We start from the raw sequence: 72,089 nt of genomic DNA, 5'->3' as shown, positions 1-72,089 counted from the left end.
ACCCCGAAGCTGTGCCTGGCAGATCCTTTACAGTACCCCCCCTTTTATGAGGGGCCACCGGACCCTTTCTAAGTGGACCTGGCTTACTGGGGAAACGCAGGTGGAACCTCCTGACCAATACCCCAGCGTGAACATCCCCGGCGGGTACCCAAGTCCTCTCCTCGGGCCCGTAACCTCTCCAATGGACCAGGTACTGGAGGGAGCCTTGGACCATCTTGCTGTCCACAATCCTGGCCACCTCGAATTCCACCCCCTCAGGGGTGAGGACGGGAACAGGAGGTCTCCTCGAGGGAGCCAAGGACGGGGAGCAGCGTTTAAGGAGGGAGGCATGAAACACGTCGTGTATACGAAAAGACGGGGGTAACTCCAGCCGGAAGGAGACAGGATTGAGGACCTCAATGACCTTATACGGCCCAATAAACCGGGGAGCAAACTTCTTGGACGGAACCTTGAGACGCAAGTTCCTAGACGACAACCACACCAGATCCCCGACCATAAACAGGGGGTTAGCAGAACGTTTTCTATCAGCCTGAGTTTTTTGTACGCTCTGGGACGCCTCTAGGTTCTTCTGAACCTGGGCCCAGACTGTGCACAGTTCCCGATGAACGACCTCTACCTCGGGATTGTTGGAACTACCAGGTGAAACGGAGGAGAACCGTGGATTAAACCCAAAATTACAGAAAAAGGGAGAGACCCCTGACGAGTTACTGACCCGGTTATTAAGGGAAAATTTGGCGAGGGGAATGAATGAGACCCAATCATATTGACAGTCAGAGACAAAACACCTTAAGTATTGTTCTAGAGATTGATTAGTCCTCTTCGTTTGACCATTGGTTTCAGGATGGAAGGCAGAGGAGAAGGACAGATCAATCCCCAACTTCATACAGAAGGCTCTCCAAAACAATGAAACAAATTGTACCCCTCTGTCCGAAACAATATTGACAGGGACCCCATGGAGACGCAGGATGTGTTTGACAAACAAGGTAGCCAACGTCTTGGCGTTGGGTAGTTTCTTAAGGGGCACAAAGTGGCACATCTTACTGAAGCGGTCTACCACCACCCACACCACCGACTTGCCTTGGGATGGAGGCAAATCGGTGATAAAATCCATGGAGATATGTGTCCAAGGTCTCTGGGGAATGGGCAACGAACGCAGTAAGCCCGCTGGTCGGGACCTGGGAGTCTTGGACCTAGCACAAACCTCACAAGCGGCGACGTAGGCCTTAACGTCTTTAGGCAACCCAGGCCACCAATAATTTCTGGTAATGAGGTGTTTGGTACCCAGGATGCCTGGATGACCAGATAGTGCGGAGTCATGATTTTCCCTAAGTACCCTTAGCCGGAATTGCAGGGGAACAAACAGCTTGTTCTCAGGAAGGTTCCCAGGAGCTGAACCTTGATCAGCAGCAATTTCAGAGACTAAATCAGAATCGATCGAGGAAATGATTATACCTGGAGGCAAAATACAAGCAGGATCTTCCTCCGAAGGAGGGCTGGCCATGAAGCTACGCGACAGTGCATCAGCCTTAATATTTTTAGACCCAGCCCTATAGGTAACCAAAAAGTTTAATCTGGTAAAAAATAACGCCCATCGAGCTTGTCTCGGGTTTAGCCTCCAGGCAGATTCTAGGAAAACCAGATTCTTGTGGTCGGTAAGGACCGTTACCTGGTGTCTAGCCCCCTCCAGGAAGTGGCGCCACTCTTCAAATGCCCATTTAATGGCTAAGAGTTCGCGGTTGCCAATATCATAGTTACTCTCAGTTGGCGAAAACTTCCTGGAGAAGTAGGCACAGGGGCGGAGATGGGTGAGGGACCTGGTACCCTGGGACAAGACAGCCCCCACTCCCACCTCAGATGCGTCAACTTCCACGATAAATGGCTCCATTTGGTTGGGCTGAACCAGCACCGGGGCCGAGATAAAGCACTTCTTAAGGACCTCAAAACCCTGGACAGCCTCAGGAGGCCAGTGGAGGAGATCAGCACCTTTGCGAGTGAGGTCCGTAAGAGGCTTAGCGATGACCGAGAAGTTAGCAATAAATCTCCTGTAATAATTAGCGATCCCCAAAAAACACTGTAACGCCTTCAGGGAGGCAGGTTGGACCCATTCCGCCACAGCCTGAACCTTGGCGGGGTCCATGCGGAATTCATGAGGAGTGAGGATTTGACCCAAAAATGGTATCTCCTGTACCCCAAACACACATTTTTCAGTTTTGGCAAACAGTTTGTTTTCCCGAAGGACCTGGAGCACCTTCCTGACATGCTCAATGTGGGAGGACCAGTCCTTGGAAAACACCAGTATGTCATCAAGGTACACTACAAGAAATATCCCCAGGTAATTTCTCAAAATCTCATTTATGAAATTCTGGAAGACCGCAGGGGCATTACACAACCCAAAGGGCATGACGAGGTATTCGAAATGGCCTTCGGGCGTGTTAAACGCAGTCTTCCACTCATCCCCCTCTTTGATGCGAATAAGGTTATACGCCCCCCGTAGATCCAATTTAGAGAACCATTGGGCCCCCTGAACCTGATTAAAGAGATCAGGAATCAAAGGAAGGGGATACTGGTTCCTTACCGTGACCTTATTCAGGCTACGGTAGTCAATGCATGGCCTAAGACCACCATCCTTCTTCCCCACGAAGAAGAAGCCAGCACCTACCGGAGAAGAAGAGGGACGAATGTAACCCTTGGCCAGGGATTCCTGGATATACTCTCTCATGGCTTCACGTTCGGGACAAGAAAGATTAAATATCCTACCCTTAGGAAGCTTAGCTCCTGGTACCAATTCGATAGCGCAATCGTATTCTCTATGAGGAGGTAACACTTCGGAGGCCTCCCTAGAGAAAACATCAGCGAAGTCCTGAACAAACTCGGGTAGCGTATTCGCCTCCTCAGGGGGAGAAATAGAATTAACAGAAAAACATGACGTACAACATTCATTACCCCATTTGGTTAGCTCCCCAGTATTCCAGTCAAACGTGGGATTATGCAACTGCAACCAGGGAAGGCCTAGAACCAAATCGTATGATAATCCCTGCATCAACAGTACAGAGCATTGCTCCAAATGCATGGAGCCAACAAGGAGTTCAAAAACAGGGGTATGCTGTGTAAAATAACCATTAGCAAGAGGAGTGGAGTCGATACCCACTACCGGGACAAGTTTAGGCAAATCAATCAGAGGCATAGAAAGAGACATAGCAAATTCCACAGACATAATATTAGTAGAGGACCCTGAATCCACGAAGGCACTGCCGGTAGCAGACCTACCACCAAAAGAGACCTGAAAGGGAAGCAAGATCTTAGTACGTTTCCTATTTACTGGAAATACCTGTGCGCCCAAGTGACCTCCCCGATGATCACTTAGGCGCGGAAGTTCTCTGGCTGCATTCTTACGCTTAGGACAGTTGTTCACTTGATGCTTGTCATCCCCACAGTAGAAGCAGAGACCATGCTTCCTGCGGAATTCTCTACATTGTTGGGGGGACACGGAGGCCCCGAGTTGCATAGGTATCTCTGAGTCTTTCGGGGAGGAACGAAGCAACGGAACTTCGGGAGGCATCATGGGGGAGTCGGAGGAGAAAACACATAAACGTTCATGTTGTCGTTCCCTGAGACGTCGGTCAAGTCGTACCGCTAAAGCCATAGCCTGGTCTAGGGAGTCAGAAGAGGGATAGCTAACTAGCAGGTCTTTCAGGGCATTCGACAGACCCAACCTAAACTGGCACCTTAAGGCAGGGTCATTCCACCGAGAAGCTACGCACCACTTCCTAAAGTCAGAGCAATACTCCTCAACAGGTCTCTTACCCTGACGTAAGGTCACCAGCTGACTCTCGGCAAAGGCAGTCCTGTCAGTCTCGTCATAAATAAGTCCGAGAGCAGAAAAGAAACAATCAACGGAGGAAAGTTCAGGGGCGTCAGGAGCCAAGGAGAAGGCCCACTCTTGGGGCCCTTCCTGGAGCCGGGACATAATTATACCCACCCGCTGGCTCTCAGAACCTGAGGAATGAGGCTTTAAACGAAAGTAAAGCCTACAACTCTCCCGAAAGGAGAGAAAAGCCCTCCGGTCCCCTGAGAACCGGTCGGGCAACTTGAGGTGGGGTTCAAGAGGTGCGGTGAGGGTAACTACCAAGGTAGCATCAGGCTGGTTGACCCTCTGAGCCAGGGCCTGGACCTGTAGGGAGAGACCCTGCATTTGCTGAGCCAGGGTCTCACGGGGGTCCATAGTGGTGTCAGAGACCAGGGTAGACTAGGTATGGGCTTGTTATTATGTAAGGACCGGGGGGTAGGGAAACGGACAAGTGAGCCCTAATCTACCCGCCACTCTGTCCCTGCCTACTTGCAACGACCCGCCCTAGGCGACGGGGTACAACTGGGCGGCGGTCCCTGCACTCAGTAAGTGCACGACAAACACGACAAACATACAAGGGAATACAAGCAAGGGAAAGGGGCAGTTGCCCACGGCAACACCGTGAGCAACCAGAGTGGTGAACGAGCCGAGTCAAGCCAGGAGTGTGCGAGGTACCAAACGAAGAGCAGAAGAGTAGTCAGTAAGCCAGGGTCTGTATGGAGCAGGAACAAAATGGAAGGAGCTGTAGCTGGGCCAGGAAACCACACGAAAAAGAATAACAAGCAAGGAGGAACAGGAAATGCAGGTATAAATAGACAGAGGGCGGGAACTAGCTGAGTCTGGCCAGGCTGCGATAGGCTCTCCCACTCCTAAGCCTGCCAGCCTGAGTGGTGGAAGCTGGAGTCAGTCTCAGGGATGTAGATTCAGGTGCTGACTGATTAATTAAGGGAGTTAACCCCGAAGCTGTGCCTGGCAGATCCTTTACAATTGCACTGACTTTGTGGATTCATGAGGTCGTTTTGATCTGCTGAGTATTTATTTTAGTATATGTATCCTTTAAGGCCTCATGCTCACAGCCGTGCCCATAATAACGGGCCTCGATTGCGGGCACAGCTGGCCACCGACAGTCGGGGAGAGCCGCCCGCATTCTCGGCCCCTGCTCCCATGTCCTATATTTTGTACATGTCCTATATTTTGCGGTACACTTCTACCGCCCGGACACCTTCCCGTAAACGGGAAGGTGTCCGTGGACAATGGATGTGAATGGGTCCGTAATTACGGTCATGCGTATGGGGCCTAAAATAGTTTTTTAGGACAACCCTGAACTTAGCCTGCTACAACCTTTTTTAAAATATGTGCAACACAACAAGATATATATATATAATTATTTAGTTACATTTACTGTATATTTGTATTTAAATTTTAACAGTCAATAACTGTCTCTCAGATAAGGGTACCTGGGTAGGACATCAGGCATACACTAGGAGTAGCAGACACGTGGTGAAGCAGGCACAGATGATGCTTGGCATAGCAGATGACACTGGACGTGGCAGCTGAAATCACACGTGGAAGATGACATCCGATGTGGCAGATGAGGCACACATGACTCCAACAATAGGCTTAGGCTCAGGAAAAAACACAGCAGCAGGATACGGGAACACTGGGAGCAGGAAACAACTAAGGAACCATTGGCATAGCCGAACACAGGAATACAAACAACACTCAGGCAAGGAGAGGAAGGGCAGATCCCTTTTTAAAGTCCAGGGTGTCACTGGGTTGATTTGGAAACTTTAAACAGGTGTGCGCGCTGACCCTTTAAGGCTGGGAGTGAGCATGCGCACCCTACTGGACACAGGAGAGCGCTGCAGCTAAGTATGTCGGTGTCTCTGTGGGGGGAGACGCCAACATTAAGATACAGTCTTGCGGTCGCGGCTGCCGGTAAGTGGGACGTGGCGGCGGTCAGCGTCCACGGGCATAACAGCATACAGTATATGGCGTATCCGTCCCTGGTCACAACAGAAGGTACCACACAGGGCAATTTCCAATGTAAGGCCTGATCGTGAATCCAGCTCTGAACTATTATACAGCCTGTAAATCAGGATCTGTACGTCGTAAGTAATGCAAAGTAGATACAAAGTCACACATTTTTTGGATTATATCTACTGTAAAGAGGTGTTAGAACACTTTAGGAAACGGCAACCTTTACTCTGCATAATGGGTGATGCAAATTGTAGATCTTAGGAATTACTTCTCATGTAGAGTGTTCTGATACATGTTAGAGTAAGAATGTCCTAAAAAATATTTGTTTCCCTCCAAATTATATATTAGCATTTTACTTCTATCTTATTTAATCCAACACCAAATTAGCATTTTTAACTGTAACTGGGCTATTTTGTGTATGTTTGGAGCATGTTTCACATTCAATATACTGTAGAGATTTTCTTATTAAACACAATAAGTAAAAACTGGACTGACATCCCATGGTGTTCCTATAATACATGCCTAATAATATTAAATTTCTATAATTCCCCTTGTAAGTAAGGCATTCTTCTTAAATGATCGTGTCTTAGACTGATGTGAAGTATTATTTCTCCATGATCATGTCATGATGTCCCCTCTGGGATGAAAACAATTGTGATGAAAGAAGGGACAAAAGTTTATATATCAATTTTTCCGTACGGAATTAAATATTACAGCTGCCAAGACAATCAGAATGAGAATTCTATAAAAATGCTTCTGACATTTGCTTTTTTTACCAAGACAGATTTTTGTGTTCGGCGTTATGTTGAATTGCTCCTTTTAATATAACTGGGGAATGAAATCCAAGGTATGCATTTCCTATGAGATTTTAATGCCAACCAATATTGATTTAGGGCAAAACCAACTGGTTATAATGATTTCATGAAAAATGAATGCATATAATCAGGGAGCTATTAAATGTTCGTTGAGGCAGATAACATTACAGATAACATTGGGCATATTGGTTTCCTGCCATTTTGATAAAAAGAGCTCAAGTATACATAATTTACAGCACTGAGAAAGCTATGTTCTTTCAACTATTGATAGAGCGTTCACGAAAACATTTCCTGGATAGAACTTGATTATTTTAGGATATTAGAACCTTCATCGTTTTGAAATAGGCATCCTAGTTTTCTTAAACTCTTAAAGGCGTTTTCCACGACCGGACACCTGATGACCTATCCACAGGAAAACCCCTTTGAAGAGGCTCTGTCACCACATTATAAGTTCCCTATCTCCTACATAATGTGATTGGTGCTGTATTGTGGATTACAGCAGTGTTTTTTATTTAGAAAAACAATAAATTTTGACGGAGTTATGACCTATTTTAGATTTATGCTAATTCATGTACTCAGCACATTGTGATCTTGCTAGATCATGATGTGCTGTCACTTACTCACACATTAACGTAATGAAGTGTCTTGAGAGTTAATAGACATCGCTTCCAGCCAGAACGCGATGTCTATTCACAATCCCAACACTTCGGTAACGTTTGTGTGGGACTTAAAGACAGCAAACGTGATGTTACTTCAGTAACGTTAATGAGTGAGTAAGTGACAGCACATCCAGATCTAGCAAGATCACTAATGTGCTGAGTACATGAATGGAGAAAAGTTTGATGCTGATTGGTCACTGATTGGTCAGTGTCATACACTTCTCTTTACAACGCCCACTTGCTAAAAGCTAAAAAACGCCCAGTTGGGCATAAGAAAGTCATTAGCATAAATCTAAAATAGGTCATAACTCCGTTAAAATTGATATTTTTTTCTAAATAAAAAACACTGCTGTAATCTTCATTACAGTGCCGATCACTTTATGGAGGAGATAGGGCACTTATAAGGTGGTGACATAGTCTCTTTAAGGACCGGCCAAATATTGGCCTTGATGACCAGAACAATTTTTTGCTTTTTACTCTTTGCATCTCTGCGGTTATATGTTTTTTAAACTTTTTTGCTCGACATAGTTATGAGGCTTTGCTTTTTGCAGGACAAGTTATATATATATATATGTATATATTTTTTTTTTTTTTTTTTTTTTGCTGCGTACACCAATTATCACAAACGATGCTATAAATTTATTGTTACAGTTCTGATATCAAATATGTGTATATTATTTTATATTTTGGGACTTATATTTAATAAAATTTATTTACTGTAAAAAATTAGCATTTTTGTGTATTTTTTTAAAAAAAACATTTTTTATTTAACTTATTATTTTTTTGTATTACTTTTTTTTTATCCCATATGAGGATTTTTTATTTTTTTATTTTATCTATAATGTAATGGTTGTAGCGTCCATGGCCACAGGCCGTCAGGTTTACTCACCTCCCGGCGCCCGCAGCCATGGATCCGTGAGCGCTGGTCCCCATCTCCTTCCAAGGAGACGCCAGCGCTCACTTCCGCTCCGGTCTGCTATGTCCCATAGGAGGAAATCATCATCATCAAATGCCATGATTTCCTGGTCTATAAGAAGGCCCCAGGCCCTCTGATCCTTGCCTGAGCGTTGTTAGTTTTCCCAGTCTGTCTTGCAAATGGTCCTTTAGTGTTTCCCGTTCCAGTTGTTACCCGTGCCCTGTTACCTGTTCCTGTATCCTGTGCTGTTCTTGTTCCTGTGCCTATTAGTGTTGGAGTCGTGTCACGTCCTGTGTAATCTGCCACGTCCAGAGGAATTCGCCATGTCTGGCGCAACCTGCGGCATCTGTGTGATCCGCCACATCCTGTGTCTTCTGCCATGTCCAGAGTAATTCGCCACGTCTGGCGCAACCTGCGGCACTTGTGACATCCACCACGTTTGGCGATACGTGCTGCACCCATCTCCATCTGTGCCAGAGCTGCGGCCACTGTCTGGACTATCCAGGTACCCTTGTGCGGGACTTTGTATTCTGGGGTTCCTGTTGTTTGGCCAGCTGCCTCCCTGCTACGGCGGTGCGGCCTAGTGGGTCCACTAACCCGCTACGTGACAAGGGTATATATCTATGTGCCAGTACATTAGTGCACAGGGAAATGTTAGGGAACACATAAGTATGCCCTAACAATGGCGTAACTATAGGGGTCGCAGCGGTCGCAATTACGACCGAGCCCCGAAGCCAGGGGGCCCGCGGCCCCCTGCACCACATCAATTAAAAGTCACTATAGTAACTGGGGCCTATGTAATAAACTACACGGGCCCCCGTTACTATAGCAAATGATAGTACTTACATTCCTCCTTCCTGAGCGCAGCGGCGGTTCAGACGTCACAGCGCTGTGCGCAGCACATGACATCACGACGCTATGCGCTGTGCACAAGATCCCGACCCTGGATGGAGTCAGGACCTCCACTGCGGCCGAAGAGTAGGGTAAGTTTAATATTACTGTCTGCTGAAGCTAATGGGTCAAGGTCTGACTCCCGGGACCCCCACCCATCAGCTGTTTTGAAGGGGGCGCTGCACCCCCTTCCAAACAGCTGATGGGCGGGGGTCCCGGGAGTCGGACCCCGACCCATCAGCTATCGATGGCCTATCCTGAGAATAGGCCATAAATGTTTCGGGACTGGACAACACCTTTTAAGCCTACCATGTGGTAGGCTTAGGTACAGGGCCCCAGCTTATACTGTATAAGATTACTGTCTGCTGGACCCTGTATCTAAGCTTACCTTAGGCTTAGATAGGGGGTGCAACAAACAGTATCACACATGCACATGGGCCCTGTATTTAAGGCCCTGTTCACATCAGCGTTGCCCTTCCGTTGAGGGGTTCCGTCGCAGGTTTCTGTCGAGTAACCCCTCAACGGAACGGCAAACTGAAACCTCAGCTTCTGTCTCCCTCCCCATTGAACTTCATAGTGACGGAAACATTGCTAAAGGTTTCCGTTTGTCACCGTTGTGACAGGGTTGCCTTTCCGTTGAGAGTTACCCGACGGAAAGCTCCGATGGAAGGGCAGCGGTGATGTGAACAGGCCCTCACTAAAGTTTTTTTTTTGTTTTTTTAAAAGTTCGGTTGTTGGACTATGTTGGATTCGAGGACTACTTTGATGATGGATTTTTTTGTTATCAATAAAATGGTTAATGAGAGTCATGTGTTTTTTTTTAATTTCAATAAACCAGTTTTTATTATGTCTTTGTATTTTTTTAATTTTTTTTACTACTTCCTTATTAATAGCTTCTGGCTGATTGAAAGCGTCCATTACTAACGCAAGTCTTAGTGTTAGCTGGTGCATTATTACCCCGGTACCCACCACCACCAGGGGTGCCGGGAAGAGCCGGGTAAGATCCAGTACCCAAACATCTGTAGTGATGGTCGGGCACCAGGGCGGCCGAGGGCTGTTATTATAAGGCTGGGAAAGGCCAAACACAGGGGCCTTTCCCACCCTGGTAATGCTAGCCTGCTGCTGCTATGTTGTATCTGGCTGCTTATGAAAAATTGGGGGGACCCCACGTCATTTAAAAAAAAAAAAAATTGTAAAGAGCCATGTGGGGTTCCCCCATTTTTATGACCAGCCAGATACAACACAGCAGCAGCAGGCTAGCATTACCATGGTGGAAAGGGTCACTGTTTTGGGGCTTTCCAAGCCTAAATATACCAGCCTGCGGCCGCGCCAGTACCTCTCCATCACTACAGGTTGTTGGGTACTGGATCGTACACGGCTCTTCCGATACCCTTGGTGGCGGTGGGTACCGGGGTAATAATGGGGGTTAGTGATAGCCTCTTCATGTCTAACATGAAGCCCCGCCCTAATTAATGGACCCTGTCAATCAGTCAGCAGCTTTTAATAAGGCGGTAGTAATAAAGTTTAGAAAAAGACAAAGACATAGAAAAAATATTTTATTGAAATAAAAATCCCACACACAATCCTCGTTATCCATTTTATTGAGATTAAAAAAAACGCAGTTATCGAAGTAGTTCTCGAATCCGACGTAGTCCAACAACCGAACCCGTAAAAAAGCACAAACACACAAAAATAATTAGTAACACATAAAAAAGCAAAAAAATTATTATTATTACCTTTCCTGGGTTCAGAGCTGGAGCCGCAATGTCAGCGAGCTGCGCCCTATATCTAATCCTATCATGTGTGATACTGTCTGCTCAGCCACTGTATCTAATCCTATAATGTGTGATACTGTCTGATGAGCCACAGTATCTAATCCCATCATGTGTGATACTGTCTGCTGGGCCACTGTATCTAATCCTATCCATAGCTATAGGGTCGTAGAGCTATAGTTATGCTGTCTCCTATATTCACATATACATACACGCACACACATTTTTTTGGGGGGTGTATATGTATTGGGGCTATTTCCCCTGCCATTTCAAGACCTTAGTGGTGCCCCTGGCTGCTAGTGCTGCATCGTTGGATCATGCAGGAGACCCAGAGATGCAGCTGAAAGCTGTGGTCCGTCGGCCATGAGAAGTTTGTGGGAGGGGCTCCAAGAAGAACTTTTGCATCAGGACCATGAGCCTTTAGCTACGCCCCTGTGCCCTAACAACAGTAAATATGGTCAGACAGCCCTGGGGTCCTTCAATGGAACCTGAGCTGTCTGCCCATACAAGGTATTGGCCTCGATCTCATCACAGGGATTTCCTGTGATGCGATCAATGGGAGTCTTCACCTCACGCTTTCTCTTCGAATATCATGATCGGCATTCAAGGGGTTAATGGTGGAGATCAGGGGTTTCTCTGATGTCCGCCATGAGATCAGGACTGCAGTTGTGTATGACAGCTCCTGATCACACAGGCACCCTTGCTCTTCCCGCGCGATCATTCTGGACCACTATGCTCGTCCTGATGCGGCAATACCCTGCCCTTCATGACAAGGATTCTCGTCATTTGTCGGCAACCAGTTAAAAAGATGAAGTGAAATTTTTTTGCAACATATAATTTAATGCATTTAAAATAATCAGAAACCGTTAATTCTATTATTTGCTTTTATAAAACCATCGATGCCCTTCCCCACACAGCCGCAGTACCCACAATTATCACTAATGCATTTTTCTTCCTGAATGTCCTGATTAATGAAAGAGAGTAGAATACCAGAAGTACAGTCAAGGCTTCGGAAGTAGAAGAGAAATGGGCATTTTTGCCAGCTTTTCCCAAAAAAAAAGAGGATGTCAGTATGATTAAAACAAAATAATTTATTTGGTGGGATAAAAAGTGCTACCCCTTCCTCAGGCAAATAACCATTTCTCTCTTACTTCTGAAGCCTTCATTTAAGATCAGCTTTGCTAAGGAACTCCAGTATAGGGGAAGCTTGAATGCAGCCCACATAGTGGGAATCACTGGAGATGTGCTCCTCAGCACCACCCCTAAGGGCATGTTCAGACGTGGCGGAATTTTTTCGCTGCAAATTTTGCTGCAGATTCGTTACAAATTTGCAGCAACTTTTTCATATTTCACATGTAATTCAGACGTTGCGGATATCACAACAGACATGCCGCAGATCTGCTATTATTTTTACGGCTTTTACCTCCCTATTGTATTCAACGGAAAAAACCTGCAACAAGAAAGCAGCGATTACCCAAATACAATTCACATCCTGCGGATTAAAAAGACGCACCGCAGGTGAATTTCTGAGCGTTTTTTCTGCTTATCATTTACGCAGCGTGTGGATGGGATTTGTTCAAATCTCATCCACTCCGCTGATACTGTATTATGCTTTGGATTTTCCGCAACGAAATCCGTTGCAAAAATTCCATAGTATTTACGCTACTTGTTAACTTAGCCTTACAGTTTACCAACAGTTTCTCAGAAGTTAACTCAAAAGTTAAAACCAATATGGCTGCATTTCCCATTGCACGTTTCGTACTGCATTTCTTTTTTTGCAAACTTCACGTTGGATAACTGTCAGCCGACAGCTATTCACATGGACTCTTCCATTGTCTGACTGTGGACTCAAGTTGGATCCTGAGAAGGTGAGTTCCGTCTTAGAATGGCCATGACCTCAGGGTCTTCGTTCCATACAACGATTTCTGGGATTTGCAAACTTATATTGGCAGTTCATCCCTAACTTCTCATCTCTGAGTGTTCCAATCTCGGTCCTCACCAAAAAGGGGGTGAACGCCAAGGTCTGGTCTCCGGAGGCAGAATCTGCGTTTTCTGATCTCAAGAACGCTTTCGCCTCAGTATCTGTTCTCCATCACCCTGATGCTTCTCGGCAATTTCTTCTGGAGGTAGACGCCTCTTCTGTAGGTGCGGGAGCACTACTGTGCCAAAAGAATTCCAAAGGCTTGATGGTGGCTTGTGGCTTCTTAAAATTATTCTCCCCAGCAGAACGCAACTATTCCATCTGGATTGGGAATAGCTGGCCATCAAGCTGGCCTTAGAGGAGTGTAGATACTTGCTGGAGGGTGCTATTCATCCTATTATCATCTATACAGACCACAAGAACCTCACATACCTACAGTAGGCCCATCGGTTACATCCACGCCAGGCCAGATGGTCGTTGTTCTTTGCACAATTTTAGTTTTTGCTTCACTTCCGTCCTGCAGACAAGAATGTGAACGCAGACGCCCTGTCTCACTCCTTTGAAGCCAATGACTCTGAGGAGGCTCCTCACTACATTATAGATCCTTCTAGGATTATTTCTGCTAACCCCCTGCAAATCAGACACATTCCACCTGGAAATACTTTTGTCCGTCTTTCTGACAGGAAGAAAATTCTCCACTGGGGCCACAACTCTAAACTAGCTGGGCACTCTGGTGTTCGCAAGACACAGGATTTGATAGCTTGTCACTGTTGGTGGCCCACTCTGCCTAGTGATGTTGCGGACTATGTCTCGTTATGTACGAACTGGGCCTCGAATAAATCTACCCCTTCTGGAATACTGCACGTCTGCTGTTGACTGGCATTTTGGATGCCATCCGCCACGTCTGGAGCAACCCACCACTTCCAGCCCCATCTGTGACAGAGCACTTGCCGCCATCCGGACTATCCCAGATACCCTTGTGCTACACTTCTACCATAGACTTTGTGCATAGACTGTGAGTTGGTCAGTTGCCTCTCCACTACGGCAGAACGGCCTAGTGGGTCCACATACCCTTAGATGGTGACAAGCACATTGGCCCACTTCTAAAGGCTTATTTATACTGGCCAATAATTGACCGATCGCTCGTTCCCAATTATTGGCCGTGTAAACAGGGCAGCGATCAGCCAGGATATAAGCAAACGCTCGTTCGTCGGCTGATAGCATCGTTTGTGCAGCCTATAAAATGACCGTGTACACGGGATGTGTTGCCAACAATGATGCAAACTGATGGAGGCCGAACGATCGTAGTAACGATCCCGTGTAAAAGGGTCTGTTAACGAACGGCAATCGACTTCTAATATTGTCGATCGGCGCTCATTATGGGCAGAAGGTAAACCAAACTTTGGTATAATTTACTATTTTGCATATAGTTTGACTGCCCTTGTCCTTCCGAGGATGATGTGTCCCAAGTGGATTATTGTTAATTGGACTGAGGCAGTCATGCGATGCTGCAATGCTATGACTTAGGGCTCATGCACATGGCCGTATTACGGTTCCGAACAACCTTTAAACCTACAAGTGTATGGGCCTTTAATGTGCCTCCATATACCTCTGATTTCATATGAACTCATACAAAAGTTTTTTCAGTTGGATTTTGTACAAATTAAAAAAAATTTGTGCCATGCTCTATGGGATTCTGTATGTACAGACGTAGTCTCCCCTAGAAGCATTGCTTTCCTTATACATGCATTTTGTGATCTTTTATATTTTCCTACTCTATACAGTGGTGCACTGGTGATATTATTTGCATATTTTTATATGTATTTTTACATGTGTTATGTATATGTGTTAATATGTATTTCATAAATATGTTTATCCTATTATCACAATTTTGTGTTTCCCTCTCCTTCCTTGTTGTTTTGGACTTTAATAGTGCATTATTTATATATACTAGTGTTATGTATTATATAATACATCCCTTTCCTTATAGACAAAGAACATTTTATTTTGGGTTTATGTTCTCCACTAATCTGGAAATAATTTACATCTAAAAGAGATTCAGCTATGTTTTCATATGTTTTAATACATATGGTTTTATCAGCTTGTACCAGTAAGGGGGATTATATTTCCAATCAGCTAATGTTTTCTCTCCACATGTGGCCAACAATCTACTTACCATTGTTATAACTCGGGGGTATTGTACATTTTCCCAAGAGGTTTTCAGAAAAAAAAATGTGTAGCAGATGGAATAACAATTTCTTAGATGTAGGATGAGTTCATTACTATGACATGATAGTAATGAACTCATTCATTTTGTTTTCATTTAGTGTAAAACTGCTAAAGTATATTAACTTTTTAACGTATATTAGGTATCAATACTCCATTTATTTTCTTTGGGCAGCCCCTTTTTAGATAGTGCCACAGTGCCCTCTGTATATAAGGTCACAGTGCCCTCTATAGTGCCACAATGCCCTCTATAGATAGTGCCTCACACACCCACATGTAGATTGTGCCACACACCCCCGCATGTAGATAGTGCCACAAACCCCTTTGTAGATAAAGGCACACATGACCCTATAGATATGCCCCACACACCCATATAGATAGTGTCACACACACCCCCAATAGATAGTGCCATCCACCCTATAGATAGCTCCATTAGGGCTCCCTCTAGGGGTGGAATCCCCAGCCAGAGCATTGCTGATGCACTGGCTGATGATTCCTCTGCTGGAGGAGCCCGTGAAGTCACTGTCCATATATGGCCAGTGATGTCAGTGGATCCTCCTGGATTGGATTCCCAGCCAGGGCGCTCTGACTGAGGATTCCTCTGCTGGAGGAGCTCCTGAAGTCACTGTCCATATGTGAACAGTGACGTTAGTGGATCCTCCTGGACCGGATTCCCCAGCCAGAGCTTTGCCAACGCTCAGGCCAGGGATTCCTCATCTGGAGGAGCCCCTGAAGTCACTGTCCATATATGGATAGTGCCATCAGGGAATCCTCCTGGACCAGATTCCACAGCCAGAGCAATGCCGACCGTCTGCTAGAGGAGCCCCTGAAGTCACTGTCTATATATGGACAGTGACTTCAAGGGCTCCTCCAGCAGAGGATTCTTTGGCCCAAGCATCGTCAATGCACTGGCTGGGGATACCACTACTAGAGGGAGCCCCAATGGAGCTAACTTCAGTGAGGGGAGGTGTAGCGCTGTCAACATGATGGGGTGTGTGGGGCTCTAATTACAGTGGTGGTTGCACTATCTACAGGGGGCTGTGTGGCCATTGCTCACCTACTACCAACGATCCAGAAGCGCAGGAAAGGGACTGCGCTCCTTCATGACAACATGAAGAAGCGCCGGCGTGCTCCTCCTTCGGCCTGCTCTCTCCTCTCTCGAGGGAGCTTCGGTGCCCTGCGGGCCGCAGATGTCAGCATAAGGGGCTGCATACAGGCCAGGTGTTTGAGATCCCTGATCCTAGATGATAAGGCATTATATCAATCATGGTTATTATGTTCAGTACAATTTTTGTAAGTGAATAGCCACTGGGACACCCACTAAAAAATCTTCAAAAGACAATGCTACTCCATGGGTGTATTTAGACGGGGAAATGGGGGCAATCACCCCCCCCCCCATTTGTTAAATCGGCTGCTATATTTTTCATTTATAGTATAGATAAGGGCCAATAAAACTTACCTTTACCACTCCTGAGCTCCACTACAGCTCCAAGAGTCACCACAATGGACCATGTGTGCGGTGGCACCTGAAGCTAAAGAAGTGCTCGGGATTAAAAAAGGTAAATAGAAGTAAATAGAGAGGTTTGGTCTGTGGTCTGAATTTAGGGGTCTGGGGTCCGAATTAATTTTTGGGTCTGATCTGAGGTCTGAATTTATTTAGGGGTCGTGTCTTACTGGATTTATAGAGGAGCTGTCAACTCTTCTGACATTTCTATTATAGTAAATCCTTGTATTCTTCATGAGATAACAATTTAGTGACATTCCTTTGTTGTATGAATAAGACCTGGCCTTCATGGAGACTTTTTTTTAAACACAACAAAATTATAGTGCTTCATTTTCAGTAGAAAGCTACACATTGACACATTCAGTGCATATGCAATCTTGGGGACTGAGGCTGCTACTCGATATTTAAAATCAATCAGTAGTGCTGCAAAAGTCTCCGTGTAGTCCAGGCCTAATCGACAACTAAATGTTACCATTCCCCTTGTCAGGGTCAGAATAGGATGTGTCTGACACTGTAGGAGATGATTGGACATTGCCAGACTCTGTAGGGACACAGCCCTTTGACAAGGGGAATGGTAACGCCCAGTTGTCAATTTATTTATACATTTCCAGGAGGAATGCTCAAGAATTGTTATTTTATGGGGAACTCAAGTATTTACTAAAAAAAAAACACATGTTAAAACCGGTGATAAGTACTCTTTAATTGTTATATATTCTGCCTGGAAAATGCATCTGGTCAGAGCTGCATTCTCTTGTACAGGGGTGGGATTCAAATTTTTAAAAACAGGTTCTCTGTTTTGCCATCAAAGACATATGCGCCCAGGAAGGGGGGGGGGGTGTGGGGTTCGCATAGTATTGTGCCATGGAAAATTATTCTAATAATCAATTAAAGCAATTACAATATTCCAAAAAGACCAATATGAAAGTGGACTCTAAATAAATAAACTCCCTGTCCATAATGTTTAACTGGATTGCAGCACCATGTGTGTAATTACATAAGCATACATACATACATACATACATACATACATAGATACATACATACATACATATATACATACATACATACAGATGTAGCCATCTTTACCTTGATTCTGATAACTTGCTGCAGCATGATGTCACACAACAAAAGCCATTGAAAAGTCATTGAAAAAGTCAAGCTAAGAGATCTAGCCATTATTTATTTAATGTGTTAAAAGTCAAGGTCAAGACCGCTACATCTGTACCTACCCACACATTCTATTAAACTTACCCATTATGTATAGACCTATATGTTCACATTTAATATCCCAAGCGTGCTCAGTCCATTTAGTTAGGCTGTGCACTGTATGAAGGGTGGAGGACAGTGCAGCATGCGCAGTAAGCCGCAACAAATCTCCTGACTAATGCACAGATAGTGTCAGAACCAAGCTAAGTACATATATACAGCGCCATAACCTAAATCAGTACATATATACAGCGCCAGAACCGAACTCAGTACATATGTACAGCACCAGAACGAAGTTCAGTACATAAATACAGCACCAGAACAAAGCTCAGTACATACATACAGCACCAGAACAAAGCTCAGTACATAAATACAGCAACCGGAAGCAAGCTCAGTACATATATACAGCACCAGAACAAAGATCAGTACATATATAGAGCACTGGAGCAAATCTCAGTACATATAGCACCTGAAGCAAGCTCAGTACATAAATATAACACCAGAACCAAGCTCAGTACCTATATACAGCACCAGGACAAAGATCAGTATATATATATATATATATATATATATACAGCCCCAGAACCAAGCTCTGTACATATATACAGCACCTGAACCAAGCTAAATATGTATATACAGCCAAAGAGCAAAGCTCAGTACATAAATACAGCACCAGTACAAAGCTCAGTACATATATTCAGAATGAAGCTCATTACATACATACAGCAGCAGAATCAAGCTCAGTACAGCTGCAGTTCCATTAGAATTGTATCATTGACTCTGTCCTGCTTGGCCAACTGTCTTCTACTCCTGGTTGGAGACACAGTGAGTCCACATCTGCAGTTGCGTTACAACCAGAACCAAGCTCAGTACATAAATACCACACCAGAACCAAGCTCAGTACATAAATACAGCCCCAGAACAAAGCTCAGTACATAAATACAGAACCAAGCTCAGTACATAAATACAGCACCAGAACAAAGCTCATTACATGTATATAGCAGCAGCAGAACCAAGCTCAGTACATAAATACAGTACCAGAACCAAGCTCAGTACATAAATACAGCACCAGAACAAAGCCCAGTACATAAATACAGCACTAGACACAAGCTCTGACATATATACAGTACCACAACAAAGCTCATACATATATACAATACAAGAACCAAGCTCAGTACATAAATACAGCACCAGAACAAAGCTCAGTACCTATATACAGCGCCAACAAAAATACAGCTCAGTACAGAGATAATTTGAATACTCTGTTTCTCAGGGTGGTTTTTGATACTGATGACCTATTCACAGGATAGCTCATCAGTATATAAACAGTGGGGGTTCGACACCTGGACCCCGCACCAATCAGCTGCCTACGGCACGATAAGTTATGCAGTGGTTAGTGCCAGAAGCAGAAGGCTCCGACACTGCAGCTTTGCTCCTATTCAAGTGAAAAGGACTAAAGCTGCAGTACTGCAGCATGGCCGCTATACAGTGGTCGGAGCCCTCTGCTTCCGTCACTGACCACTTCATAACTTACAGTGCCAGAGACAGCAGGAACAGCTGATCGGTGCGGGGTCCAGATGTCGGACCCTCTCTGTTTATATACAGATGACCTATCCTGTTCATAGGTTATCAGTATGAAAAACCAGCCCATGCCCAGACAACCCCTTTAACCCCTGTCATATAAGTTTGTACTGCATAAAACTACAGCTAACAGTATGGCCTGTTGCTATGTCACAAAAAAGAATGCTACCACCCATTATCTCGCTCCAGATCATACAATGATTACAGTACTGATACAACGCAGTTGGAGGGAGAATAAACATTTACATTAGTTGACTCACAGGTGACGTCTTCTCAAATTGGAGGCTCTCTTTCCTTCTCTATCTGGTCCAGACCTCCATGATTATGTCTTCTGGTCATGACCCATTTCTGCAATTTGCGGCTCAGATGTCTTTGGCTCCTTACTTTTCCAACATTTCCGCACCTATAAAAGAAGATATACCATACACTGTTCCCCTAAATATAATGGTACTATACACTGTGCTCCGGAATATAATAGTACCATACACTATGCCCCTAAATATAATAGTACCATACTCTGTGCCCTTGAATATAATAGTACTATACACTGTGCCCCTGAATATAATTGTACTATACACTCTGCCCATTAATTAAATTGTGTGAAACACTGTAAAGTAAAGCATCATACAAACACACACACACACACACACACACACAGTGCCCCTGTAGATAACGCTACTCACAGAGCCCCCTGTAGATAGTGTCATTCACAATGCCCGCTGTACATAGCGTCCCATATAGAGCACCATGTAGTTAGTGCCCCTCATATAGCCTCCTGTAGATAGTGCCCCCATAGTGTCTCCTGTTGATAGTGTACAATTGAGTGCAGGGGAACGGTTCTGGGTCCCACTTCACCTCGGTTCTGTAATTATAACAACTAATTCGGGAGAACTGGAGCGAACCAGTCGGATCCCACCCCTGCTTGTATAGTCTGCAGCGTGATAATATTCCTCAGACTGCCAGTGTAGAGCTGGTATCCTATCACTATATGGTCACTGTATGGCAGTATTATTTATTAAATTAGTGCTTTTATAGTGATAGCTTACTGTTGTCCCTGACTGAAAAACATGTGTATGCCCGTTCTTAACTTTTATTTTTCTTCTTGTGTTAAGGGCGTGGTTTACATAAGGGAGTAGTGAGGAATGTGAACAAATAATGCAAAATGTGCCAAGGGGCGCATTGCGAGCTGGTGTTTTTCCACCCCCCACCCTACATTTCAATCCTGGATCCGCCCCTGCCTCATTCTGTGGGCTGTAAAAGTGGTTTAGTTGAAATACCAGACATAACTCATGGACAAGAAGGATACTACCTTTGGTGGAAACATTTTTTTTTAATCTTATACAAGCTTTAATTATTAGCAGTTATATAATCTTTATAGATCTTAGTAGAGGACAGGAAGTATAAAGGGGTCAACTTAATAATCAACTTGTAGAAATGGAAGTAGAATTGGAAGAGTTCTTATCAGAGCATCAGGGAGGGGTAAACATCCACTCTGGGGGTCATAAATCGATTTAATAGGGCACTATAGCAAGTAAAGGGTGACACCCCCTTCTTAGGCCGTGTGCACATCACATCACGAAAAGTTTCCAATGTATGCGTTTAAATGTAGGCTGTAATGAATGCCTATCCGTCACCCATAGGCTTTAATGGTATCCATTTAACATATACGTCATGAACTCTCATGACCCTGGTCATGACTTATCCGTTAAACGGATACATTTAAAGAGACTCTGTCACCACATTATATGTGCCCTATCTCCTCCATAATCTGATTGGCGCTGTAATGTAGATAACAACAGTGGTTTTTATTTTGAGCAAGTTATGAGCAATTTTAGATTTATGCTAATTAGTTTCTCAATAGACAACTGGGTGTGTTTTTACTTTTAACCAACTGGGCATTGTACAGAGGAGTGTATGAGGCTGACCAATCAGTGACCAATCAGTATCATACACTTCTCATTGTTTCAGCCCAGCTACTTCCACTGCACAATCACACTGTCCTATGGATCATGCTGGGCTGGAACAATGAGAAGTGTATGACGCTGATTGGTCAGCGTCATACACTCCTCTGTACAACGCCCAGTTGGTCAAAAGTAAAAACACGCCCAGTTGTCTATTAAGAAACTAATTAGCATAAATCTAAAATTGCTCATAACTTGCTCAAAATAAAAACAACTGTTGTTATCTACATTACAGAGCCGATCAGATTATGTAGCAAACAGGGCACTTATAATCTGGTGACAAAGTCTCTTTAAGGCCTATGGGTGACAGAAACCACTGTTAGGCATTTGTCACTCCATTTAACGAATACGTCGGGATGGTCCAGTGATGTAACTGTCCATTATTCTGGCTGTCCTGTCAGGCAATGTCAGCTCGGTGGGATCCCCTGGGATCCACACAGAGAACCCCCCACAGAACGGCGGCCCGATCACACCTTCCGAGCAGCCGGAGCCGAGCTACATCACTGCAGTTTCCCTGGGGAAGCCCCAGTCATGTAATTGGCCATATATGGAGAGCTACGTCACTGGAGCTTCCCGCCGCATATGTTTAACAGAGGCTTGTAACACCATATATTGTTTACATTTTCGTTCAGAAGTTTGTCATTACAGAAATACTTTACACAGCGTTTTCTGTACGTGTTGCAGGTTTTGGATGTAGAAAATTATCATGGACTTCAATGCTATGTGAAATTCACAAATCCACAGCAAATTACGACAGAAAATCCGCAAAAGTAATTTACGCTGCTATAGCGTATTTTGTGTTGCGGAATTTTACGCCACGTTACAGCACCCTAACACTATATTTACTTGAGCAGCAACCAAAGGGAAGATAGAAGTGCCATTTATCAGATCTATGCAAAGAAAGTAGACAGCAGATATTGAAGCTAGACAACAGATAGTCTCTACTAAGTCAGGTGTAATGTAGGATTTTTTAAGGGGGAATTTAAAATTAGTTGCTGCCCATGGTCAGATACAACAAAATTTCCACACATACGGTTTCATATGCTATTCTTACCTATCTGCTCCGCTGGACAAGGATGCAATGGAATTATTAAGAGCAGGGGCGTAGCTAAAGGCTCATGGGCCCGGGTGCAAGAATTCAGCTTGGGCCCCCCTACCACTCCCCAACACCACCATCATCATCAGACCCCTGCGCGCGCTTATGCCCAGACGCCTTGCCCAACAGCCCCCTTGGTATAATGCCCCCACACAGTATAATGCTCCCATAGCTGCCCCCATACAGTATAATGCCCCATAACGTATAATGCTCCCCCATAACAGCCCCATACCGTATAATGCTCCCCATATCAGCCCCCCATACAGTATAATTCCCCCATATCAGCCCCCATACAGTATAATGCCCCCATATGTGCATAATATAAAAATAGCATAATTACTTACCTTTCCTCATTCCCACGTCGGGTGGAGGATCCTTCGCCTCCTCCGGTGTGTGCTATGAGTGACTCAGCACAGGCAGGCGCGATGATGTTGCTCCATCACTCCTGCCTGCGTCGAGCCGCTCAGGGCACAGTGAATGCTGGATCAAAGCGATGTCAGCTCCTTGCTCCAGGATTGAATGGAACTGGGACCTCGGTGAGTGACTCGCGACCTCCCGGAGGTCTTCACACGAACCCCCAGGGGGACGCGACCCACAGTGTAGGGATGTCACGATACCAAAATTTGGACTTCGATACAGATACTTTGTTTACTTTACCAACAGTAATAAAAAAAAAAAAAGTTCTTTCGTTTTCTAATGTGAGGCACGAGGTGTGATGAATTTTGAATGTGCCTCACATTAATAGTAATTAACCCCATCATGTTTCTCAGTCATAATGGGTTAATATGTAAGGTACATGATGGGGTTAATTACTCTTAATGTGAGGCACATGGAGGTTAAATTAATCATCGCACCTTGCGCCTCACAATTAGGCCCCATGCACACGGCCGTAAATAACCTCAGTTTTTGCGGACCGCAATTGCGTTCCGCAAAAATGGACCCATTCACTTTCATTGAGCGCGGACACATTTCTGTAGCGCTACGGATGGGTGTCCGTGCCGTAGAAATGTTCAGAAAATTATGGAACATGTCCCTTCTTTTGCATTTTGCGGGCCGTGCTCCCATACTTTGTATGGGAGCACGGCCCGAAAATGCGGGTGGCAGTCGGCGGCCGGTCGTGATTGCGGGCACGGTCGTGTGAATGGGGCCTAAGTGATAGAAAGCAGTTTTTATTTTAATTTTTTACAGCGTACACATCATAAATGATGCAAAAACATTGTTGTGCAGGTTATTACGGCCGCGCCAATACCGATTATGTGTATATTTTATGTATTGAGACTTATTTTAATGTTTATTGTAAAAAAGGTGTATGTGTAATTTTTTTATTTAACATTACTTTGTTTTTACTTTATTTTTAAACTTTAATGTACTGGCCTATATCTATATGCCAGTACATTAGCCTGTGTACTGATATTACACAGGCAGTTGTTAGGACATACCTCAGTATGCCCTAACAACAGGAAATATGGTAGGACAGCCCTGGGGTCCTTCAATGGACCCTGGGCTGTCTGCCCATATATGATATGTCCCTTAATTTTGTCACAGGATTTCCCTGTGACGCGATCCAAGGGGCATCCCCCCTTCTCATTTTCCCCTGAATGCTGCAGTCTGCTTTGATCGCAGCATTCAGGAGAACAGCGGCAGAGATGAGCGGTTTCTCTGATCTCCGCCGTTATAGAGCAGGGCTGCGGCTGTGTAATACAGCCATTGCCCCGCTCCTGACAGTAAGTGCGCACACGGTCAGCATGAGGTGATGCAGCAGGCGCTGCACTAATGAGCGGCGGTTCAGGCACTAAAGACGGAACATGGGGGTGTTTTGTACTGCACCCGCCATGTTCTGTCTTCAGTGCCGCAGATCATTAGTGCAGCGCCGGCCACATCGCATCATCCTGATGGCGCGCACATGTCAGGACTCAGGAGCGGGGCAGTGACTGTATTACACAGCCGCAGCCCCGCTTTCATACAGTCATGTGTTACTATACTGTATTGTGTTGTATTGTGCAGTTTGCGGTGGAGAGAGGAGGGGGGGCTGTGATTTAACGCCCCCCCTCTCCACCGCAAACAGCACAATACAACACAATAAATTACATCACAATACATTACAATACATTACATTACATTACAACACAATACATTACATTACAGACTGCAGCTTACCTGGAGTCCTCCGCACTGACTCTTCCACTGCTCTGTCTGGAAGACGTGTCACGTGACAACACAGTCACATGGTACACTAAGTGTACCATGTGACCGTAACCAGGAAGTGCCTGCTTCACGGCACAGAAGATTTATTTAGGAAACATGCTGTATGGCAACGGGGGCCCGTGGCCCCCCCAGGCTTAGGGGCCCGGTCGAAACTGCGACCCCTATAGCTATGCCACTGATTAAGAGGCATATGCCTCTTCTTGCTGCCTATATGGCGCAACAATTGCCACTGTGCGCCATCCCTATCCCCATCGGAAATAAAATAAAAAATGAGCACACTCAACCTCAATGCTCTCCTCTACGTGTCCCCTCAGGCTCCATCAGCATGCGGTGGCTCATACAAGGTCCAGACGCCAAGCAATGTCAGGGCCTTATATGCGATTCAGCACTCAACATCATCAGTTCTACGTCACATACAACGTCCTGATACTGCTTGGCATCAGTACGTTGTAGGACATGGAGATAAGAGAAGCATTGCGGTAAATATGCTGTTTTTTTGTTTCATTTTTTTATTTCATTTATTGTTCCATGGGGAGGGTGGGAGAGGTAGTCTGATCGGGCGGGGTGGGGGGCAAATTACAAGGTCCGACACAGGCCTCAGCCTTGCTACGCCCTACAGAGTGAAATCTACGGCCCACAGAGTGAAATATACGAGCGCCATAAGAAAGCGGTAAACCGCTACTAATATACGCAGCGCCAACGACTGGATGAACCAGACACCAGGAGGTACAAGTGCCTGATGAAGGTCTAATATACGTCCGAAACGTCGCACTAAACCTCTGGCATCAATTTTTGATAAAATAAAACCGAAAGATTTGCTAAAATCATCACCTTGTGTGCCGAATATTTCTTTACTATGTAATTGGGTTGGGACCCTATTCGTGCACCTACCGGATCTTGTGCGCTCTGAACCACTACATACATGAAATATGTGACAGTTTTCTGGCAACAAAATGTGGCCCCGCCCCATTTTGGAAAGCCACACCCCTTTTCCACACAAGTGGTGAGGGCAATGTAAAAAATGGCCAAATTGTGACTTTTAGGCCCTTTTGCAACTTTTCTATGCCAGAGAACTGTAGTAGAAAGGTTGAATAGGTCATCAATATAAAATGCTCGGAGAACCTCTTTAACAGGTTCCCGACCGCTGGCCGTAAATATACGGCCAGCGGTCAGGGTCTCTAAAGTCCGGCGTATAGTATATATACGGCCGCACTTCAGAGACTGTGCACGCGCGATCGCGTGCACACAGCTCTATGCCCTGGCTGTTGCTAACAGCCATGGGCACTGGGCAGAATGTCAGGGGTCAATCTTTTGGCCCCTGAACATGTGATCGCTGTGACAACCAATCACAGCGATCACATGCATTTCTGCATAGAAAACAGTGTGCACGCGATCGCGTGCACACAGCCCTGTGCCCTCGCTGTTACCAACAGCTCTGGGCACTGGGCAGAGTATCAGGGACCAATCTGATGGTCCCTGAACATGTGGTCGCTGTGACAACCAATCACAGCGATCACATGCATTTCTGCTTATAAAACAGTGTGCACGCGATCGCGTGCACACAGCCCTGTGCCCGCGATCGCGTGCACACAGCCCTGTGCCCTCGCTGTTACCAACAGCTCTGGGCACTGGGCAGAGTATCAGGGACCAATCTGATGGTCCCTGAACATGTGGTCGCTGTGAAAATCACAGCGACCACATTTGTTTTATTTTGAGTTTTCTGGCAGTAAATCTCCTGCCTCTTTTCTTCTCCTCAAATATTGTTTCAGTTTGAGGAGAAAAAGAGACTCGGGAGAATTGCTGCCAGAAGATTACAGTGAAAAAAAAAAAAACAGTTACACTATAAAACATTCTCTGTATAGATAGATTTCTATCTATCTATACAATCTATCTATCCATCTATCTTTTTTTCTATCTATCTACCTTTCTTTCTTTTATTCTATTAGAATAGGCAGGTAGGGAGTATATAATTATATATATATCCACATATATATAATATATATAGCAATAGCGGTTTATTTTTTTGTTAGCGGTAGTGTAGATATATATAGCAGTTAGGCCCCATGCACACGACAGCAAAAAACCTCCGTTTTTGCGGACCGCAACTGCGGTCCGCAAAAACTGAGCCATTCACTTTCATTGAACGCTGACACCTTTCAGTAGCACTACGGAAGGGTGTCAGTGCCGTGGAAATGTTCCGGGAATTATGGAACATGTCCGTTCTTTCGCATTTTGCGGGCCGTGCTCCCATACTTTGTATGGGAGCACGGCCCGAAAATGCGGCTGTCAGTCAGCGGCCGGCCGTGCCCGCGATCGCGGACAGCAATTGCGGGCACGGTCGTGTGCATGGGGCCTTAGTTTGTGTGTTTTATAAAAAAAATAAAAAAATAAAATTTGTTTAGTTAGTGTTAGTGTTAGTTACGTTATGGCGAGGAAGTTGTTTAGCGCCGAGGAGGCATACGCCATGCTGTGGTCTGAGTCGGAGACCGCATCAGAGATGGCGTCCGAGATGGAACCTGTTTTAGGTAGTGACGATGACAGCGTCACTTCAGGTTCATCTTCAGGGGACGTTGTCCCTGATGCAGTCGAAACTGCAGAACATGAAAGCGCAGGGCCAAGTAGCGCTGTAGCACGGGACAGCCTGGTCCCTCCAGTCCAGGCTCTTGTATGGGCACCTGCCCCATCTTTTGGGCCTAGAATCCACGGATTTACTGCCACTCCTGGCATAACCGTGGACAATACAAATTTTGTCCAAATGGATTACTTCCATTTATTTATAACGGACGACATCCTAAATCAGATTGTCCATGAAACAAATTTATATGCCACGCAATATATAAGGCAGAAACCTTCATCCACCCATGCCAGAGATTGGACGCCCACCAATTTGCAGGAATTAAAAAAAAATTTGGGGCTCACCCTAAATATGGGTATTGTCAAAAAGCCCTCCATTAGGTCTTACTGGTCAACAAGACCCGCCCAAGCCACCCCAGTATATTCTGCAGTAATGCCCAGGTCTCGTTATGAGACAATAATGAGGTTCCTCCACTTCAATGACAACGCACAGGCCCCCCCAAGTACCGATGCAAACCGGGATCGGTTGTTCAAAATAAGACCGCTAATAAATTCCCTGAATAATTTATTTCTGCAACTCTACACCCCTGAGCAGAATGTAAGTGTGGACGAGCAGATATTTTGGAAGTGTTATAGAAACTCTGTTGAGTTTTGTAAAACCAGCTTTGAAAAAAAGCGATATGTGAAATAATCTTCTTCTATCCTCCGCCCTCCTACATCTCTATGTGATAAATAAGGCCACATATTTGGTATCCCCGTGCACGGGAGAAGTGGCAGAATGTGAACGGAGATTAATTTTGACCGTGGTCTATACCGTGTGTGAAAAATGCTGGTATAAACTGACGCATTTGCTAAAAAATTGCTAATTTTATTTTGTTCCATCTTATTCAAGAAACTTTCAGAAGAAAACTGGACTGTCTAAAAATATGATAAACCCCTTGAAGAAAACCTTGTGGGGTCTGCTTGCGTGAATGAAGTCATTTATGGGGTGATTCTAATCTTTCAGCAGCATTAGGCCCCCCAGAAAACAGTATGCGGCTATAAAATCAAATGCAAAATTCCTGGACCGAAAAGGCCAAAAAGCCTCCTTTTATGCCAAGCCCTGGCACATGCCCGCACAGTGAATAAGGCACACATATTTGGTATCCCCATGCACGGGAGAAGTGGAAGAACGTGAAAGGAGATGAATTTTGTCCGTGGTCTATACCGTGTGTGAAAAATACTAGCCTAAACTGACGCATTTGCTAAAAAAGTGCTGATTTTATTTTGTTCCATCTTATTCAAGAAACTTTCAGAAGAAAACTGGACTTGCTAAAAATATGATAAACCCCTTGAAGGAAACCTTGTGGGGTCTACTTGTGTGAACGAAGTCATTTATGGGGTGTTTCCAATGTTTCAGCAGCATTAGGCCCCCCAGAAAACAGTATGCTGCTATAAAATCAAATGCAAAATTCCTGGACCGAAAAGGCCAAAAAGCCTCTTTTTATGCCAAGCCCTGGCACATGCCCATGAATAAAGCACACATATTTGGTATCCCCATGCACGGGAGAAGAGGAAGAAGGTGAAATGCGATGAATTTTGTCCGTGGTCCATTTTGTGTGTGAAAAATACTAGCATAAACTGACGCATTTGTTAAAAAAAAAAGCTAATTTTATTTTGTTCCATCTTATTCAAGAAACTTTCAGAAGAAAACTGGACTGTCTAAAAATATGATAAACCCCTTGAAGGAAACCTTGTGGGGTCTACTTGTGTGAATGAAGTCATTTATGGGGTGATTCTAATGTTTCAGCAGCATTAGGCCCCCCAGAAAACAGTATGCGGCTATAAAATCAAATGCAGAATTCCTGGACCAAAAAGCCTCCTTTTATGCCAAGCCCTGGCACATGCCCGCACAGTGAATAAGGCACACATATTTGGTATCCCCATGCACGGGAGAAGTGGAAGAATGTGAAAGGAGATTAATTTTGTCCGTGGACTATACCGTGTGTGAAAAATACTAGCCTAAACTGACGCATTTGCTAAAAAAGTCCTGATTTTATTTTGTTCCATCTTATTCAAGAAACTTTCAGAAGAAAACTGGACTTGCTAAAAATATGATAAACCCCTTGAAGGAAACCTTGTGGGGTCTACTTGTGTGAATGAAGTCATTTATGGGGTGATTCTAATCTTTCAGCAGCATTAGGCCCCCCAGAAAACAGTATGCGGCTCTAAAATCAAATGCAAAATTCCTGGACCGAAAAGGCCAAAAAGCCTCCTTTTATGCCAAGCCCTGGCACATGCCCGCACAGTGAATAAGGCACACATATTTGGTATCCCCATGCACGGGAGAAGTGGAAGAACGTGAAAGGAGATGAATTTTGGCCGTGGTCTATACCGTGTGTGAAAAATACTAGCCTAAACTGACGCATTTGCTAAAAAAGTGCTGATTTTATTTTGTTCCATCTTATTCAAGAAACTTTCAGAAGAAAACTGGACTTGCTAAAAATATGATAAACCCCTTGAAGGAAACCTTGTGGGGTCTACTTGTGTGAATGAAGTCATTTATGGGGTGTTTCTAATGTTTCAGCAGCATTAGGCCCCCCAGAAAACAGTATGCGGCTCTAAAATCAAATGCAAAATTCCTGGACCGAAAAGGCCAAAAAGCCTCCTTTTATGCCAAGCCCTGGCACATGCCCGCACAGCGAATAAGGCACACATATTTGGTATCCCCATGCACGGGAGAAGTGGAAGAATGTGAAAGGAGATTAATTTTGTCCGTGGTCTATACCGTGTGTGAAAAATACTAGCCTAAACTGACGCATTTGCTAAAAAAGTGCTGATTTTATTTTGTTCCATCTTATTCAAGAAACTTTCAGAAGAAAACTGGACTTGCTAAAAATATGATAAACCCCTTGAAGGAAACCTTGTGGGGTCTACTTGTGTGAATGAAGTCATTTATGGGGTGTTTCTAATGTTTCAGCAGCATTACGCCCCCCAGAAAACAGTATGTGTCTATAAAATCAAGTGCAAAATTCCTGGACCGAAAAGGCCAAAAAGCCTCCTTTTATGCCAAGCCCTGGCACATGCCCGCACAGTGAATAAGGCTCACATATTTGGTATCCCCATGCACGGGAGAAGTGGAAGAATGTGAAAGGAGATTAATTTTGGCCGTGGTTCATACCGTGTGTGAAAAATGCTAGCATAAACCGACGCAATTGTTAAATTCTTGCATTTTTTTCCAATTTTGCCCACTTTAGAGAAAAAAAGAAAAATTATATATACTGACAAATGCCACTAAAACAAAGCCCTATCTGTCCTTTAAAAAGAGTGTAAAATTCAAAGATGAACTTTATTCACCTGCTGAGTTATAGTCATCTAAAGAAGCGCATAGCAAAATTGTGAAATTTGCTCTGGTCATTTAGCTGTAAAACAGCCTAGTCCTTAACCGGTTAACTTTGCCTGTAAGAGGCTATAAATTTGAAACTGAATGGTACATTGTATTATTTATAGCTCATTATGAATATATTTAAATAGATGGAAAATAAAATAATTTAATGCCACATAGCATCTAAAGGTCAACTGAAAGGACTCAAATGTCAATTCACTAAAAGGCGTCCTGACCTACAGGTACACGGACTCTTCATGAAATCCATACGTCACCGCCTTTCAAGGAGCAGCAGACACTATGAGCATCTTTGTCATGAAATACATTACAAGCAGAAATACTCGATGACATGTAGAATATGCCAACTTTTCACCTTCTCATGCACAAAATTAACCCATTAGCAGCTGCGCTCGTGGAAAATATTTTCTTGGTTGCGAGATTAAAGCGAACCCATCGTGACCCATCTTTATATGATTTATCTAAGGTAACTTGTGGGATTCCACCACCATTAATTGTAATGACACTTCATTCTGAATGCTTTTCATTTCACGTAAATAAATTCTGAGCTTCTCTTCTGGCAGGAACCACTTACATAAATGTATTCAGCCAACACATTCCTTTTTAGATATCACATGTTTTAATGAGATTGCAAAAGAGCGGAGGAGGGGGTCAATCTCAGTACTCCAGGGTATTAAACATGATCTACAATGTCTTACTGCACTCACAGTAATACCAGATTATTGATATTATGGGGCTGGGTACCCTTCATCTCTATTGTGTAGAGCTCCACAAGAGTTAAGTGGGTGCCCCCCTTTCACTCCCTCTCTGTCTCTCATTCAATCCCTTATCCATCTGCAAATCTGCCAACAAGCAACTCTTTAATACAGTGGAGAGGAGGGAAGCGAGTCGCTAACTAAGGGGATACTGAGTCTTAGACCACAGGGGAATCTCAGAAGCCATTCATGCTGTAGGCACGAAGCCTGATATCTAGGAAGAGACATCTTTCAATGTGAAGGAGTCTTGGAGTGCTGTCATTATGAAAAGGTCACTGTCTTGTGGACTGTTCCATGTAACCTACTCCTAGAAGCATGAGCCGCTGTCAACGTAGTGAGGAACGACGCTCAGTCTGAGAAGTATTTTCCACAATGGGAGGTAGGTCCATTTTCTACAATTCTATAACATGATGATAACGTATGTGCGTCTCCAATTTATAGCAAGATACAAACACGTCATATGTCGAGACAGAGAACTGAGTAAAAGTCGTACATTTTTAGCTACATTTTATTTTTTGAGCACAATCATTTCCATAAAACATTACTGAGTTTGTCAGATGCAGCAGAGCCGAGTTTTTCATGTGTGACGTAACAATGTATTATCTGTGGCTTAACAGGTAAAACTACTGAATTTACTTAACTCATTGAGTTGTCATGATGCCAAAATTACGCTGTTATAAAGGGTTAAATGACAAATTCAACCCTGCTACATATGTATACCTTCTGTGATTCAAATGCCACCTTTATAGGCTATGAAGTATAGACTTAGAGCATCATACATTCTACCTTTGATGAGCTAAATTATTGAAGTACTTTTTTTTGTTGCTTTCATTATACGCATTGCTCTATTATGGGTTATGTCTGTGGCAAGTGATGAATACTTCTAATGGCACCAACAAATTCCATAGCGCTGTACAGAGAGTATACGAACATTCAATCTCTCTCGCTCTCTCTATAAAGTTTAATTTCTTTGTTATATATACTATGGAGTACAGTATATACCTCATGCTGAAAGTTAACAATGTGACCTACAAATAGACTGACTACATAGGTGTGATCTATGTGTAAGCGAGATGCTATCTTTTTTTTTTACTCAGCTAGTTTGGGTTTTAATGAGATTTGTAAAATGTTCACATCTTTTTTTTTCATGTAAAAATGTCACGTGCATGTGATTTTTTTGCAATTTTTAGAATGACAAATGATCACTTACAGTATATAGATAAAAAACAAAATGGAAAAAAAGTTACAAGACTAAAATCAAGTCTGTAGGACTATAGGAGACAAACAGCCAGGACTGATGCTTTGCAGCCTTTATGTTTGTTTTCTCTTGTGTTATTATTTTTTATAGGGTTAAATAATATTTATATTTATTAAACAGAATTTCCTCTCTGTGTTTGTAACCCTTCCCTCAATAACCCCTCGGTCATTTTACACAACGTTACATTGATGACTAATTATTATTGTTGGTGGGTTTCATTGTCACAATGTAGAGAGGGGAGGGCTGGGATTATTATATTTGGATACATTTGTTACATAGGACTGAAAGTTGTTTTTATAAATATCACACAAATCATTACTAATGTCACATCCAGCTTGTCTACTTTAGCTGTGGCTGAAGATCATTAAAGATCATAGTGCATTGAAGTCAAATGGCAACCAATATTTGGAAACACAGTTTTACGGCTTACCCTCCACAGTCTTCATTATTCGCCTCTTTCCTATATTGCATTGAATGTACATGTGTTCCCTGTATGTAAAAAAGCTGCTGCAACATTTGTTGACGGTCCTGGCTAAAGTAGGCGCAGAGTTATAAAGATAGGTGGCGCTGAGGGTTCAGTAACACGTGGGACCTGGAGCTTGAGGGGGCTCAAAAGGTACCTCTGCTCCATATGAGATCAGTACTATAAATGATGCATAATAGCTGGGGGGCCCTATTATAGATTTTATATTGGGGTGAAGAGCTACATCTCTGGGTGCCATTTTTACATTGCAACAAAAATACTCACGAAGCTCTTGAGCAGAAGTATGTGAATATGGATGGAGCAAAGCATGGCACTTACCCTACGCAACCTTATACACCAATGTGTTACATCAAGGATTGCAAACTCCTCCTTTCAATCTCAGGAAATAAGTTCTGGGCAAATATGGGTAAGGAGGGTAAGGCTATGCTCACACGGCTTATTTTCAACCGTTTTTCGGGCCGTAAACTCCCGTGAAAAGCGTCTGGAAATACGGAAGCTGAACGCTTCCAAACATCTGCCCATTGATTTAAATTGGAAAAACTGTGTTTTGTTCTGACAGGGCATTTTTTTATGTGGCCGTTTGTAAAAACGGTGGGTAAAAAAACAAAAAACGTAAAAAGAAGTGCATGTCACTTCCTGAGCTGTTTTTGGAGCCGTTTTTCATTGTCTCAATAGAAAAACAGCTTAAAAAATGGGCACAAGCAACGCATTAAAAAAAGTTTGATGCTTAAAAAACGGTTGAAAATCAGAGGCTGTTTTCCCTTGAAAACAGCTCCGTATTTTACGGCCGTTTTTTGTTGCCGTGTGAACATAGGCTTAAGCTTTAACTAAAAACCGGAGGTTGACTTAATATATTTCAGCAGATGATAACTCAATTTCAAAAACAAATTGATAATGGGAACCACGTTAGTGACATACAATACTTTGACAGATGAAATGCAGTAGAATGTGAGCCACCACGTGTGTACTGGAAACACATTGACAATGGACTGTAAGTGACATTGACCTGGGTCTTATTAACCTTTTCTAACAGAGCTTCTGCTAAAAAATTGAATTGGAAGCCTTGCAGTCAGAATATCAATTACCGGTTATCCAGGAAAGGTCAAAAGTTTTGGTGTAGGGTCTCAAATAAGCATATAAAAACACATGCTATTTTTAAATATCTACGTGTTTTTACAAGGCGTTGCCACTATAAGCTTATGATCATTAAATTTTAAAAACACTGATTACAGACAAATAATTTATAAAAAAAACGTAGGTGTTTCTAAATGCAACAAAAATGCAACAAAAACACTCAATGTGAACCCAGCCTAAACGGAGATCCAGGAATGATGGGACCAGGTGGAAACAAATAATCAAGATCACACATTTAGGGCTCTTGTACTTACATACAAGTAATATACAAGTCCATGTAACAGACTTAAAAAAATGTACATTTTTATTACATATTAAAATAACGTCCTTATGTCTTTTATCAGCAATTGAAGTGACAGGTTGTCTGTGAGGAGGACATGACGTCATTGGGATGTTACGTGCATCTAAATCTCCCTCCACCTCAATGTCAGACCTTACGTTCTGAATATACTACAATTAAAATAGACACACTCATTTATAGATCCTATAGAGCACAAAGGAGGAAGCATTGTCATAGGGAAACCATCATGCATGTTCTGTTCACACTGATGTGCAAACTAGTGGGCAAACATACAGTATGCCAACATAATTGTCATTTTGGCATACAACTGGTCAGGCTACGTTAGGATCCCGCAGCCCCAACAGTATTAAAGAACACAGTCAACTGTATGCAAGAAAAACATATACGCAGCATACTTTTAAAAAAATGTCAGTCAATGGCTGACATATACAATCTCTATAGACTTACAGTTGTATATATTTGTCCATACGTTGACATTGAACTTATCCATACTAGTCTTTCTGTGATGACATGATTCCATTTTTTGATAATAGACTTGAGGACAGTATCCAGTTTGGCGAAAAAAAAAATATAGTGTTTATTAACACATCCCAATACAAAGAGCTACGTTTCGACCCCGCTGGAGTCTTTTTCAAGCTTTTACATATTCCATTTTTTGGCGTATATAAGGATCATATTTTCACATGAAGATAAAGACACTTTCATTTTGAGGAGATAATCTGTGATCATTTACTGTACCTTACATTTCCAATAGGTATAGAAACATACAGGCTCCTATGGGGTGTTCATCTCGCTGTTCTTATGACTGGATGCATGTCTCATTCCAACTTTCCACCATCTGATGATTATCGAAAGATGTATTTCAACCCACACCATTCACTTATTCTACCAGATGGCAGGGAAACCACAGTCTACCTGTTGAAGGATATCACAAAAAGGTAAGAGGACATTTCCCTTGTGTTCAGTTCAGCTGTGATATATATATATACATGCTTTTAGAAAACTATCTTGGCCAATTTTTCAGTAAAGTGGATTGAAAATAGCATAAACCAAGTTGCCGACATATTCTATAGCGCTGTACTCTCGTGTAGCTTTAATTACATTGACAAATGACCGTCATAGGAAGAAATGATTTTAGGATGTTCAAACTACGGGCTTCTAGCTCCAACTTTATGTAATAAGGAAGTGAATCAGGTTGAAAAATTCAAAGATTAGTTATAAACAAGGAGACTAAACTAACTATTAGGGTGCGTTCACACGTAGCATAAATACTGCGGATTTTCCGCAATGGATTTTGTTACGGAAAAGCCGCAGCGTAATACAATAGCAGCATAGTGAATGAGATGTAAAGAAATCTCATCCACACGCTGCGTAAATACTGAGCAGAAAAAACGCTCCGAAATTGACCTGCAGCATGTCAATCCACAGCGTCAATTGTATTTGCGTAATCGCTGCTTATCTGTTGCAGGTTTTCCCCATTGAATTCAATGTGAGGGTAAAACCGGCACAGCAGATGTTGCGTTTTTTTGCAGTGGAAAAACAGTGATTCCGCCGCAAAAAAAAAACACAACTCAGAAAAAAAATCTTATACTTACCCAGAATTCTGTGTTTCTTCATCCAGCCCGGCCTCCTGTGATGATGTTTCATCCCATGTGACTGCTGCAGCCACATGGGATAAAAACGTCATCCCAGGAGGCCGGGCCGCAGGACGGCGGAGGGACGCGTCGCCATGGCTATCTAAGCATGAACCTTTTTTTTTTTTTTTTTTGTTTTATTTGCAGTTTTCCACAGCGGACATTCCAGCCGAAAAACAGCACCACAATTTGGTGCAGTGTTTCGTCCGCAATTCCCTACGCTGTGTGCTTTATGCAGCATATTCGCCCAGTGTGAACATAGCTGTAGATTGGAATCAGTAATGGCAGAGCCAACCTTAGGGTATGTTCCCACTCAAAGGATACGCTGCAGATTTTTTATAAATGCTGCAGAATTTCCGCACAGAATTCCTTTGTGGAAATTCTGCAGGGTTTACGCTATGTGGGAACCCAGCCTTAGGACGCAGTCACACGCAGAAGATTTTGGTGCAGACATTTCTGCGACTGAAATTTGTTTTGCTCATTTAAAAGAAACTTGCAGAAATCCATGCACCCCCTGCAGAAACAATCTCATTCAGTTGTAGAAATTTCTATAACAAAATCTGCTGTGTGTGACTGCACCTTTAGGGATGTAGATGTATAGCAGGAATATTTCGATATTTGTCTGTGTTCTCTTTTGTATTTTTACTGTTCTCTTCTTTGGAGATTTGACAGAACCACTGCCCCATTTCATCCTCTGCTCTTTCCATACATCCATTAGTGCTAACCAAAAACAGGTATTGATGGCTACAGAGGGCACAAGAAGGAACAACTCAACCATCAGACCGTGTTATAAATGATTTGTTTCAGATGTTGAAAAATCATGTTATATTTCCATAATGGAATTGACATGTTAAGAGACTTAGTTCAGAATATCAACTGTATGGGCTGATTATTTTTTGGATTTTTTATTTTTTAAACTCCCTATAATATATCAAATGACCTTTTATGTATAAGGAACTGCTGTTACTCTCTTTGGCATTTTGTTATTCCCACCTGGAAGAATGAACCCAGCTTTTGTTCTTTCTCATACATCAATGTATCATGTTAGCGGCGACATTAACTTTCCACTAAATATGGAACTAATTCACATGAAATTCAGCTTCAGAGAAAAAACAGACCTCTGGATATCCAAGATACCTTCACACATTGTTTGATGCTGTCCACGTCCATCACAAGAGGGTCTCATATGAGGTGGAATTTCCAAGTTGTTGAAAGAGCTTTCTTAAATGTATGGCCCTTGTCAACAAAAATGGCTTTCCACTATATTAAAAGTCTTCTGACAGAGCTTGTCTGTAGATAGAAAATGTTCTGGATTAGTAAAGTAAATATCCCCTGCTGTATCCTTACCCTTGGAGGTGTTTTATTACAGATCCGTCAGTGCTATCCACTTCTGGGATTGATTGGTCTCCTTTCCTAGATTGTATTTCTTAGAACATTATAAGCATTTTTCCCAGAGATGGTCAGTATAGGATTCTAGAAATTGGATCCACTCTTTGTTCTAGAATTCTATTCAGTGGCATGGAGACATGACATTTATTAGGCTTGTTAATGTACTTTGGTTTAAAAGCAGCCTAGATCGGAATATCACAGACTAATAAGGCGATACTCTAAATGTGATGGGAATCAAATCATTGGGCAATGCCCATACATAATTTGGAAGCACTGTAACAGAGGGAATTCTATAGTGTTAGTAATAGAATAAACTGGAGATATCTCTATATGGTTTCTTAATATTGTTGGTCCAAGCTCAACTCTTGGTACAAAGATAGCACAATCTTTATTCTGCAGAGATTTCCCCGTGTATTTATGATGAATCTGTAATGATTGAGCTCTCTGCTAAATCTCAAAGAGCTGCAATGTATTGTTATAGTAGACAGAACTTTCTCAATGCTGGTACTCAACTAGTGGTCGTCCAGACAGGGAGTCAAGTGGTTGCTGCTAGACAACTTGAACTCATACATGCTGCAAAAATAACAGTAAGGCCGGGCGTCCATGTAGCAGAACGCATTGCAGAATTTCATCAACAGAATTGTGTGCCCCGAACCCACTTATGTATATATTAAGCACCTAATGTGGCAGTTGGTGAGTGATGGAGGAGTGAAACAGAAAGAGTGATGTGTGTGGGATAAGTAGGAGAGGTAGAAAGAAGTCAATACAAAGCGGGTGGATTTGCAGAGCGGGGCGTGAGCCACTGTTGTATAGCTGGGCAGGGCAAGAGCTGCCAGATTGTATAGCCGGGCAGGGCGAGAGCTGCCATATTGCATAGCCGGGCAGGGCAAGAGCTGCCATATTGGATAGCCGGGCAGGGCGAGAGCAGCCACGTTGGATTTGCCGAGCGGGGAGTGAGCCGCTAGAATGGATAGCCAGGCAGAGCAAGAGCTGCCAGATTGGATACCCAGGCAGGGCGAGAACTGCCAGTTGAGATTGCCAGGTAGGGAGCAAGCATAGAGCGTCTGGGAGATGGCGAATTTTGCCATACACAACAAAATTTTCTAACAGTTAAGCGTTTGTGACAAAGGCCTGGGATAGGCCGAAAGGTCAAATACATTGTCTGCTATAACTACTACTGTACCAAGATAATACATTTCTTAAAAATTTTTGAAAATAACAAAAAATGTAAATCTTTGGAAACTTTGCAATAACGAGAGATTTTTTTCAAAAAAATATTTGCATATTTGAGTGCTTGGGTTATTTTCTTCAGCAATGATCCACCAAAAAGACTTTGTATTGCTAGGCTGAATGGCGTATGGCTAGCTCAGAACTTCATATGAGAACAAACATCCCCTGCACCACAAGTTTAACTTGAGACAGAACCATTAGTCAACACGATGTCCCGTTCTCACCAATTAAATCAGAAACTGCCAAGTATAAAGCCTATTTATTAGTGAAACCGTCAAGCTTATGTACCAAATATTGTAACCATGAAGATTGTGCCTCTGTTGGAGTAAAGTTCTGTTCAGCATCTTATACCTGTGTCGTCTGAAGTTCTTGCTGTGCAATATCCTCTGCGGGACAGTAACCACACTAAACCCTCTCCCACCTGTTACACGCAGCATTTACAGTAGCTGCAAAGTGAATGAGATTTTAGCAAATCTTATCCCCACATTGCAGAAACAATCCGCAGCGACATTGATCATAAATTGACCTGCGGTGCGGATTTTGAATACACTGCATGTAAATTTATTCTATTATTTGTTGTATTGTGTTAAACATTGATTATAGCAAACTTTATGTGCACATATGGATTTCCAGCGATTTTTACTGCGTTTCCACTGCGTAAACAATGTGAAAACCGCAAATAAATTGAATTTATGCTCCCCATTGAAGTGTAAGGGCAAAACATGCAGCATCTTCTAACAGAACCCGCAGCATAAATTGTCAATGTCATGTCATGCTGCGGAATTAAAATTTGCACGGCAGAACACTTTCTGCACAACTTTTCTTTATTTTTCCTGCGTGGGCATGACATTTTCTAAATCTCATTACGGGCACGTTCAGACGTGGCGGAATTGCTGTGGTATTCCTCTGCGGACATTCCGCAGTGGAAATCCGCAGCAGACAGTCTGTCCATTGGTTATCTTCATGCAGACGTTGCGGAGAACTCCGCTGCGGACCGTAGGCTGAGGTGCTGAATTTTCTGTCCGCAGCATACACTGTCTGTTGCGGACTTGATGCGTACTTGTTGCAGAATTTCTCCATTGACTTCAATGGAGTTTCAAAATTCCGCAATGAAATCCGCAGATGTTATGTGTGTTGCGTTGCGGATTGCTTTCAGGAACAGGATATTTCATCATTCTGGCTGGACCTATGTGTGTCGAGGTCTATACCCAGACTGGGATGGAATGTTTGAAAGAGAGCAGGTTGTGATCTGAACCTGAATCCGCAACGACAAATCCGCAGCATTTTACTTAACATTTTTAACATTTTATTAGCCAAATCCGCAACGGAATCTGCAATGCGAATTATGTGCGACATTGATGCGGACCGTGTCTGCAGAATTCCACCACGTCTGAACGTGCCCTTAATTTGCTGCTACTGTATATGCTGTGGAAGTTCCGCACACAAGTCTGTTGAGGAAATTCTGCAGCGTTTACACTACATGGGAACTTAGCCTATCGCCTCCTCCACACCCACACACACACACACACACACACACACACACACACACACACACACACACACAGACACAGACACACACAGAGACAGACACAGACACACGCACACACATACACACAGATTATGTTTTCAGCATAAGCATATTTGCATGCTTATAAAAACGCCATTAATTTCAATTATTGTGTTTTTTACTGCCGGTTTTTATTTTACATAAATAAGCCTATAAGAAGACTACCATAAAAATGCCAAACCGAGAGCATGTTGTGTTTTACAATCAACGCCACTAACCCAAAAACAACACCAAAATGCTGATGTCGATTTATCAAAATATTTTTTTTTCTATAGACTTTAAGGTACCATGGAAAAACGCCAAGAAAAACACAGCTAAATGCTGTGTATGAATCTAGCCTAAGGGATATAGTATGCTTTTCAGTCCTAGACCATCTACTTCAACTCCATAATCATATAATAATAAATATAGCATATTATGTTATAATATTAAGTGTTTACCACTAAATCACCTCAGACCTCTAAAGATATTATATATCAACTCTTAAACACCCTAGACCACCATGGATAATGGACATCAATATTAACTTCATCATCCTAGATCAACAGAGATACTATGTGTTAACCGCTAAATCACTTAGACCCGCTCATAAGTATTATAGGAATACTATCGTTATCTATAAAATCATCCATGCAAAAATAAGTGCAATCGAGAAATTTTTGCCATCTCCATCAAGGGCTACAATGCAGTTGGAATTATGAAATTACCACATCTGTACAGGGCTGGATCAAGATTTGGCCAAAAAATTAGTGAAGGTCCTTCCCTAGAAGCAGTGTCATGTCATATCAGGCTAGTTAATTCTGGACATAAAGCTAACATAATTCTCGCTAGAACCTGCTGATATCTACTGGATTATCCGTCAGTCTAATGTATGAGGGAAGCCGCGCTGTATTCTGATGTCTGCTGCTAGGGAAACAAGGTTCGATATGTTTGATTTTAACATGCCTGATCCTTTGTTCAAGTGGGAGATAAGTGGAGCCAAGGGTATCTGGCATCTTCTTATCCACCTATTTTTTTTATTTTTGGGCATGCTTAACCACCAGAGTTCTTCTTGTTAGGACTTGTCCACACGTAATAGAATTGCTGCAGAAAATTTCTGCAGCAATTCCGTTAAAGGTAGCAGACTTTCTGCTGCAGCAAAAACACACCATTTCCTGCGTTTTTGACTACAAAAAATGGTGCGTATTTCCTGCGTTTTTCTCAATGTTGGGTAATGGTGACATCTCCTCTGAAAAACGCAGCAATTCAGTCCTTTTTTCCGCAGCAGGAATTGACATGCTGCGGTCTGAAATATACGCATCGCAGGTCAATTTCTGCTTAGAATTTTTACGCAGCGTGTGGATGAGATTTGTTAAATATCATCCACTTTGCTGCTACTATATTCTGCCGTATTTTCCGTCTGCAATTCCGGACAGAAAATACGCATCACTTCCGCTACATGTGAACACGCCCTTAGCGGTGCAGACAGATTGGGCATCGGAGCCCTGACCCTTAGTAATACAAGCTGCATCATCACCTCTAACTTCCATGTTTTGCTGTTGGGGCTATCTGAAAAGGGCTGAAATGCGTGGTGGAGGCCCCTGGAATTTGTCTCTGTTGCCCTTCTTATATTACAAATTCCTATTATGTGGTGTATTAGGTATTTATTTAGGATGAAGAAAACTATACAATAGTCCCAATAATGAATTATCAGAATACCGTTTCACTGTTCACTGGAGTTTGCAATGGTCCGTTTAAACTTTCCTATTCTTTTCTATCTTATAAAGTTTAGGAATTAGCCCCAACTCCACTATAAGAAGCAAACTCTGGGATTTGTGCCAGCCTCCAGCAATGTTTACAGCATTTTTGCTTTACTGCCAGTTCAGTTAACCATTAAACTACCTCTTCATATCTAAGGTGTTCTATAGAAACATACAATCCAATTATTATTTCAGTTTGCAGTATTAGTCTTACATACGGAATAATGTATTTGTCATCAACAAGTTCAAATATAAGGTCAATAAGCTGAAATGACACACAATACACATTTGAGGGAAGGCAATTTAAGAATGTGTATGACTATAGCAAAACTTGGAGCAGGACCACAGTGATTGTAATGTAACGGTAGAAATAAGAATTTGCTGAGCAGATCCCTCCTGCAACTCTGCCTGTCGCATTGTGCATTATGCGTTGCTATTCTAATTATACAATATTATGTTTTTAATGCAGTGGAATATGTGTTTTACATGGTTAGCTAATTTTTAAGTAGCTCACGAAAAAATATGGTCTTTCTTTATCCCTGTTGCTGTTATATACTGGACAATTGTTTGGGCCAAAGTTATTTTATCGTTATATTACCACTTAAAGTGCTATTCTGTTAAATGTTGCCTAAATTATAAATTGACACTTTAAAAAATAATCAAACGGAAAATCTAAAAGTCTGTAATGGTGACAATAAACGCTAAAGTGTGGCCACAATTGTACATGGAGCCTGTACAGTGGCCCATGGAGTCCCTAGAACTCCTTCATACAGAGACATAGGCAATCTAAGTGCCGGATTGTTGTGCCTCCATACGGCACTGTAATACGAAACTATACTCCTTATCAGAATTGCTTCTAGGGGGAAATACTTCGGTAATACTATGTAACACTATTTCTTTGTCATATTTTATAGGAATCTGAGACAAAATATACTCTGTATGCCTATGTATGAATCAGAGGCATGTGGAGGTACCATATGGTGCTGTGCTATGCCCGTGTAGCTGAGGATACCTGCCAAATGCAGTTTTCATAAGTGACAAGTTTTCATAATATTCAATACAACTAAGGTTCAATATTAGTAGGAACGCAATGTCTCGCCGTATGGCGCTCCGTGTAGCGCTTTGCTACTAGGCGAGTATACCTTCGTAATACTTGTGTCTGATGGAACATAGCATGATTTACATACAGAATTTAACAGAAAAAGACTCAGAGTACCTGTCAAATGACATTGGAGGAATCCAGAGGTTGTAGTACGGCAATGTGCCTAAAGCCTTACTGTTAGGGGTCACTTAGTTTTATAGAATCCCAGGTCAAACATTGGTAACTTTCCCCTGTCTACAGTTAAACTGATTTTATCTGTACTTGCTGAAGCAAGGCTAAAATGTTATGTAGAGTATAGAAAACTCTGCTATGCTTTTCAGTATAGAGACATTCTCCAAAGAAATGTATACAAGGTGGTATACGTTTCTTTTACATGGGAGCCTATTGGAGACACATGCAACAATATGGCAAACGTAAAGGTTTATGTTCGGCATACATGCGAGATTTCCCCAGCATATGCACAAAACAAAAAATAAAAATGCTATGTGAACAGAGCCCTTCTCTCTACGGACAAGAAAAAATAGAGTGGCTGCAGATAAACCTTTATATCAATTATAGTGGCATCGGTAGGAAAAGTGTGTTGTTCAGGGTGTGCCTCACCCTTTTTACTTGGTTCTAACTTTGTGAAGTTTCAGGGTGTGGCATAAAGCCAACAAACTTTCTAATTTTTCAAAAAAGCACCGTCAAAAAAGAAGTGAAACCATCTGCGGCATTTGGATCCTCACTATGTTTCCATTCTCTAAATTTTTCCCACCTGGTCATCAAACAATGATGCATGTGGGAGGAATATTCTGGTTATTTGTTCTCTATGTGCGACTCAGTAGAACCGCGGCAGGACCAAGTATTGCAGCCGTGACACAGACGCTAAAACGTGGCTGTATTACGCCATCTCAAGCAGGCCTTTATTCTACAGTATCTGCATAGTGGAGTCTATAATAAACAGGACTACAACACGCTGTTTTCCATACAACCAATTCTAGCACTGCTCCTTATATTCTAGCACTGCTCCTTATATTCTAGCACTGCTCCTTATATTCTAGCACTGCACCTTATATTCTAGCACTGCTCCTTATATTCTAGCACTGCTCCTTATATTCTAGCACTGCTCCTTATATTCTAGCACTGCTCCTTACATTCTAGCACTGCTCCTTATACTCTAGCACTGCTCCTTATATTCTAGCACTGCTCCTTATATTCTAGCACAGCTCCTTATATTCTAGCACTGCTCCTTACATTCTAGCACTGCTCCTTATACTCTAGCACTGCTCCTTATACTCTAGCACTGCTCATTATATTCTAGCACTGCTCCTTATATTCTAGCACTGCACCTTATATTCTAGCACTGCTCCATATATTCTAGCACTGCTCCTTATATTCTAGCACTGCTCCTTATATTCTAGCACTGCTCCTTACATTCTAGCACTGCTCCTTATATTCTAGCACTGCTCATTATATTCTAGCACTGCTCCATATATTCTAGCACTGCTCCTTATATTCTAGCACTGCTCCCTATATTGTAGCACTGCTCCTTATATTCTAGCACTGCTCATTATATTCTAGCACTGCTCCTTATATTCTAGCACTGCTCCTTATATTCTAGCACTGCTCCTTATATTCTAGCTCTGCTCCTTATATTCTAGCACTGCTCCTTATACTCTAGCACTGCTCCTTATACTCTAGCACTGCTCCTTATATTCTAGCACTGCTCCATATATTCTAGCACTGCTCCATATATTCTAGCACTGCTCCTTATATTTTAGCACTGCGCCTTATATTCTAGCACTGCTCCTTATACTATAGCACTGCTCCTTATATTCTAGCACTGCTCCTTATATTCTAGCACTGCTCCTTATATTCTAGCACTGCTCCATATATTCTAGCACTGCTCCTTATATTCTAGCACTGCTCCTTATATTCTAGCACTGCTCCTTATATTCTAGCACTGCTCCTTATATTCTAGCACTGCTCCTTATATTCTAGCACTGCTCCTTATATTCTAGCACTGCTCCTTATATTCTAGCTCTGCTCCTTATATTCTAGCACTGCTCCTTATACTCTAGCACTGCTCCTTATACTCTAGCACTGCTCCTTATATTCTAGCACTGCTCCATATATTCTAGCACTGCTCCTTATATTTTAGCACTGCGCCTTATATTCTAGCACTGCTCCTTATACTATAGCACTGCTCCTTATATTCTAGCACTGCTCCTTATATTCTAGCACTGCTCCTTATATTCTAGCACTGCTCCATATATTCTAGCACTGCTCCTTATATTCTAGCACTGCTCCTTATATTCTAGCACTGCTCCTTATATTCTAGCACTGCTCCTTATATTCTAGCACTGCTCCTTATATTCTAGCACTACTCCTTATACTCTAGCACTGCTCCTTATATTCTAGCACTGCTCCTTATATTCTAGCACTGCTCCATATATTCTAGCACTGCTCCTTATATTCTAGCACTGCTCCTTATATTCTAGCACTGCTCCTTATATTCTAGCACTGCTCCATATAATCTAGCACTGCTCCATATATTCAAGCACTGCTCCTTATATTCTAGCACTGCTCCTTATACTCTAGCACTGCTCCTTATATTCTAGCACTGCTCCATATATTCTAGCACTGCTCCTTATATTCTAGCACTGCTCCTTATATTCTAGCACTGCTCCTTATATTCTAGCACTGCTCCATATAATCTAGCACTGCTCCATATATTCAAGCACTGCTCCTTATATTCTAGCACTGCTCCTTATATTCTAGCACTGCTCCATATATTCTAGCACTGCTCCTTATATTCTAGCACTGCTCCTTATATTCTAGCACTGCTCCTTATATTCTAGCACTGCTCCTTATACTCTAGCACTGCTCCTTATATTCTAGCACTGCTCCATATATTCTAGCACTGCTCCATATATTCTAGCACTGCTCCTTATATTCTAGCACTGCTCCTTATATTCTAGCACTGCTCCATATATTCTAGCACTGCTCCTTATATTCTAGGACTGCTCTTTATATTCTAGCACTGCTCCTTATATTCTAGCACAGCTCCTTATACTCTAGCACTGCTCCTTATTTTCTAGCACTGCTCCATATATTCTAGCACTGCTCCATATATTCTAGCACTGCTCCTTATATTCTAGCACTGCTCCTTATATTCTAGCACTGCTCCTTATATTCTAGCACTGCTCCTTATATTCTAGCTCTGCTCCTTATATTCTAGCACTGCTCCTTATACTCTAGCACTGCTCCTTATACTCTAGCACTGCTCCTTATATTCTAGCACTGCTCCATATATTCTAGCACTGCTCCATATATTCTAGCACTGCTCCTTATATTTTAGCACTGCGCCTTATATTCTAGCACTGCTCCTTATACTATAGCACTGCTCCTTATATTCTAGCACTGCTCCTTATATTCTAGCACTGCTCCTTATATTCTAGCACTGCTCCATATATTCTAGCACTGCTCCTTATATTCTAGCACTGCTCCTTATATTCTAGCACTGCTCCTTATATTCTAGCACTGCTCCTTATACTATAGCACTGCTCCTTATATTCTAGCACTGCTCCTTATATTCTAGCACTGCTCCTTATATTCTAGCACTGCTCCATATATTCTAGCACTGCTCCTTATATTCTAGCACTGCTCCTTATATTCTAGCACTGCTCCTTATATTCTAGCACTGCTCCTTATATTCTAGCACTGCTCCTTATATTCTAGCACTGCTCCTTATATTCTAGCACTGCTCCATATATTCTAGCACTGCTCCATATATTCTAGCACTGCTCCTTATATTTTAGCACTGCGCCTTATATTCTAGCACTGCTCCTTATACTATAGCACTGCTCCTTATATTCTAGCACTGCTCCTTATATTCTAGCACTGCTCCTTATATTCTAGCACTGCTCCATATATTCTAGCACTGCTCCTTATATTCTAGCACTGCTCCTTATATTCTAGCACTGCTCCTTATATTCTAGCACTGCTCCATATAATCTAGCACTGCTCCATATATTCTAGCACTGCTCCTTATATTCTAGCACTGCTCCTTATATTCTAGCACTGCTCCTTATATTCTAGCACTGCTCCTTATATTCTAGCACTGCTCCTTATACTCTAGCACTGCTCCTTATATTCTAGCACTGCTCCATATATTCTAGCACTGCTCCATATATTCTAGCACTGCTCCTTATATTCTAGCACTGCTCCTTATATTCTAGCACTGCTCCATATATTCTAGCACTGCTCCTTATATTCTATCACTGCTCTTTATATTCTAGCACTGCTCCATATATTCTAACACAGCTCCTTATACTCTAGCACTGCTCCTTATTTTCTAGCACTGCTCCTTATATTCTAGCACTGCTCCATATAATCTAGCACTGCTCCATATATTCAAGCACTGCTCCTTATATTCTAGCACTGCTCCTTATATTCTAGCACTGCTCCATATATTCTAGCACTGCTCCTTATATTCTAGCACTGCTCCTTATATTCTAGCACTGCTCCTTATATTCTAGCACTGCTCCTTATACTCTAGCACTGCTCCTTATATTCTAGCACTGCTCCATATATTCTAGCACTGCTCCATATATTCTAGCACTGCTCCTTATATTCTAGCACTGCTCCTTATATTCTAGCACTGCTCCATATATTCTAGCACTGCTCCTTATATTCTAGGACTGCTCTTTATATTCTAGCACTGCTCCTTATATTCTAGCACAGCTCCTTATACTCTAGCACTGCTCCTTATTTTCTAGCACTGCTCCATATATTCTAGCACTGCTCCATATATTCTAGCACTGCTCCTTATATTCTAGCACTGCTCCTTATATTCTAGCACTGCTCCTTATATTCTAGCACTGCTCCTTATATTCTAGCACTGCTCCTTATATTCTAGCTCTGCTCCTTATATTCTAGCACTGCTCCTTATACTCTAGCACTGCTCCATATATTCTAGCACTGCTCCATATATTCTAGCACTGCTCCTTATATTCTAGCACTGCTCCTTATATTCTAGCACTGCTCCTTATATTTTAGCACTGCGCCTTATATTCTAGCACTGCTCCTTATACTATAGCACTGCTCCTTATATTCTAGCACTGCTCCTTATATTCTAGCACTGCTCCTTATATTCTAGCACTGCTCCATATATTCTAGCACTGCTCCTTATATTCTAGCACTGCTCCTTATATTCTAGCACTGCTCCTTATATTCTAGCACTGCTCCTTATATTCTAGCACTGCTCCATATATTCTAGCACTGCTCCATATATTCTAGCACTGCTCCTTATATTTTAGCACTGCGCCTTATATTCTAGCACTGCTCCTTATACTATAGCACTGCTCCTTATATTCTAGCACTGCTCCTTATATTCTAGCACTGCTCCTTATATTCTAGCACTGCTCCATATATTCTAGCACTGCTCCTTATATTCTAGCACTGCTCCTTATATTCTAGCACTGCTCCTTATATTCTAGCACTGCTCCATATAATCTAGCACTGCTCCATATATTCTAGCACTGCTCCTTATATTCTAGCACTGCTCCTTATATTCTAGCACTGCTCCTTATATTCTAGCACTGCTCCTTATATTCTAGCACTGCTCCTTATACTCTAGCACTGCTCCTTATATTCTAGCACTGCTCCATATATTCTAGCACTGCTCCATATATTCTAGCACTGCTCCTTATATTCTAGCACTGCTCCTTATATTCTAGCACTGCTCCATATATTCTAGCACTGCTCCTTATATTCTATCACTGCTCTTTATATTCTAGCACTGCTCCATATATTCTAACACAGCTCCTTATACTCTAGCACTGCTCCTTATTTTCTAGCACTGCTCCATATATTCTAGCACTGCTCCATATATTCTAGCACTGCTCCTTATATTCTAGCACTGCTCCTTATATTCTAGCACTGCTCCTTATATTCTAGCACTGCTCCTTATATTCTAGCACTGCTCCTTATACTCTAGCACTGCTCCATATATTCTAGCACTGCTCCATATATTCTAGCACTGCTCCTTATATTTTAGCACTGCTCCTTATATTCTAGCACTGCTCCTTATATTCTAGCACTGCTCCTTATACTCTAGCACTGCTCCTTATATTCTAGCACTGCTCCTTATATTCTAGCACTGATCCTTATTTTCTAGCACTGCTCCTTATATTCTAGCACTGCTCCTTATATTCTAGCACTGCTCCTTATATTCTAGCACTGCTCCTTATATTCTAGCACTGATCCTTATATTCTAGCACTGCACCTTATATTCTAGCACTGCTTCTTATATTGTAGCACTGCTCCTTATATTGTAGCACTGCTCCTTATATTCTAGCACTGCTCCTTATATTCTAGCACTGCTCCATATATTCTATCACTGCACCTTATATTCTAGCACTGCTCCTTATATTCTAGCACTGCTCCTTATATTCTAGCACTGCTCCTTATATTCTAGCACTGCTCCTTATATTCTAGCACTACTCCTTATACTCTAGCACTGCTCCTTATATTCTAGCACTGCTCCATATATTCTAGCACTGCTCCATATATTCTAGCACTGCTCCTTATATTTTAGCACTGCGCCTTATATTCTAGCACTGCTCCTTATACTATAGCACTGCTCCTTATATTCTAGCACTGCTCCTTATATTCTAGCACTGCTCCTTATATTCTAGCACTGCTCCATATATTCTAGCACTGCTCCTTATATTCTAGCACTGCTCCTTATATTCTAGCACTGCTCCTTATATTCTAGCACTGCTCCATATAATCTAGCACTGCTCCATATATTCTAGCACTGCTCCTTATATTCTAGCACTGCTCCTTATATTCTAGCACTGCTCCTTATATTCTAGCACTGCTCCTTATATTCTAGCACTGCTCCTTATACTCTAGCACTGCTCCTTATATTCTAGCACTGCTCCATATATTCTAGCACTGCTCCATATATTCTAGCACTGCTCCTTATATTCTAGCACTGCTCCTTATATTCTAGCACTGCTCCATATATTCTAGCACTGCTCCTTATATTCTATCACTGCTCTTTATATTCTAGCACTGCTCCATATATTCTAACACAGCTCCTTATACTCTAGCACTGCTCCTTATTTTCTAGCACTGCTCCATATATTCTAGCACTGCTCCATATATTCTAGCACTGCTCCTTATATTCTAGCACTGCTCCTTATATTCTAGCACTGCTCCTTATATTCTAGCACTGCTCCTTATATTCTAGCACTGCTCCTTATACTCTAGCACTGCTCCATATATTCTAGCACTGCTCCATATATTCTAGCACTGCTCCTTATATTTTAGCACTGCTCCTTATATTCTAGCACTGCTCCTTATATTCTAGCACTGCTCCTTATACTCTAGCACTGCTCCTTATATTCTAGCACTGCTCCTTATATTCTAGCACTGATCCTTATTTTCTAGCACTGCTCCTTATATTCTAGCACTGCTCCTTATATTCTAGCACTGCTCCTTATATTCTAGCACTGCTCCTTATATTCTAGCACTGATCCTTATATTCTAGCACTGCACCTTATATTCTAGCACTGCTTCTTATATTGTAGCACTGCTCCTTATATTGTAGCACTGCTCCTTATATTCTAGCACTGCTCCTTATATTCTAGCACTGCTCCATATATTCTATCACTGCACCTTATATTCTAGCACTGCTCCTTATATTCTAGCACTGCTCCCTATATTCTAGCACTGCTCCTTATATTCTAGCACTGCTCCTTATATTCTAGCACTGCTCCATATATTCTAGCACTGCTCCTTATATTCTAGCACTGCTCCTTATACTCTAGCACTGCTCCTTATATTCTAGCACTGCTCCTTATATTCTAGCACTGCTCCTTATATTCTAGCACTGCTCCTTATACTCTAGCACTGCTCCTTATATTCTAGCACTGCTCCATATATTCTAGCACTGCTCCATATATTCTAGCACTGCTCCATATATTCTAGCACTGCTCCTTATATTCTAGCACTGCTCCTTATATTCTAGCACTGCTCCTTATATTCTAGCACTGCTCCTTATACTCTAGTACTGCTCCTTATATTCTAGCACTGCTCCATATATTCTAGCACTGCTCCATATATTCTAGCACTGCTCCATATATTCTAGCACTGCTCCTTATATTCTAGCACTGCTCCTTATATTCTAGCACTGATCCTTATATTCTAGCACTGATCCTTATATTCTAGCACTGCTCCTTTATAACAAGTGTGTTTCATCTACAAAAATATCTAAATTCTTACTTTATTAGAATGATACTTTATATTATATTATATCACACTATTGATGAATTTCAAAGGATAAAAAATGTTTTAGTACTTAAGATCCCTGTTAATATTGAAGTTAGATATTTATTGTTTCATATAAATGTTGCCACATGTCTTTTTTTTACCAGATGCCTTGAAATAATATCTTATGAAATTCACATCCATCATATCGTTTTCACTATTACTTCTCACATTTATGCCTTAATAGCAAAAATCAGGTGGGTTTTGATTTCAGCCATATTTATATAAACTTTGGTCTAGAATTACAGTATGAGAAATGGTAGAAATACCTCCATCTGTTTTATCACAACTGGTTTTTGCTCTGTGTTTGATTGCTCGGTGTAATAAAAAAAAATTATTATTTTTAGGAAATAAGGCCCATTTATTGTATAGTTAAAAGTTATGCAATTTTTTTTATATACTTTGTGTATCAATTCCTCACTTATTTTTTTATTTAATCCCATGTTTGCTGTCATTGTATGGGGTGCTTTATTGTTTGCTTCCGGATAGTGAGAATCTCTCCTGGTCATGTGATAATCCCACAGCTGTATGGCTCGTTACATTCAGCACACGACCAGGACAGATTCCCATTGATGCCCAAAGAAGATTCAAAAATTGCATGATTATTTACTACTTTACATGAAATTTATGATACTATATTACAACCGTGAAAATGTAAATAGTGATGCCTGTGCACAGGAAGAATTCTTACAGTTAGGTACCTGGATACAGTAAGGGTATGTTCACACGGCCTATTTACGGACGTAATTCGGGCATATTAACCCCCGAATTACGTCCGAAACTGGGCCTCGATAGCGTTGACAAACATCTGCCCATTGAAAGCAATGGGCTGACGTTTGTCTGTTCACACGAGGCGTATATTTACGCGCCGCTGTCAAAAGACAGCGCGTAAATAGACGCCCGTGTCAAAGAAGTGACGTGTCACTTCTTGGGGCGTAATTGGAGCCGTTATTCATTGACTCCAATGAAAAGCTGTGCCAATTACGTCCGTAATGGACGCTGCATTCAAGTGCCTGCACATGCCGTTACGGCTGAAATTACGGGGATGTTTTCTCCTGAAAACATCCCCGTTATTTCAGCCGTTACGGACGCTGCCGTGTGAACATGCCCTAAGGGTATGTTCACACGCTTAGCAAAAGACATCTGAAAATACAGAGTTGTTTTCAAGGGAAAACAGCTCCTGATTTTCAGAAGTTTTTGAAGCCTCTCGCGATTGTCGCTGCATTTTTTACAGAACTGTTCGGAGCTGTTTTCAATAGAGTCTATGAAAAACGGCTCCAAAAACGTCCCAAGAAGTGACCTGCACTTCTTTTTCGCGGCTGTTTTTTTTACGCGGCCGTTTTTCAAAACGTCCCCTTAAAAAAACGGCCCGTCGGAACAGAAAGTTATTTTTCCCATTGAAATAAAAGGGCAGATGTTTGGAGGCATTTTTCGAGCTTTTACGACCGAAAATGGTCCGTGGTAACATACCCTTAGGCACACAGTAATATTCCACCACAAGGATAATGAACACAATAAAATCACTGTGCAGGGACAATAAACAAAGTGATTTTACAATAAAGAGTTAAAGGGGTTATCCTGGTTTTTAAAATTCATGGTTTATCCTCCGTTTATCCTCCGTCAATATTAGATCGGTGGGGGTCCGACTCTTGGCACCCCTGTCGATCAGCTGTTTGAAGGGGCCCCTTTAAACAGCTGATTGGCGGGGGTGCTGACAGTTGGACGCCTACTGATCTTACATTGAGGGCCTATCCCAAGGATAGGCCTCGATTTTAAAAACCCAGGATAACCCCTTTAAAGGCTATGTACATCTTGTGTGATTGGTACAACTTTCAAAATACTTTTTATTAAAAATTATTTTTACTTTTTGAGATACAGCTTTGTATTCTGTATATAGAGCAACTGTATCGTGCGCTGAGACCTGAATCCGTCAGATCCACGGGACCGGCGGGTTCTCTGACACGCAGGATCCACCTGTAATCTATCACATCTAAGTTATGATCTTAGATGTGATCAATAGAAGCTCGATGCTGTGTGTCAGAGACGCGCAGGACCCACTGACACTGAACCCGTCAGTCCCACGGACCAGACGGATTCAGGTCTTAGTGCACGATACAGCTGCTCTGTATATAGGATACAAAGCATCTATATCTCAAAAAGTTACAATAATTTGTAATAAAAAGTATTTTGAAAGTTGCACCAGTCACACTGATACACATTTCTATTTAAAAAAAAGAACGCCCCAACTATTTCAAAGGTGTACATAGACTATAATAGTCAGTGATAATGTCTGCAGAGGGATAATAAATATAGCTATGTCTCAACAGCACAGGGATAATGACCAAAGTAAAGAAACAGCACAAGAATAATATTGATGTCATAGTGCAGGGATGATGCGCACAGCTATCTTGGATACAGTGACGAAGTGATGTCACAAAACAGGCAAAACAAATTCCGTGATGTCACAGTATATGCATAATAAGCAGTGTATTGTTGTAGGAATGGTTTATTATTCCCATACTGTGATGTCACAGTATGGGAATAATGTCCACAGTCATAAAACAGGAATAATAAACATAGTGATGTTATAGTATAGGGATAATAAGCACAGCTTCATAATACAAGGATAATACACACAGTAATGTCACAGTATATGGGTAATAATTAGTGATGTCACTGTGCAAAGAATATACACTGGTTATTCCTTATGTGGCAGAGTGGCCCAGAGTACAGAGGATCCTCCAAGGCTCCCAGGCTCTTATATAGTAATGAGCCCTAAAGGTCCAGGAGAAGACAACATTTTGAGATGACTTTGGAACCAATCACTTGCCACTAGGGTCTATTTTTCATGAGTTAATCCACAAATAGCCTATTAGAATTTATTAATAGTATGTCCTGTGTGTGCAATAATAGCAGAAAATATTAAGATACCATTTAAAGTGGGCATGTACATGTTCTGTATAGATTGAATAATTTCCTCCGGTAGGCCCAAAGAATGCTAGTACGATACTGTGTATATCAGAAAAACAATTCTATAAATCTATAGAGGGTAACTATTTATAGAGTACTTTTATATACTGTATTATGTTTAGACACATATGGGATTAATGGTTTGTGTTTTTTTCAGATACTATTTTACATTGAAAGAAAACTCTAGCCCCCATTTCTCAATCACTGTGACACCCTGTGATGTTCCAATTGAATGGAGTATTTTACACTACAAAGCATCTCATGCATTCCATGGAAAAACAGCAGGTAACAATGCGCCAATTTTACATTTGAAATATATGGGATACATCATACAAGATAATTTTGCTGGTCATATCCTTTAGCCGTTTTTGTCTAAATGTATTTTTTTTTAGAGATTGTACGTCTATAAGTTTAGACTTGCAAATTTGCACCATTATTAAAGTGTTTTAAAAAATATATATACAGTAACTAAGTATTTATTACAAGACAGGGTTAATAATAACAACACCATACATGTTGATTTCCATATACACTGAGGCCTTTGGTTAAACTATTTACCCTGTTACCGTCTTCTGGTACCATCGAAATATAATTAGCTTAATTTGTAGCCAAGTGGTGACAAGAAATGGAGTTCTCACAATAAACTCTTCTCCGCCTCACTACTAGTTTATATATAAGGCCTGCACACTCAAGAGGGTTCCTGTTATTTTTTAATAAAAACTTTGAGGGATTTAGTGTAACAATTATTCCTGTCATTCATGGCCATATTATAGGGAAGGTAGAAGGGGCAATAGCCCATGGGCCTCCACCACCTAGTGATCCCTACCAACATGGAAATTTAACAATTTAAGAGTAACATAGGAGCACCATGTCTGCTCTTTTACATGTCATTCACCTTCTTATTCAATAAGTAGCTGTCAGTGCAGTTATTACATGTAATAAAGAAACCAAGGAAGGTAGAACATCCCGCTCTGCCATAAATCAGGCAGCCATAGTCACCGGCTCAACTAGGGCAGTAGAGATAAGAGGGGAGTGGAGCCCAAACAAATCTATGCCCAGGGACCTCCGATAGGCTTGACCTGGCCCACCTAAGATTACATGACTGAAATTAGAGGCAAAAAAAAGCATGAAAACAACAGCCCCTTATTATTTCTTCCATCCTCAATTACCCCATGCCCCAAGCACCAATGGACTATAATTTATAGAGATCAATTTTAGAATTAACTATTGATATATTATTTAGCAGTTTTCAATATTTATGACCTTGTTAACCTCATCTTATTATTTTCCAGCAAAATATCGATCCTTAGATGACTCGAAACCCCAGTCCTTCTACAAGACTGTGTCTGCACTTTTCCACTACAAAGGAAACTCAGTTGAAAACTATGTTGGAACCTTTTCCTATTCTTCACTTTTTGTCCTTGAATTTTTATCAACTGAGAGAGACACTCACATCTCCGTGTACCTTACAACTGACTTAGCACATGGTAATTTGTTTCCAGAACTTCCAGGAGATCCTCGACTTGATGTCACAACAGTCAACCATAACTCTGTTTCGTTAGTCTGGAAACCGAGCCCGTCAGCAATGAAGCAGAAAGACCACATAGAATATTGTCTTCTAGTTAATGAAAAGCATAATTATAAAAGTATGTGTGCCGCTGACACAGCTATTCGATCTGCGGGCAGGAAATGGCCAAAATTAGCACGTTTTCCAATCTCAAAGTATCTTGATGAAAATCAGCGGGTTATGCTTCTTACAAACAGCGATTTACATATTATTCACAAAACCAGTAATGTAGAGGTTAAACAGCTGTGCATTGGCAACAAAAGTACCTACACAGTATCGAATTTGGGTTCAAACACTCAATATTACTTTGACGTATTTGTAGTTAACCTGTTAACCAATGCTAGTGCTGCCTATACAGGCACCTTTGCAAAGACATGGTTGGAACCTAAACCCAAGGATATACTCCTAAAGGATGGCAAAATAGTTCAAATTAAGTTTGATGGCAAAAGACCAAAAGCATATAGCTTCCAGTATCAGGCGCTGCATAAAAAGGTCCAGTTCACATTACAAGTATGCCGAGGCCAACTACGAGCTCTGATATCAAGAAATGGTAAATTGTTAGTTTCAGAAAATATTCAAGGTTTAAGACATATTACTCTTAAAGGTAAATTTATGGATAAATACTTGGCTGTTTTTAAGCCAGCAGAAACGATAGCAAATACATCTGCAATGATCCAGGCATCATCCCACGTGCACAGATCTGTATTCCCGTTTTTTCCAAATAGTCTGAAAATCAAGTCATTCAACAAGCTGAGAACATGTAACTCAGTAACAATTGCCTGGCTTGGGACCCAAGAAAGAAACATGTATTGTGTTTACAAGAAGAAACTTGATGAAGACCAAGTTTGGAGAGAAATGTCAAGGGTTGATAACTGCTCAGGACCAGAATCAAGGCCAAAATCAGAGAAAGTTTTGTGCAAATATTTCCATGAAATCAATATGCAAAGATCAGTAACTACAGAAACAGTTGGTGGTTTAGAAAGCTGCACATCCTATCTATTTGATGTGTATCTTATTGGTTCTTCGGGAATGCTGGTTAGATATCAGAGTAAAGTTGTGAAAACAAGAAAAACGTGTTGAAGATTTTGACTTTGTATTATTAATTTCTATCATTGGAAGAAACTTTTAAATGCTTGAAGTCAATCTCCACCTTATATCATCGTGTTGAATTTATGTCCAAAATTCTGTAGTGATTAATTCCTTAAAGGAAACTTGTCACCAGCATTTCACCTATTAAACCAGCAATACCGGGTGGAAGTGGGTGAAAAAACATTTTTATGTAGCCTATAATTATCTTCTAAGTCGGCTCTGTACCTTTAGTATTCCGTTTTTTAGTGTTCCTTTGTCGTATGCTAATGAGCAGAAAAGAGTCATATCTTCATTCCTCAAGCCTTTCCGAGTTTACCCCGCCTCCTAACTTTTGAATGACAGCTCACACAAAACCCCGCGCTTGCGCATCAATGTCCTGTTCTAGTGCGTGTGCACATCGGGGCACCATAGCGACGTATGCGCAGTAATTTGATTTGAGGCCCGGATGAAGCAGGGAAGGGTACCGGTCCACACACGACGGGCGCATGCGCGCTATCTCAGATGAGATTTTGCCATTCAGGGTGGGCCAGTTTTCGGCGGTGGGCGGGCATAAGAAGAGGACTGCCGGATTATTACCATAAAAGACGCAAAATGTTTTCAGACCGTTATTTACTGTCAGAGAAAGTGTTTAGGAGAGGAGCAGCCAGCGAGGGGTGAGTAGAGTTTAATAGGTGAAATGCTGGTGACAGGTTCCCTTTAATATACAGGGTTGGCTGTTTATATGGATACACCTAAATAAAATGGGAATGGTTGGTGATATAAACTTCCTGTTTGTGGCACATTAGTATACGGGAGGGGGGAAACTTTTCAAGCTGGGTGTTGACCATGGTGGCCATTTTGAAGTCGGCCATTTTGTATCCAACTTTAGTTTTTTCAATGGGAAGAGGGTCATGTAACACATCAAACTTATCGAGAATGTCACAAGAAAAACAATGGTGTGCTTGGTCTTAATGTCGGTCACATCAACAGAAATAACACTTCTCAGCAGTATGCTTGAGAGGCAGAGTCTCTTGATACAGCTTCCGGTTCAGGTAGGTGATGACGGCTGGCTCAGTACTTGCAGGATAGACTCAAGGGCCCTTATACCTAATACATGGGTACATCCTCTTTAAATTCCAATACCCTTTTAGGCCTTAAATGTCTGCTCACTGACTTCTTTCTGGAGAGGGACATGCTGGTCACGCAGGCCGCACAACCAAACTTTCGGCATTACAGGGAGGCTCCTGGACCCTTCAGACTAAGGCCCACACACACGCAGCTCGGCACCAAACAGCAGATTTCCGCCAGTCCCATAGACATTGAATTGTGCAGCAGTGCACATGCTCGACCTCTGCTCCATTCAAGCTCAGGACTTTCGGGTTCCCTGTTCTCGTGATCGATAGGGGTCACAGCAGAGGGGCCACCATCGATTAGACAATTATCACCTTTCCTGTGCAAAGCTGATAATTGTAACATTTTGGATTACCGCTTTATGTGTGAATGGGAAGCGAGAAAATAAAAAAATATGCATAATGTGGAGTGGAATCAGACTTATTAAAGTCTATGCCTGCCTTTTAACGCTTTCACATTTTACAGGTAAAAAATATCTATATAAAAAGTTGAGTAACTTTGTAAATACATTGCATTGCTTCTCTTGCATTGTTCTTGAGGCATAGTAACAAAACAATCACAGTCTAAGAATCAGAGCTCAAATCTTCATTGGGCTGCTAGTGACTATCATTCCGAGAACGGACACCTTTACATGCAAGACTATAAAGTAACCTGAGGTAGTGAAATATAACCGTCCAACTGCATTATAAGAGCTTAGTCAAGGTCCCGTTACATGGGCAGATATCTGCCTATAACAAACGCCGATCACCAATATAACAAGTCGATTGGCGCTCGTTTGAAGACAAGCGCAGATGCAAACTATGGGGACAAACAATTGATAATACGTTCGTCTGGTTCCCTTACAGTTTGCATATTGTTGGCAGCACATCCCCTGTGTACACGGAGAGATGTGCTGCTGACAACGATTATTTTGTAGGCTGCGTAATGCATAAATGATGCGATCAGTCAATAAAAGAGCGTTTGCTCGTTTGTCGGCTGATCGCTGCCATGTTTACACAGCCCGGTGACTGGAACGAGTGTTCTTACGAACTCTTGTTGGGCCAATTAATAGTCTGTGTAAATGGGCCTTTAAGAAGCTAGTGGTATGTCTGTCTGCATGCTTGCCGACTTTTTAATAACAACCAGCAAAATTGTGAATATAGCCCTAGGCTGGAACTGGAACTCAGACTCAGTGCAAACTATGTGACTTTCTATATAGAATAAACCTATATATAAGATGTAGTATGGTGCTCAGAGGTAGAATAAAATCATTGCTAGCACTAAAGCAATTCACCAAAGATTTGATGGATAAAAAAAATTGGTAGTGTAGCTATTGTAGCAGGTGGTTGCAGAGTGGTCCCTTTAACGATTAGGTAGATTTCCATTATTGATGGTGCATAATATCAAATATATTGAATTTAGCAGATTATTGTAGTGTTTAATAATGTATCACTTGAGTCAAATGTTTTTTTCTATTTGTAGTATTTTTTATTTCATTCTGAATAGCGTCTATGAGCGAAGATATATCACTAACTTTTGAATCAAAACTGGTTCTGATTATGTTCTACATGGTGTATGTTCTATGTCTGTGAAGGTTTTCTATTAAAATTCTATATTCCCAATGTGACTCCTATTGAGTGCAATGATGAAATGCTATGGTCTGACTTTTATTGAGTTCTTTACATCACTGGACAACTATTTTAATTTGATGGAAAAACAAAGCCTATATCGTGTTATTATCGTAGTGAGTACAGTTAGTATCTAATAAGACAGATAGAAAAGAGGTTGCAGGTATTCTTAGCAGATATTTGCTTCAATGATACTTGTAGGACAGCATTGAGTTACCTTGAAAAAAAAAAAAAGCCTGTTAAAAGTAAAATCGGCAAGAGTTTAGATATTGTATATGCATCCTATAGTACAAATTATAACAGCATGTATGTTTTTGTCTTTCATTAGCGTCTCCCAAGATTAAATACTTTTATATGTGTATAGTATATAGCGTGCAACTCTTAAATTTATCATATTAATGTTCATTATAACTTACACTATATGGACAAAAGTATTGGGACTACTATACATTACCGCAACAGGAGCTTTTATGATATGCCATTCTAAATCTATAAAATTTAGGAAAGATGTAAAAAGTGACTACAGAACTACATTTATATTTACTTACATTTCCATTCTACAAATATTAGAGCCTATCATCACTGTATCCAGGAGTGTGGCTGTTTGGCACCATAACAAAATAAAATGGGGTCACTCTCCACCATGACCATCTTCAGCAGCAAGTAAGGCTTATGATCCCACATATCACCTTTTGTGCGGAGATGGTTCCATGGCATTCTATGCCTGTTTTATAGTTTCAACCAGAAATTTGATATTTAAACCCCAATTTGTTTGGCGTTGCCTAAGCTGAGGTATGGAGTCTAAGGAATCTTCCCATTCTTCACTTTTAAAGCCCTGCAAGGAGGTAAGGACTGTCGCATTCCCCAGAGAAGTCACCAATTGGCAGCAGGTATGCTGCAAGGAACTTCTGTAGTGGAAGCCAAGGGTTGTCATCGGAAGAGAGGTTACGATGTGACAAGCCACAGGATGAGATGAAGATGTGATGAAAAGTCGGACCAGGGTTCAAATTCAGGAGCTTGAAAAAGTATCCAGCAAAAAATCCAAAGGAACGAGAAAGGAGCAAAATCCTGTAACAAGGCCAAGTAGTCAAGATTAAAAATGTAAGAGAATTTACCTTGAAGAATGTACCTTAATTAGCATTCAAGATCCAGCAACCAGATCCTCCGTTTTAAAGGTGCCACTCCGTGACGTCATCACAGCAGGCTGGTTGCCATGAAGAGGCATGTGGCTTGCGACTGGGTTCAGATCGCCAGCGGCCATGAGCAGTAGGTGAGTAACAGGCTGCTTACGCTCATGATGGTATCCTGTTTGGGTTTACTCAATGTAAAACTATATAATCACAATCATTATGTAATGAGTTTCTCTATAAAGCATGCTTAAATAACAATTTCACCTAAAATGTATCAGCACTAAAATATACAGCATGAAATCATGTAAAGCTCAATAAATTGTTTTATTTTTCCGTTAAGTGAAGCAATAAATTTGTAACGGGTGGTTCTTTCGTAATCACATCGTGTAGTAGTTTGAACAGATGTATCAATAACCAAATTACTGTGTGGTTGTAACCGAGGTTAGGGATCTCAACCTCCCCAGGAGTTCCCACCAAGTGAGGTCGTGCCGAAGTTACTGTTGGCTCTTAGCCTGTCCAGCCTCAAGTCAGCCAGCCTCTCTCTTGTTTCAGCCCGGCTGTCCTTCCCCTAGCTACCAGTATGACGTCCTATTGGATGCTGTGGCAGTGGTTCTACCAAATATAACAATGAGCACGGACACAAGGGGGAGGGGAAGACATCCTGGTTCCAAACGGACATGGGGAACCACAGACACACCAGAACAAAGGGGAAATGGGGACCACAGAAGACGCTCACTTTCACTTCGCAGAAGGTGAGACATAACAAGACATGTATGTAACAATTTAAGGCCTTATTCACACAGTGAATAACTGCGGCAGATTTTGCATGCATTTTTTAAGACAAACTAGAATTGGGTCCAGGATAGCAGATCTGAGGGCTTTTTATTTTATATACATTTCTTCTGTTTAGGTTCCATTCCTGGTTTTGGCTTAAAAAATGCATGCAAAGTCTTAATTGTGTGAACAAGGCCTATAATGGCTGTACCACCCCCTTACACTTCCACTGGCTTTCTGACTGCAGTCCCATGTACTCCTAGAGTTGAGCGATGCATTTATCTGTGCTGCAGTAACAGTCCCCAATTCTTGTGCAACTGGCTTTTCCACTTCAGGGGTTGTTACCTCACTACAGGCTGTGTATCCCCTGGTGATGTTTTCTGTCACCCCCTTACAAATTCTTTTTATTTGTGTGAGGAGAGAGCAGTGAGTCTTATGTGCTACCGGATTAATATCCAGTAGTTTATGCAGAATAAATAAAAAATGGTTTGGAATTGCTTTAAATATTTGCTTTTCATCATAATATCAACATATCATTTTGGGATGTTTCATTTATGTATTAACTTTATTGTTCAAGTCGAGACAATCGCTGAAATGCCATATATGTGTATATTTTTATTTTATTTTATTTTCTAAATAAATCCACGTTTTTTATGAAAAAGTGGATTTATTTTATTTTTACTGTAAACTTCTTTACTTATTAACTTATTTCACTGTTTTGAAGTTTTTGGTCCCACTAGGTGACTTCACTTTGCGATCTTCTGATGGCAGATATAATGCTTTGGTATACTTAGTATACCAAAACATTATTGCCTGTCAGTGTAAAACTGACAGGCAATCTATTAGGCCATGCCTCTGGCAGTTGCTGAAGGCAGACCTGGGGGCCCCCGGCTGCCATGGAAACCCAACGCCCCCACCCATGATCGCATTGCAGGTGTGCTGATGGGGTGACAGAAGGAGCTCCCTCTCTCAAACACCTTAGATGACACGGTCGCTATTGTTCTCTCCAATTCCTGCAAATGTAGGAGGAGCCTGGCTGTGTATAACAGATGTGGCCGGAGCCTGGCTGTGTATAAAAGATGTGGCCGGAGTTTGGCTGTGTATAACAGATGTGGCTGGAGCCTGGCTGTGTATAACAGATGTGGCCGGAGCCTGGCTGTGTATAACAGATGTGGCCGGAGCCTGGCTGTGTATAACAGATGTGGCCGGAGTTTGGCTGTGTATAACAGATGTGGCTGGAGCCTGGCTGTGTATAACAGATGTGGCCGGAGCCTGGCTGTGTATAACAGATGTGGCCGGAGCCTGGCTGTGTATAACAGATGTGGCCGGAGCCTGGCTGTGTATAACAGATGTGGCCGGAGCCTGGCTGTGTATAACAGATGTGGCCGGAGCCTGGCTGTGTATAACAGATGTGGCCGGAGCCTGGCTGTGTATAACAGATGTGGCCGGAGCCTGGCTGTGTATAACAGCCGTGCTCCTGCCGCGCTCCTGCCGCTGATCTCATGGATACAGTGGCAGTATACATATACTGTGAAAAACTCCCTTTAACTACTTAGTGTAGTTAAAGTTTCTCCAATCCCATGATAATTTGACTTGACGCATCTCCAATAACTGTATTACGTTATAATATATAAGACCAGCTTACAATAACATTGTAAGCCACACAGTGGGCATTGTCCACACCCAACTGTAGATCTCTTGGTTTCTTGGCAATATAGGAAAGTGGTGAAAGACTTTTTAAGTACTTGGAAGCCCTTTGTTGTCATGCAATTTCATAGCACTGTCCTCTAGTCAAAACAAAATTAGGACAATGGAGTCCATGATTTCAATTGACTTTCATTCTAGAGTTACACAGTGATGAAATGTCAAGGTCTGCATACTTAAAAAAGCAAAACATCATTTATGGTATACAGCACATACCTAAAATAGTGGAAATCTACAAGCAGCTGCAACGCAGAGCAAATAACAGGATTGACATTTGCAAAGTTATTACCGTTGTCAATGGATACATGTGTCTGAGAGCATGGGTCACCAACGCAAAAGATTAAAAACATCACATCTTGAACAGCACATTGTACATTAAATCAAAACAGCCGATCTCTTCCTTACCCGTAGCGTTTATTATGTAAGTCAGGGTCAGACAAGCTGTTCAAACGTCAGTAATCATTTAATGAGAATTTAATCAGTGAAGTATGTAAAGCAACTAGAAGGATACTGACTGAGCCTAGATCCTGGGCTGATGAATTTTTTTTGGAAACAAGTGCATATATAAAAAAATATTTATTCTTTTATATTACTTATCAAAGGATTCCAATTATGATAACTCATATAACTGTGCAATTATTTGCAATAGATAGGGCCTAGTTTATCAGTTAAAAATAAACCTAGACTTAGGATCAAAGTGACAGCTACCAAAATTATGTTTAAGATACATAGTTACATAGTTACATAGTTTGTATGGCTGAAAAAAGACACATGTCCATCAAGTTCAACCAAGGGACGGGAAAAGGGATGGGAAACATTTCTACACATTGACATAGGAGCTTATATTTTTTTGTTCTAGGAAATGATCTAACCCTTTTTTAAAGCCATCTCCTGTCCCTGCTGTGACGGCTCCTGCGGTGACTATTCCATAGATTCACAGTTCTCACAGTAAAGAAGGCTTGTCGCCTCTACAGGTTGAACCTTTTTTTCTCCAGACGGAGTGAGTGCCCCCTTGTTTTTTGAGGGGGTTTTACATGGAACAGGATTTCACCATATTTTTTGTATGTGCCATTCATATATTCATAAATTAATCATGTCCCCCCTTAGTCGTCTCTTTTCAAGGCTAAATAGGTTTAATTCTTTTAATCTTTCCTCATAACTTCGATTCTCCATGCCCCTTATTAGCTTCGTTGCTCTTCTTTGTATTTTTTCCAACTCCAGGGCAAAGTAAACATTAATATTTCATATTTAGAATAATTATTCCTTAATTTGCTTCTTTCAGATCAGACACAATAAAAAAGGCATGTGAAATAAAGGGATTCCAGTGCAGATATTGCAGTTCTTACCTCAAGTCATATAAAGGATAAAGGCGGCAAACATCAGCCAGCCTGCCATCATACTGATCTTAAAGTGTGAAATGGGGGGGTATACAGTGAAGAGTGCCTATAGAAATCACATACAGATGTAGCCAAGTTTATATTACTCTGATAACTTGCTGTAGCGTGATATCACACAACAAAAAACATTGAAAAAGTCTACTTATAGCTTCTTGACACTATGTATTTAATGCGTTAACAGTCAATATAAGGATATGTTCACACGGCAGTGTCTATTACGGCTGAAATTACGGAGCTGTTTTCAGGAGAAAACAGCACCGTAATTTCAGCAGTAATGGCATGTGCAGGCGTTTTTCGCAGCTTCCATTACGGGTGTAATTGGAGCTGTTTTTCTATGGAGTCAATGGACAACTGCTCCAATTACGTCCCAAGAAGTGACAGGCACTTCTTTGACGTGGGCGTCTTTTTTACGCGCCGTCTTTTGACAGCGGCGCGTAAAAAAAATGACCGTCGGCACAGTACATCATAATACCCATTCAAATGAATGGGCAGATGTTTGCCGGCGCATTGGAGCCGTATTTTCGGACGTAATTCGAGGTTAAAACGCCCGAATTACGTCCGTAAATAGGGTGTGTGAACCCAGCCTAAAGATGGCTACATCTGTAGCAGAGATATCCTGATGATCATAAAATCCAAAATGTATGATTATGACTGTTTATGTACAAGTTTGTCATCCTATCTAGAACAATACACAGCCTACAACATTACCATTTACAAATCTTGTTGCTACAGTCCCCCATTATCACTATGATCCACCACATGGAAAGAAACAGTCCACCACTAATAGCAATACCCACCCATTAAACAAAAATCTTGCTACATTACCTCTATACATCACTATATTACAAAGTCTACAACATCTATTACAATATGTTTATTTGACAGTTCATAACAATCATTTTAGTATCACATATATTCTCTTACTTGGTATTAAACGAAGACATTATTGACAAAAAACATACGTTAGCCACGTTAATTTAAGGATTCTTTAAATTTCTACTGATCTGTTTTTATAGCTTTATTGCTGTGTATGTATGAAGGTAACATAAAGTGACAGCAAATTTTATAAAATATACAGTAAATAGTTGTCGAAAAGATGTCCGGCGTTCAAAATTGTTAGAGGATCAAGTTAACTGACACTGCTCAATCCTTAGCGCCGGTTTCGCACTAGCGTAATATGAGCACATTTCTGCGTGGGTCTGATCACCCAAATTAACAGCATCATAAGGCTCTATTACACGGGCCATAGATCAGGCAAACAGGCGTTCATACGCGTGTTCATTGGCTGATCTGCTTGTTTACTCTGCCAATAAACGGGTCGCTAGTCGGCAGCACATTTCCCTGTGTAAACAGGAAGATGTGCTGCCAACATAATGGAAATGCATGTAGACGAACAATCGTAGTAACGATCGCTCGCCCTTATACATAACATATCATTGCTCCTTGTGAAAGGAGCAAACAAGCGCCGATCAACAAGCTGTCTAGTCAATCGGCGCTTGTTTTTACTGTGTAATACGACCCATAGGGACATATCATGCTGTACGTTCAGGTCACTAGACCTGCAGTTGGGCAGGGATTTGAGGCCGTAACACAGGCGCGGAAATGTGACAATATTATGCTCGTCTGATTCTGGCCTTAGGACTCCCTCACACTTGCGTTCTATCATCAGTATTTTATATCAGTTTTTTAAAGCCGTTGGGTCCTAACCACAGAAAAAATATAATATAGACATTTATACTTACATTTATACTCTATTTGTTTAAATCTCATCCACTTTGCTGCTGCCGTAATACGTTGTAGAATTTTATGCACGGAAATTCCGCAGATCCCAGTGTATGTATTTGGATCCGTAATGCCTTCGAGTTGCTTTCACAGCTGTTAAGTATGTCCGTATATTACGGCCGTGTTGTTTCCATGTCTCATCCGAATTTTGCAGTCAGCACCCATAAGATGGTCACTTGAACGGATTTCCCAGCAACGTATCCGCAAAATGTGGAAAGCACACGGACGGCTTAGGATATGTTATATGATATGCAGAACAGATCTGCAAATGACACTATGTGTGCATGGTCCCATAGACATGAATGGGTCGGTGTTCTATCCACAAAAAAATGTGGATATCACACTGAAGAAAAACACGGTCGAGTGCATGACGCCTAAGATAGAGCTAGGCGACTCTGCATTGTATGGTGTATGAGACACAACAGTGGACTCCATATTCCAGCTTTACCAGGATCATTATTGTTTAGAGAGATACGAAAATTTCAGGTACTACCAGAGAAGCACAGCTTATAAATATTTAAGCTGGGAGCTGGTAAGGCAATGTGCTAAATGTCACTATATTAAAAGGGACCGAGGGAACAGTCTTGAATATGATATCGATTGGATTATTGATATTTGTTGCATTTGATTGTGTCTATCCAATATTTATACAGAGAGTATTGTGCTCCCCCTTGCACATATATATGGATTAGTATGTGAATGAAATGATTCATCTGGGGCACTATGTCAATAACACACTTTGCCCGTTGTTTGTATACTGCCTGGTCCAAATCATTACTATATTCCCAGAGGGCGATTTTTTATTGGGACTGGTGTTTTATGGGACTATTATACTATACAACGGTTTAGACTAGGGCTACATGTTGACTCCGGTTACAGGACACATAGGTTGTATTGCAACATTGCAATTAATGTTTGCCAATGTGGTCGCACTACTACATGATAGCTCTGAAGAAATCCAACCCTGCTGAATTTAAAAAAAAATTCATTCTATATTTAAGAAGTTTTTTCAAAAATATGAAAAGGGAAAACAAAAAGGAAAAATGGTGGGGGGAGGCGATAATCAAACAAAGAGAATTCACATTTAGATACGCAACGTCAAGTAGAAATAGTTACTACAAAATCAAAAATATATCAGATCATTGAATACAATAGATTATCTATTGCACTGAAAATATCTAATACAGGGAGTATCATATATTCATGTGAAATATAAAATCAAAAGATTGACAAAGTGATATAAAGGGGGAGGGAAAAAGAGAAAGGAAAGTGGGGATGTCACAACTTAGAAAAATATGAAAAAATGTGAGAGAGAAGGTGGCTCTATCAGGTAAAATTAGGAGAAGGATTTTTTATTTTCAACAGGTTAAATAGGTAACGATCCCAGAATCATATATGACCCTAACCAAAGAACCATGAATAGGTCGAGCTATAAGGGTTCACATTGTCAATTGATCGTGGGATTCCTGTGAGCTCCGGTACTCCAGCCATTGTCTCCAGATATTTAAAAATGTGTCTGAGCATTGGTCCTCCATATTTTGGACATGAATAATTTCCAGAAACCATTCCGAGATGGTAGGTACAATAGTGCTTTCCCAGTTTCTAGGGATCACTGTTCTGGCTGCCACAAGCAGATAACCAAGTAATGTATGCGAGAGACACTTAGATGAGCCACTTAGATGAGCCCGGAATCATGGACAGGAGCAGCGTAGCCGGATCGTGAACGTGAACTCAGTGATCTTCTCAATCAGAGTGATTATAAAGCACGAAAACATGTGTATTAGTGGGCATTTCACCATACATGAGAAATTGTGCCCCTGGTCTGTCCACAACGCCAGCATAAGTGTGTTAGGGTAAATCCTATGCAGAAGTACCGGGACTTTATACCATCTGGATAATATTTTGAAGTTCGTCTCTTGGGCTTTCCATGAGACCGAAAATTTGTGACACAGAGTGAATGATTTAGATCAAACTTCAGGTGTGAACGAGACATTCAATTATTTTTCACAACTAGTCACATATGAAGGTTTTGAATCACCACTCATGTCCAATAGAAGATTATATATCAAAGCAATTGCTTTTGGCATTGTGGAATGCGAGGAGAACAGACGCTCAAATGGAGTAAGATCTCTATGCAGGTTTAGCGCTGCCTTTATCTTGTTGTAAGAATGTTTACGTTGGAAGTAATCCCATTGTGTTTTAAGAGTTCTGATGTTTTCCAGTACTAAATCCTCATAAGTTTTCAAGTGACCAGAAGACAAAACTTGTGCAAATGTCAAGTTTTTGTCCGTCTGGGATCTGTCCAGGAAAGAAGGATGCAGACCTGGAGGAAATGCCCTGTTACCCAAAATCGGTGTCAGCGGACCGTCCCTAGAGAAAAGCTTTGTCTTAGAAAGATACATTCTGCAGGTAGTAACCACATTCTCCATTACATATGGTAGAGCCACAACATTAGACCTGGACCAAGCCGTACCCGGACACCAGGGATGAGTTGTCAGGGGTAGGTCTATCTGAGCACTCTCTAACTGAATCCACAGATTACTTGGGTGACTAATCAAGACGTCAAGTATTCTCGTCGTGGTTGCCGCCATGTAGTAAAGGAAGCAATCCGGTAGAGCTAATCCCCCCTTCTGTTTATTCCGAATTAAAATATGACGTGCTACTCTAGATCCTTTAGACGCCCAAACAAATTGTTTAAAAAGTTTGTTTAGAGCGTGAAATTGCGTTTTTGGGGATGTACAGGGTAATGTTTGATAGAGATATAATAGGCGTGGCAGAACATTCATCTTTGATACATTAATTCTACCTAGCCAAGACAAGAGTTTACCTTCCCAGTTAGAGAGATTGCGTTGTATAGTGCGTAACAGATTCAAGTAGTTGAGAGTGTATGTGTTTGTGAGGTCTGATGGAATCATAATACCCAGATATTTAATAGCTTTTTGTTGCCAAGAAAAATGTTAAGAAGACTGAAGTGACTGCACAAGTTGAGTATCCAAAGATATATTTAGACCACTGCTTTTAGCGATATTGATTTTAAAAGTACTATAATGACTGTACTCCCTAATAGTAGACATAAGAGCAGGTAAAGAAGTAAGAGGTTGGGAAATGTACAGTAGGACATCAGCAGCGAACACCGAGCATTTTACCTGATGTCGTCCAATCTGGAATCCTTTGATGTCTCGGTTATTTCTTATGGCATTCAGTAGGTGCTCCACCACTAATGCATCAAGCATCAAAGAAAGGGGGCATTCCTGGCGTGTGCTGTTATTTATGTTAAAAGTAGGGGGTAGAAAACCATTAGGCTGGGTTCGCACAACCACATTAACGTCCGTAATGGACGGACGTATTTCGGCCGGAAGTCCCGGACCGAACTCAGTGCAGGGAGCCGGGCTCCTAGCATCATAGTTATGTACGATGCTAGGAGTCCCTGCCTCTCCGTGGAACTACTGTCCCGTACTGACAACATGATTACAGTACGGGACAGTTGTCCTGCAGCGAGGCAGGGACTCCTAGCGTCATACATAACTATGATGTTAGGAGCCCGGCACCCTGCACTATGTTCGGTCCAGGACTTGCGGTCGAAATACGTCCGTCCATTACGGACGTTAATGTGGTCGTGTGAACCCAGCCTTAACACGAACCTGAGCTTTAGGACCAGAATAAAGGGCTCGGACACATTGGAGCATAATTTGACCCAATCCCAGCTGCACTAAAGCTTCCTCCAGGAAACCCCAGTCCACCAGATCAAAGGCTTTCTCAGCATCTAATGAAAGTAACAAACAGGGGATAGAATGTCTCTTGGCATATTAACAAGGGGAAAGGATTTACGCGTATTATCACGAGCTTCTCTAGAAGGGTCAAATCCCACCTGATCCGAGTGGACTAGGGAGTCCAGCAAGCTTCCCACTCTATTTGCAATGAGTTTTGCATAAATGTTTGTATCGGTATGTATCATGATTGCATCAGATTAAATAGTGCATAACTGAGGATCTTTTTATCCTCTTTAGGTATAACGGTAATGTGGGTAAGTAAGAATGCTGGGGGAGTAAGTGTCCCTTGGGACAGGGCCTGCAGTGCCATGAGCAAAATTGGGGATATCGAATCATTGAAAGATTTGTAAAACGCTGCAGTAAAACCGTGGACTTTTACCCATTGGAAGATTTCCAATTACATTAGAAAGTTCCTCCAAGGTAAAAGGTGTTTCTAGTTGCGCTGTATCTTCTGCAGGGATTGAGGGCAACGCTGTATCATGTATATAGTGAGAGAGAGATCGAGGCTGTGAGGAGATGGGGTTTATAGCGTGGTGGGAAGGGAGATTGTATAATGTTTGATAATATTCTAGAAAAGCCACAGCTATTTTATCAGTCAAATGCACTACTTTACCAGTGGTGTTTTTAATTGACGGAATATATGATGCTGCTCTCTGGTCTTTCAATGCTAAAGCTAGGAGTTTACTGGGTTTATTACCCCATTAATAGACTGATCGGGAGAATAAGTGTCGAGTACAGGGGCGTAACTAGGAATGACTGGGCCCCTCCCCAGGTGCCACAAGCAGCTCCCCTAATATATAGTGCCCCTATAGATTGAGCCAGACAGTGCTATACAGTCCCGCCTATAGACAGTGTCACACCCTACTTGTAGATAGCGCCCCCACCTCCCCCTTGTAGATAGTGCCATACAGCCCCTTGTAGATATCGCCATAAAGCCCCCCTGTATATAGCGCAATACAGCTCCCACTGTACATAGTTATTCACAGCCCCCTCCATTGTATATAGTGCCACACAGCCCCTCCTTAGTAGATAGTGCCGTACAGCCCCCCTTAGTAGATAGTGCCACACACAGACACCTGTAGATTGCACCTCACACAGCCCGCTGTAGATAGAGCCACAGCCCTCCCCCTTGTAAATAGTGCCATACAGCCCCCTAGTAGATAGTGCCACACAGCCCCCCCCCCCTTAGTAGTGCCACACAGCACCTTGTATATAGTGTCACACAGCTCCCCATGTGTATAGTGCCACACAGCTCCCCCTTGTTTATAGTGCCACACAGCCGCACCTTGTGTATAGTGCCACAAGGCAATGGCGCATCCGAGAAAGTTGTATCGGCCAGGGGGATGTCAATCAAACATGGATAGGTGGGTTTGGAGGCAGGACTATGTGACTCTTCAGGATAGCGGTACCGCCCCATGACCCTTTAATGAGTAATTAGCATATAGTGTGCGCCGATTTTGCTGCATCTGAAAAAGAAATACATTTGGAAATATTGTCAGGTCATGTATTACCGCATGGTGGTAAAAGAGGTTAAAACTACCAGACAGGTTCCCATAAAATATACAATGAATTCAGAACAATTCCATCTGCACTACAATTTTGTTATTTTATATATATCCTATATATATATATGCAGCTCCAGAATCAAGCTCAATACATATATAGACTACCACAACCAAGCTCAGTGTAGCGTCCATGGCCACGGGCCGTCGGGTTTACTCACCTCCCGACACCCGCAGCC

At 41.9% G+C, this 72,089-nt stretch overlaps 1 protein-coding gene across 1 annotated transcript; it reads left to right on the top strand.

Annotated features, from left to right (window-relative positions):
- Window positions 1-31,255: 31,255 nt before the first annotated feature.
- LOC142663920 (protein NDNF-like) lies at window positions 31,256-59,948 on the top strand. Its single transcript, XM_075842762.1, has 4 exons — window positions 31,256-31,670; window positions 35,223-35,406; window positions 54,576-54,703; window positions 55,711-59,948. The coding sequence occupies exons 1-4, from the start codon at window positions 31,664-31,666 to the stop codon at window positions 57,063-57,065; spliced, it is 1,674 nt and encodes a 557-aa protein (XP_075698877.1). The 5' UTR covers window positions 31,256-31,663; the 3' UTR covers window positions 57,066-59,948.
- The last annotated feature ends 12,141 nt before the right edge of the window (window positions 59,949-72,089 follow it).

Source organism: Rhinoderma darwinii, chromosome 11 (assembly GCF_050947455.1).
Source record: "Rhinoderma darwinii isolate aRhiDar2 chromosome 11, aRhiDar2.hap1, whole genome shotgun sequence".
Classification (NCBI taxonomy): domain Eukaryota; kingdom Metazoa; phylum Chordata; class Amphibia; order Anura; family Rhinodermatidae; genus Rhinoderma; species Rhinoderma darwinii.
The sequence above is the reverse complement of the archived record's forward strand: the minus strand, read 5'-3'. Positions and strand labels throughout refer to the sequence as shown.

Bases quoted from the DNA above. Each gene is read 5' to 3' on its own strand.
- LOC142663920 (XM_075842762.1), top strand. The intron at 35,407-54,575 runs GTAAGAGGACAT...TGTTTTTTTCAG, and splicing joins TTGAAGGATATCACAAAAAG to ATACTATTTTACATTGAAAG. The intron at 54,704-55,710 runs GTAACAATGCGC...ATTATTTTCCAG, and splicing joins ATTCCATGGAAAAACAGCAG to CAAAATATCGATCCTTAGAT.